Source organism: Lathyrus oleraceus, chromosome 2 (assembly GCF_024323335.1).
Source record: "Lathyrus oleraceus cultivar Zhongwan6 chromosome 2, CAAS_Psat_ZW6_1.0, whole genome shotgun sequence".
In the NCBI taxonomy this organism is placed as follows: Eukaryota; Viridiplantae; Streptophyta; class Magnoliopsida; order Fabales; family Fabaceae; genus Lathyrus; species Lathyrus oleraceus.
The window spans coordinates 482,089,458-482,161,546 of NC_066580.1; the positions used below are offsets into that span (position 1 = coordinate 482,089,458).

The following is a 72,089-nucleotide window of genomic DNA, read 5'->3' on the forward strand; positions in this document are numbered from 1 at the left end:
ATCATCACTGATGCCAGAGTTGATGGTCAGAGACTTGACCTTGTCAACTGAAGCTTCTACAAACACCTTAATTGCTTCCTCAAGGGTCAGAAGGGTGGTTTCTGGTTCAGAGGCTTGGGATGGAGAAGTGGGAGGGGGCTTAACTAAAAGAGTGGGAGTTGGTGGGTCAGCGGAGATAGCTGGTTGGAGTGTTTCAGAGTGTTGTGGTTGGGATGGTTGTGATTCAGAGTGGATTGGTTCGGATGGTGGAGGGTCAGAGGTGGTTGTGTTTGGGTTTTCTGGGGGTGGAGAGGTAACTTCTGGTTCAGGGTTAGAGTGTGTTGGCTGTTGAGAGGCCAGAGCACGGTTTTGAAGCTGAGCCAGAGTTGGAGAGTGAGGGTCAGAAGATTCAGTGTCCGATGAGAGGGTGTAGTAAGGTGGGGATTGTGGAGATGGTGATGAGGAGGGTGAAGTGGTTTGGTTCAGCATTTTTGCTTCTGAAACAGGTAGAGATGTGGTGGCAAGATTGAATTTTTGAGAAGGTTGGTTAGAGGGTCTAGAGGTTGAGGGAGGAGTTTCAGAGGTTGTGTATATGGGCGAAGGTTGAGGGAGTAAGGAAGCAACTGGTTTAATTTTTACAGAAGGAGGGAGAGGTACAGACTTACCAGGTGATCCAACCAGAGGCACTGGAGGTCTTGATCCAGATGGTTCTCCCAACTTTGCTCTCTTTTCCTGCTTTGCCTTCTCAGATGGTTCTCGTGTCCTCTTCATGAAATCTGGAGGAAATTCAGGCAGCCAGTCTAAGGAGAAATTTGAGATGTCTACTCCTTGTTTACGCAGATCATCTAAATAGTACATGACTACCTCTGGAGGGTCGACCTTTGAGAACAGATAGAGTTCATTTGGGATCTCCCTCTGATCTTTAAGTGCTTCCCAGGAGGTGTCCAAAGTTGGTTTGACCCTTACTTGATTAATAATTCCCATGCTCTTCAGATTGCGAGCGTTCAGAGGTCTTCCAGTATCTATCATCACGTCTTTCATGAGTCTGAGCCGTATCAGATGGTCCACAAGGCCACTTTCAATCAACACATCAGATATAAGTCTCCCCAGAGGAATGTAATTTCTTGTCTTCATGTTGTTTCTGGTATCTTTCACGGAGTCTCTGAGATATTTGAAGAGGAGTGCAAGAAGACAGAGCTTCAGACCCTTGTGAATGCAGTAGAGAATTCATTTCTGGTCTGTGTTGATGTAATTTGAGGAGTTGGAGGCTGGACGATGATGAATGGTGCCTAAGATGATCTTCAGCCATACCTGGAGGTTCTGATGCATTTCCTTGTTCTTGGAATGCTTGCCTTCCGCACTCTGTTGAAAAATTGTAGGGTTTATCTCATGGGACAGATGCTTTGCCCTAGGATTGATGTTGTATATGCGTCTTCCTCCAGTCTTCTCCATGTCCAGAAGAGCAGCAATTGATTTTTCTGTTATGACTATCTTGAATCCCAGAATGTAGGAGACAATGTAGTGATCGTCAGCGTCAGCGAACCTCCAAAATTCTTTTACCAGATTTGGGTAGACTGGGCCATAGAGACATTGAAAGTAGTTTTCCCACCCTTGCTTCTTCAGTTCATCAGTGAGGTCGACACCATTTCTTCGCATGTTGTCAAAATCCACCAAGGTTTCACACAACACTTCCAGCTTTTCAAACGGTGTTGCAAGATGGATATGAGGCTCACGATCAAGAATGTGAGGTTCTTTGTAAATGGGAGTGGAAACGAGGCCGGTGACTGCTGGGTTTTGATGGCTTGAACTTGGAGCTTGCTCATTTGAGTTCATCTGTTGAGAGAAGTTGTACACAGACTGTTGTTGAGAATCCATGAAGATCGTTGATGAACTTAATGTGAAGGTTGAAAAACTTGAGTAACACTGCAGAAATGCCTTTGAGAGAGAGAGGAAAACTGAAGGAGAGGGTTAGGAGTGTTTGTGAGTGAAAAGTGTGCAATTGTGAAATCAAACGTTTAAATACCCAATTTAGGGCACATGCAAAATGACACAGAAATTTGAGTTTAGCACAAAAACCAAGTACGCACGTTAGAGGGAGAATGATTACAGCTCATAAATGATGTCTAATCCCAAAATCAGCACACTGCTCGAGGAGATCTCAAGAGACTGTTTCTTGATTACTGCTAGACAGTTGTCTAGAAGTTCCAAGGTCAGACGCAAGATGCTCCACGTGTTACTTTATCTGATCTTCAGGAATACCAAAGGGTTGGTTCCTGGAGATTTCTAACTCAGATGACTTCTAACTGGTAGTAGCATCAGAGTCAGATACAGAATCCAACTGTTTACTTCAGAGTCTTATTTTGCTAATTCAGAGGCACATTTTATTCAGGACAATTTTGAATGTTTAGATTTTTTAAGATAAAAGAGAATCTATCTTCAGCAAGGGGGTTTGGTAAAGATGTCAGCCCATTGATGGTCTGTATCAATAAATTTTAACATTACTACCCCTTTCTGAACATAGTCTCTAATGAAATGATGTTTTATTTCTATGTGCTTAGCTCTGGAGGGCAAAATAGGATTCTTACTTAAACAAATGGCATCAGTATTGTCACAGAAGATAGGAATGTTACTCTAAAAGATTTGAAGATCTTCTAGTTGATTCTTCATCCAGAGCATCTGAGTAGTGCATAATGATACTGAAATATATTCTGCTTCTGCAGTGGACAAGGCTATGGTTGATTGTCTTTTGCTGGCCCAGGATATCAGATTCTTTCCCAAGAGCTGACAATTTCCAGATGTACTTTTACGTTCCATTCTGTCCCCTGCGTAATCTGTATCACAATAACTAGAAAGTCTATACTCTGATGTTTTCTCATACATCAGGCTCAAGTTAGGAGTTCCTTTCAGATATCTGAGTATTCTTTTAACATCTGTTAAATGAGATTCTCTAGGTTCTGATTGGAATATGGCATAGAGACAAACACTAAACAGAATATCAGGACGTGTAGCAGTCAGATAGAGAAGAGAGCATATCATACCACGATAGAGCTTCTGACAAACCTTTTGACTAACTTCTTCTTTTTCCAGAATGCAAGTTGGATGCATGAGTGTCTTAGCAGGTTTGCAATCCGCCATTTCGAATTTCTTCAGAATGTCTTTTATGTATTTACTTTGATGAACATAGGTGGCTTCTGAAGCTTGATTGATTTGAATTCCTAGAAAGAACTTTAGTTCTTGCATTAAGCTCATTTCAAATTTTGCCTGCATTAGCTCAGAGAATTCTTGACATACAGGGGGATTAGCTGAACCAAAAATGATGTCATCAACATATATCTGGCATATCATGAGGTCATTATTAATGTTTTTACAGAAGAGTGTAGAGTCAACTTTCCCTATGATAAAATCATGTTCCAGAAGAAAATTACTTAGCCTTTCATACCAAGCTCTAGGAGCTTGTTTTAGTCCGTATAAAGATTTCTTAAGTTTAAAAACGTGTTCTGGACAAATTGAATTTTCAAAGCCTGGAGGTTGATTGACATACACTTCTTCTGATATATAGCCATTAAGAAATGCGCTCTTGACATCCATTTGATATAGTTTGATAGAATGATTTACAGCGAAAGAAACAAGTAAGCGAATAGATTCTAACTTGGCAACTAGGGCAAAGGTTTCATTGTAGTCAATGCCTTTTTGTTGAATGTACCCTTGAGCCACCAGTCGAGCTTTATTTCTGACGACTTCGCCTTTCTCATTTAGCTTATTTCTGAACACCCACCTGGTTCCAATAATGTGGGTGCCTTTGGGTTTAGGAACAAGATCCCAAACGTCAGTCTTTGAGAATTGATCTAGCTCTTCTTGCATGGCTAGAACCCAATCGTCATCTTGAAGTGCCTCATCACAGGAAGTAGGCTCGATCAGAGATACTAGTCCCAAAGGGGTTTCTTCAGGTACCTTGAAGGTTGACCTAGTTCGGATAGGTTCATCCTTGTTTCCCATAATCAACTCTTCAGATATGTTGGGGAGACTTTTTGATTTCTTTTGGATCGCTGGGGCTTCAGTTCCTTCTGAACTTTGTATATCAGATACTTCTGGTGTTTTGATCTTCTCGCCAGAACCTGCAAGAGTAATCTCCAGATCTGCAAGTTTCTCAACTAGCTTTGACTTTTCAGGGTCAAGCTTATCATCAAATCTGACGTGAATAGATTCTTCCATAATTTTGGTTTATGTATTGTATACTCTATAGCCTTTAGAGCGTTCTGAGTATCCTAACATAATACCTTTTTGTGCTTTTGAATCAAACTTGTTCAGATGTTCTTTAGTACTCAGAATAAAGCAAGAGCATCCAAAAGGATGAAAATAAGAAATGTTGGGTTTTCTTCCTTTACACAGTTCATAGGGAGTCTTCTCCATAATAGGTCTTACGGAGATTCTATTCTGAATATAACACGTTATATTTACTACTTCAGCCCAAAAGTGCTTAGCCACATTTGTTTCATTGATCATGGTTCTGGCCATCTCTTGGAGTGTCCTATTCTTCCTTTCTACAACTCCATTTTATTGTGGAGTTCTAGGACAAGAGAAATCATGGGATATTCCATTAGAGTCAAACACTTCTTCAAAAAATTTATTTTCAAATTCTCCACCATTATCACTTCTGACTCTGATGATTTTAGAGTCAAATTCGTTTTGCACTTTGGAACAGAAGCTAGTGAATACAGAGTGAGACTCACTCTTGTGCTTTAAGAATTTTAGCCATGTCCAGCGACTAAAATCATCAACAATAACTAGTCCATATTTCTTCCCATTGACTGATGTTGTTTTCACAGGACCAAACAAATCAATGTGAAGAAGTTCCAGAGGCTTAGAGGTAGAAACAATATTTTTCTTTTTAAAAGATGATTTTGAAAATTTTCCTTTCTGACATGCTTCACATAGAGCATCTGAAGAAAACTTCAGCTTGGGTAGACCTCTGACTAACTCGAGTTTATTTATCTGAGCTAGCTTTCTCATGCTAATGTGGCCCAAGCGCTATGCCATACCCATTTCTCTTCATGAACTGACATTAAACATTTTACATTTTGTTCTTTTAAGTCTGAAAGATTTATTTTATAAATATTGTTTTTCCTCTTGCCAGTGAATAGGACTGATCCATTATTCTGATTAATTGCTTTACATGTTTTTTGATTGAAGATTATGTCATACCCGTTATCACTTAATTGGCTTATTGATAATAGATTATGCATTAATACTTCTACATAGAGAACATCAGATATAGAGGGAAGAGTACCATTACCAATAGTTTCGGAGCCTCTGATCCTTCCTTTCTGATTTCCTCCGAAACCTACGAAGCCTGCATCTTTAAGTTCCAGGTGTTGGAACATATACTTTCTTCTCGTCATGTGTCACGAGCATCCAGAGTCCAGGTACCATGACTGGTGTCTTAACTCTGCTGCATAAGATATCTACAACATAAACAATCTTATCTTTTGGTACCCAGAATCTTTTGGGTCCTTTTTTATTAGTTTTCCTAGAGTTTCTTAACACTTTGGGTTTTCTAGCATTATCAAAGCGTTGTGCTTGTGTATGTGTATAATGATAGGAAAATGGAGATTTAGGTTTGTCATTAGTAGAAGTTTTATCTTCACTAGGATCATACCCAATTCCTCTTCTGTTGTTCTGACTGACCCCATAAATCATGGATGCCATTCTGCTTCTCTCTATCCCATTCTTCAGAAACTTTTGAAAAGATTTTTCATATTCATAAATTACTGTGTTTGAAGTTTGTGGAGCTTGAGATAACGCTTCTTCAAGTTTTGAGCATTGTTTATTTGTGGAATCTCTTTCTAATGTCAAAATTCGGTTTTCATCTTTTAGTTCTGAAACTGTTATCTCAAGTTTACCACATTCTTCGAGGGTTTTTTTAAGCACCTCTTTTACAGCTTTAAATATTTGTTTAAGTTTTTGATATGAGTTTAGAGTTTCAGATAGGCATGATTCAAGGTCAGAGCAAGAAAGATCAGAAAATACCTCTTCGGATTCAGATTCTCCATCTGAAGTATTCCTGGAGGTGGTAGCCATGAGTGCCACATTTGCCTGTTCATCAGAGTCTGATTCTGATGAGTTAGATCCACTGTCATCCCAGGTAGCCATCAGTCCCTTTTTGGTTCTGAAGGAGTTTTTCTTGAAGTTCTCTTTTCTGGAGCTTTCTTTCTTCAACTTAGGACATTCATTTCTATAATGACCTGTTTCCTTACATTCATAACAAGTTATATCTTTGTTAGATTTACCTTTTGAAGTTGGTTCTGATCGATCTCCTTTGGATCTTGGTTTTCTGAAGTTATTATTCCTTTTTCTCTAGAGTTGTTTTACTCTTCTGGTTAAGAGGGATAATTCTTCCTCATCGTCAGAATCTTTCTTTTCAGAGTCATCAATGTCTTCTTCTTCAGCCTGGAAGGCTTTATTTCTATCAGACTTGCGCCTTTGTGATCTGGACTTTAGTGCTACAGACTTGATCTTCTTCTGAGGCTCATCTTTCTCCAATTCTATCTCATGACTTTTGAGTGAGCTGACGAGTTCTTCAAGGCTGATGTTGTTAAGATCCTTTGATAGTTTTAAGGTTGTGACCATAGGTCTCCACTTCTTTGGCAAGCTTTTGATGATCTTCTTGACATGGTCCGCAGTTGTATATCCTTTATCTAGCATTTTGAGTCCTGCAATTAAAGTTTGGAATCTAGAAAACATTACCTCTACAACTTCATCGTCCTCCATTTTGAAGGCTTCATACTTCTGGATTAGAGCCAGAGCCTTTGTTTCTTTGACCTGAGAGTTTCCTTTATGAGTCATCCTCAGGGAGTCAAGTATCTCTTTAGTTGTTTCTCTGTTGGGGATTTTTTCATACTTATTGTAGGAAATGTCATTGAGAAGTATCATTTTGGCTTTGTGATGGTTCTTGAATTCACGCTTCTGATCATCTGACATTTTGCTTCTGGGAATGGCAACTCCAGCATCTGTCACAGGTGATATGTAGCCAACTGTGACAATGTCCCAGAGATCAGCGTCGTAGCCCAGAAAGAAACTTTCAATTCTGTCTTTCCAATAATCAAATTTCTCTCCATCAAAGACTGGAGGTTTAGCGTTGTAACTATCTCTTTCATTGGTGTTGGCCATAGTTTTTCTTACTCTGGATCTCTCTACACTGTTAAGTGTTTGATTAGAAAACCAATAACAGAGCCGAAGCTCTGATACCAACTGAAGGTGAGAAAAACAAGAAAGGGGGGTTTGTATTGTTTTGGAAATAAAATCTTTTTCAAAGAATAAGAACACACAAAATTTTATACTGGTTCGCTTAGAAAACGAAGTTACTCCAGTCCACCCGGCCAAGGTGATTTCGCCTTCAACAAGGACTTAATCCACTAATCTTGAAAGATTACACAACCAATCATCTAAGAGAATAATCTCTTAGCCCTCTCAAGTATACAGACTGCGCAGGGTCACTTGAGGAACAACAATAATTTAAGCAAAATAGAATTGTAATGTAAGGCGCTTCTAAGAGTAAGCAAGTATTACAGAAAAGTATTAGAACAAGAGTTTTTCACGTAAGAGCAGCAGCTCGTGAAAAATGAAAAAATGAATGGAGTTTCTGTGCATCGTAGATGTGTGTCTCTCTAGTGAGGTAAACTGTCCTTTATATAGTAGTTGAGAAGGACCGTTGGAGTGATGACAGAATCATGGTCTTTGATGAGTATTCAATGTCATTACTTCTGTGTTTCTATATATAACCATTTTGTCTCCCTTTTAAATTCTTTCTTAAAATACTTCCTTTCCATAGTGAGAATTATTTCCGTTATGCTTTCTGGACTTGTGAATCTTCATCAGAGTCTTGATGTACCGGAGTTGTTCTTCAGAGGATAATCACTTCTGTCTTCGTCAGAGCTTCTCAGAGTACTAGTCTTCTTAAGTATCAGAGTCTGAGACCAGTAATTTGTTGGAGCTTCTGGTTCTTTTTGTTGTCTTTCTTTGATCAGAATCAGAACTTCTTGGACGTACTCCTTTCTCAACGGCGTCTGATCCTTAAATACTTTGTATCTGACATACGTTTGTATTTGGAATATGATCAGAGTCCTTCATGACTCTTCAGAGTCCTGCATGAATATTCAGATTCCTGCATGAATGTTCAGAGTCCTACATACTTAGAAAAAATCTCGTTAGAGTGCCATTTTTGGTTTCATCCTTTGTTATCGTCAAAATCTTAGAAATCTATTGTAGAACCAGTTTTGTTCTTACAACCTTAATGTTTTGGGTGAATATGTGGTGTGTCTCTCACAAGGCGTTGCTCTAAAATTAAGAAGTCTCACAATGTTCAATGCTCCCTATTGAAAAAAACTCCCCCAACAAATGGTATCATGAGCCTTTGGTTTGAGAAAGGGACTGACTTACTTGTATCGAAAATCAACTCGTCACAAGGGTGGTGAATAAGAAACGTTCCATTGAAGAGTGTCAACGGTGCTTGTATGGTGAATAAGATACGTTTTATACGGTATAAGAGTTTATGGAAGTAAAAAAGAGCTTTCACTTAAGGGGGAGCATTGCGGACTCACACTTGAGGGGGAGTGTTGAGAATGTGTCAAGTGTGAGTAGTGTGGGTAAATAGTTCTACATTGGTTAGAAATATGGAGACTTTAGCATTTATAAATGATAGAACCCACCCACCTATCACCTTAAGGTTTTAGATCAATATGTGGTGTGTGTCTCACAAAGGTGTTGCTCTAAAAAGAAGAAGCCTCACAATGTTCAATGCTCCCTAGTGAAAGACTCCCCCAATAATTGCATGATCACCTTCAATTAGGGTATCATCACAGCAGAATTTATCAAATAAGCATGTTTCACAATCATATAAGTCTCATAAAAGCATTTTATTAAAACTAAAACAATGTGGTAAACGTCTTTGTAAATCAACGCAAGCATCAAAACATCGAGAGTATAACATCCAACTCTCTAATTAACATAAAACAAAAATAAAAAGTATTATTCGCCCCATCCAGTGTTACAGATCAGAGCAACGTAATTCTAAGAACTAAAAAAAAAGAATAATCCAACACCATCCTCCGGCTCTAAGTTACTACTCGATTATCTTCTTATTTGTACTCCGGAGAGGAGCATAAGCCATAACAACAACAGAGGAGTGAGAATTCACATCAATAAATTAATTGGTATAAACTCAAAGGTAGAACATGTACAACTACACATATTTCACAACAATTACACAATCAGATTCTCACACTCAATTCGCATCATACACGATATGTTTAAGCATACAACTCATTATGCAACGTGACTCAACTATATGACTCGATGCATATGCATTTGGTACTGATGACTTCTCGGCAAATGTACCTATAATCTCAAAGTAAACATCGAATCCACAAGGACTTTCTTCAAGCAAGACAAAATTTGTGCAATGCATAAAAACTAGTAGGGGGACTTTCGTGTTTTAGTCAGAAAAGTAAATAAACGAATAAACAGGATCACGAAAGCGGTCAGATTGTGTTTTAGAATCCCCTATTCCTCTATTGTTGGTGTTTGATGCCATGTATGAATGATCTTATAACTATAACCCTACAACAAATTAACAAAATCGTTATAGTTGATCCCTCACGAAATAACTCACTAACCACTACTCAGATCTTTTTATCCATAGTCCTCCAATGTAAGCAGGGTTAGGTGATGTATAGAATGTTGATTCCTTATGTCAGTACTCGGGATCTCCTATTCATATTCAACCAACGTAAGTACAACAATTGCCCTTGGTCCAATACATAGACTAATGGTCAGTATTCCCTATGTGCCAAAATCTGATTAAAAGAGTATCTCACATAAAAAGCATTAAGAACAATAAGTAATTGAATGATATTATAGACCAAAAGGTTCATACAAAGTTAAATCAACATAAAATCCAATAATATTGAAATAGGTTCATCATAACACAACCTAATCTAGAGGATCTTAGTTACTCATAATTCAAATAACAATACCATAATTGATATATGAAAATAAAATATGAATTCCCTTGAAGTAATGGCCTCCAATGGATTCAAATGCTCTAAAAAATACCCTTTGTACTCTCAAAATCGTGCTTTGCTCTCTCCAAATCGTAACCCTTGTGAAAGTGCAAAAAATCCCCTTTTATTGGCTTCAGAATAGACTAGAACGCATCAGAAAACCCCAGGAAAAGTGACTATCGCCCGCGTGATGAATTGCATCACGTGTGCAATGCAGCTTTTATGGCCTTGTCACGCGTGCAATACTGCATGATAGTGTATCTGATTATTTCTGAAGCTGCATCCTTTTTTGCTCCTTTATCCTCAAATTTTCACTAAGTCCACAGTGTTCACGCTTAGCTATTTTTTCCTTATTCTTTTGTCTTTCTTCTTCATTTTGGCTCATCTTTCACTTATTTTGCTTCGATTCTTTGACTAAATTTATGCAATGATGGATTGTTATCACAAACTAAAACTTGAATCATTGTTTATCCTCAAGTAACTCACCTGCAACCGCATATTTCAACAGACAACAAGTTGCACAATAACAATCGAACATCACCAAATTAAATATTTCTTTTATTTGACCATTGTTCTAGCTTCAAACTTCTATCCGGCGAATTCAGATAACATCCTTAACATGAACGAGTACTCAACTTATCTATTAGGTCACTTTAACTCACTCAATGGATAGGGATGATCTCTCAATCAATATGTAAAATTAATTATTCTTAGCTTGATCATGTTCTAATAGAGTTCATCACAGAAATCACAATACACACATTAGAGGCCTTTTCAGGTTGTAACTTGGCTTATGTTTGGGTAGGATACTTTTAAGAAAGTAGGTTTACACCTTTAGAGTTAGGTGCATAGTTCTCCTTCTACCATCATACCTCTTTGTTCCTTTTTTACAGTAGTAAAGATGTTTGATCCTTCTTATACTATCATTATTTTCTTTTCTCATTTTTCTTAAAGAAATATCTTTTCCACTTATTCTTTTCTCATAAATTTTTAAATTTTTTGCCAATATTCTCTAGTACCCCAACCCTAAACTTAAAACTTTTCTCACTTCCAAGAGAAACCCCAAACTTAATCTTTTTCATATACTTTTTGAACTATACTTCTATATAACTCCAAAGAGAGGGTGGAAAGAAAATATCTTTCAAATCATATGGATGAAAATTTTAGGCTACGTCACCTAAAGAAAGGCTAAAGCTCAAAGTGGTTAGCAATGGATATACCTATTACTACATGGTGGTTTTAAAAGGCTTAAAGTTATAAACAAAAACTGCCTCAGTGTGTGTCGGTCAAACCAAATAAACTTAATCGAAAATACATCAAACCAGATAAAATAATAATGCATGGATACACTCATAAAGAAAGGAAAGTAAACTATGGAAGTTATTTAGCTCAAACCTTACTAGATGAGATATTTATAGGTTAAGTACAAGTTTATTGATTCTTTTCTCATCCTTAGCCTTCAAGTTTTCTAGTTGTCGTTGTAATTATCAAGTTTCTTTTGGATCATCTGTTCAATGCTAAAGTGCTAAACTTGGAAATCTGAAAAAGAAAAAAAAACAGCCACAAACTTGTTTATTAAAGTAAACATATATCGTCATCGAAAGGTTCTGCTTGAATAGTTAATTCCTCTTTTGGACGGTCTTGAATTAAAATAGAGTAAAATCTGCAAAACAAAAATTGGTTATAAATGATGGGTTGCCTCCCATCCAGCGCTTCTTTTCCTTCATGAGCTTAACATCCCATGCTTAAAACACTAAAGGCACAAGGGATACCCTCACGCCTGTGAAAAATCCTGTTGTCATTCTTTTTTGAACTTTACTACCTTTTTCTTCCAATTGGTAGCATGTCTCTCTCCAAATATGATGTCCATTCATATGCATTAAACACCACATTTTCCTTGTTGAATTTCAAAACAAGTTCATTTGTCTCCACATCTATTTTTGCCTTCCCGGTTACCAAGAATGGGCACCCGAGAATAACTGACCCTCATGAATCTCCTTTCATGTCAATAACCACAAAGTTTGTAAGGAGGGTCAAACTATCAACATGAACTAGCATATCTTGCATAATACCAAACAAATGTGTAACCGAAGAATTGGCTAAAGTTAACGTCATATTGCTCTGTAAGATCTCTCATATCTTCAATTCCTTAAATTTTTTCAACGGCATGACACTGATGCTCGACCCTAAGTTGCATAAAACATGTGGGCTTTTTGTCCCACCAATGGTATAAGAAACTATGAACTTTCATGGATCCTTCATCTCTGGTGGCAATTCCTGAGGTTCAACCATCTCCACCTTCTCTGTCATGTTGACTTATTCTTTAGTCAACTTCTCTTTTACAGCTTTCAGCAATACCTGCATAAACTTAGCAAACTTGGGAATTAATTCAAAAATTTCATGAAAATAGATACTTACCTGAAGTTTTATCAACACTTCTTTAATTTTTTTCAAACATTTCAACCTCATCCTCATGTACCAGTTTCTTCTTAATGATGGGATATGGTGGTTTTATATAATCTGGTAAAGGTGGGTTTGGTTCATTCAGGGTTTGCTTCTTTGTTCTCCTCCAAGGAGAATTTTCATCTGTAATTTGATCAATGGTGACTCCTTTTTCCTCTTTGTCACCTTGATTTCCACTCTCCTCTTTTTCAATTCCTCATTCTTTTTCTCAATCATATCCTCTTCAAATATTTCATCTTTACCATTTTCAATAATCACCCCTAAACCTGTATCAATAGCCTTGCATGATTCAATCTTAGGAATGTCTACATTTTTACCTGTGAATCCTCCTCTTGCGCTTGGCAAAGCAACTATTTGTCTGGATAATTGACCAATTTGTGTCTCCAAATTCTTGACTGACGCATCATGGTTTCCACTTATAATTTCATGGTTCTTATTTACCTTATCAAAACTACTTTGAGTGGCTTTAATAAAATTCTGCAAGGTCTCTTCCAATTGTGATGGCTTCCTTTGAAACGAAGCTTGTTTACTTTTTTGCATACCTTTATTAGAATTAGAATTTTGATTATTGTTCCAACGGAAATTTTGGTGATCTTTCTAACCCGGATTGTATGTGTTGGAATACAGGTTATTCTTTTGAAAATTAGAAAATTGTACCTCCTCACTTGTTCCTTCCAACGAGCACCTTTCATTCGTGTGTTCTCCTTCATAGAAATCACACCTAAGTGCTTGTACCTGGCTCACGCTAGCTTTACATAAGCTGTTTTTAGTTAGCTTTTTATTTAACAATTCAATATGAGCTAAAAGAGCAGTATGGGTATCAATAGCTAACATGCCTTTAGGCATTCCCACGGTTTCCATCTTGACTGACCTTTCTCTTTTGGAACGGTACTCATTCATACACATCTTCTCGATAAGGTCTTTTACTTGTGGTTCGATCATTTGGAGGATAATACCTCTCGTGGAAGCATCCAATAACCTGCGAGTTTGAATCTTGAGACCTTTGATGATGTTTTGCATCTGCTCCATATTATTCATATTGTAATTCGGGCATATGCGTAACAAAAGTTTGAATCTTTCCCAAGAGTCATAAAGTGACTCAATTCCCTACTGCTCAAAATTCATAATTTCTTCTCGGTGCTCGGTAAACTGAGTAATAGTGAAAAATCTTTCTAGGAATTTATCTTCTGATTTCTTCCAAGTCCGAATTGTTCCATTCGGAAGGCAAAGTAACCAATCTTTCACCCTTCCAATCTGTGAGAACCCAAACAACCTCAATTTAACATGATTTTTAGTGACATCAGATGGTTTGCATATTGAAGTTGTTTCATAGAAACGTGTAAGATGCGCCCAAGGGTCTCTAATCGTGTTCCAGTCGAACATATTTTCTCTTAAACCTGAAAGTACAAAGTTTTTAATATCAAAGTTAGCAGGGTATGCCAGTACAAACCCTCTCAAAACATGCCATTCATCGGTTCTTTTACATTAATCACCGATAGTTAGGGGTTGTACAACTACCATGGTGACTTTCTCTTCAGAGTCAAAAGAGCATGATAGTTTCTCTTCTACTAATATTCCATTGTTCAGGGTTGGTTCTCTAACTGCTTTTCTATGAGCATGTGCGGTTATTTCAATATATGGATCCAATGGTATTAATGTTGATTCTGAACGCACAAAGAAAAAATATCTCAGTAGCACTATGATAAACAAGAAAGTAAAACAAAAATAAAAAAGACTAAAATTAAAAGGTTGTACAAACATCGCCTTGTTGAAAAATCAACAGTCTCCGGCAAAGGTGCCCAAAACTTGATGACTTCTCGGCAAGTATATCGATAATGTCAAAGTAATAAAAAGATCGAATCCACAGGGACTGCCTTCAAGTAAGACAAAATGTGTGCAATGTATAAAAACTGGTAAAAATTGGGGGTTTTTCAAGTTTTAGTGAGAAAAGTAAATAAACGAGTACACGGAATCACGAAAGTAGTCAGATTGTGTTTTAAAATCCCTTATTCCTCCATTGTTGATGATTAATGCCTTGTATGAATGATCTTATTACTATAACCCCATGATGAATTAACAAAACCGTTATAGTCGATCCCTCACGAAATAACTCACTAACCATTACTCGGAGCTTTCTATCCATCATCGTTCAGTGTAGGCAGGGTTAGGTGATGTATAGGATGTTAATTCCTTATGCCAGTACTTGGGGTCTCCTATTCCTATTTAACCAGCATAAGTACAATAATTTCCCTAGGTCCAACACATAGAGTAATTGTCAGTATTCCTTATGTGCCCAAAATCTTATTAAAAGAGTATCTCACATAAAAAGTATTAAGAACAATAAGCAATTGAATGACATTATAGATAAAAAGGTTCATACAAAGTCAAATTAACATAGAATCCAACAATATTAAAATAGGTTCATCATAACACAACCTAATCTAGAGGAACTTAGCTACTCATAATTCAAATAAAAATACCATAACTGATTGATGAAAATAACATATGAATTCCCTTGAAGTAATGAACTCCAATGGCTTCAAATGCTCTAAAATCACCCTTTGTGTCTCAAAATCGTGCTTTTCTCTCTCCAAATCATAACCCTTGTGAAAGTGCAGAAAATCCCCTTTTATTGACTTCAGAATGGACCAGAACATGTCAGAAAAGCCCAGAAAAAGTGACTATCACGCGCGTCATAACTTGCATCGCACGCAATGCAACTTTTATAGCCCTATCGTGCGTGTGATGTTGTGCGATGGTGCATGTGATTATTTCTAAAGACGCATCCTTTTTGCTCCTTTTTCACTCAATATTCAACCTTAGCTATTTTTTCCTTATTCTTTGGTCTTTCTTCTTCATTTTTTCTCATCTTTCACTTATTTTGCTCTGATTCTTCGACTGAATTTATGCAATGACAGAATGTCATCAGGTACCAACTCAACAAAAGGTTCCTCGTTTGACCGGGTCCCGCACCCAACCTCAAGCCCCAGAGCTCCAAGCCATAACACCGAGCTTGGGAAAAGTCACAAAATCTTGCACCGAACTTGTGAGCTCATCTCTTTCACAACAACAATGACATATGATGCATGTCATTAAAGTCAATGAAATTCAACAACAACTAACACGTTTAAGGTCCACATACCGCAAACAACATGCATTAACAACAACATTATAATCCCACACCGAATTATTATTTCACAGCTACAACAAAAGTGCATAATCAATCATCACGAAATCATCATAAAATATGCATAACTCATCATAACCACATGTTCAGCAACATCCAAACTACTCCTATCATTCAACGATTATTTCATAACTTCGATCAAATATGTTTGATCATCAACTCAAATCACAACAACATCAAACAATGACTAACAGTAGCCAAACAACCAAAAAAACTCAAAAAAATCATATTCTGCACTCCAATACAAGCAAAACAACCAATTATGCAAGTTACAGGTACATCACGACCATGGGCATCATGGCCATGACGCCCGTCATGGACATTAAAAATGTCAAAACACGTTTTCAGCAATGGAGATCAATGAAAACTTCCATTTATTCACTCTCAGCCATCAAAATCAACCAAAAATAATACATACATGACATATATTCATCCATAACATATTATTTTCATGGTTTATCACATTTAATCCATCAATCCCTCCAAATCATATTCACCCTAAAATCTTAAAAACCCTAAAAAATGGTGGAAAACATCAATATCTCAAAACAGAAAATAATACACATATATGCACATAAAATTCATCATTTAAAAACATCCAATAACATCACAACATTATTGAAATTCAGAATTTATCAAATTCAATTGCTCTATTGGAGGTTAAGGACTCCGCATTCTACCCCTCATGCATTATGCCCATTATTGAATCAATTCTCCCCTTACCTTATATTCTCCAGCAAAAATCTTCAAAGCTCTTTCAATTGATGTTCTTCCTATGCCCTAACCCTTGGCTCTTCCTCTTTCCACTAAATTATGTTCTGACATAGAAACTCTCACAACTCTTCACTAACCTTTTTATTAGTAACATAATCCCTCTCAAATAGTGACTTTCAACATTACTCTCACTTACCTACCCCCCCCCCCCCCCCAATTCACCAAAATGTCCTTCTGAAATGTATCTCCTCAACTGAGACACGTGAAACAAATCATGAAGATTAGCAAGCGACGGTGGTAAGGTAATCCGATAGGCCACCTCTTATATCCTTTGCAAAATCTGGTATGGGCCAATGAAACGCAGCGCAAGCTTCTAAGACTTTAAAGCTCGACCAATACCAGTTATCATGATAACTCTCAAAAACATGTGATCTCTCTCTTGGAACTTAAATGTCTTCCTCCTTTTATCATGGTAACTCTTCTGCCGACTCTGAGAAGCTTTCATCTTCTCTTGAATAACTTTGATTTTCTCTGTTGTCTATTAGATAATCTAAGGTAAAATCACAACACTCTCTCCTGACTCATACGAACACAAAGGTGTCATACACCTCCTACCATACAATGCCTCAAATGGTGTCATTCTAATACTTGAATGGTAACTGTTGTTGTAGGTAAACTCAATCAACGGTAAAAAAAATATCCCAAGCACCTCCGTATTCTAGCACATAAGCCGTCAACAAGTCTTCTAAGGACTGGATAGTCCTTTCTGTCTAACCATTTGTCTCCGGGTGATAAGCAAAACTCGAATGTAGCTTCGTACCCAAATCATTATACAAAATCCCCCAGAACCTCGTTGTAAACCTTGAATCTCTATAAGATACAATACTGGATGGAATCCCATGAAAAGTGACAACCTTTTCAATATACAACTCTGCTAGCCTCTCAAATGGATAATTAAGTCGAATCAGAATGAAATGATCCGATTTAGTCAACCTATCCATAATAACTCAAATAGTATTACAACTATTCACCGTTCTCAGTAAACCAGACATAAAGTCCATCAAAATAATGTTCCATTTCCACTCAGGAATAGATAACGACTGCATCAGACCCAACGACTTCTGATGTTCAATCTTTGACTTCTGACAAATCAAACAAGCATAAATGAACTCAACAATCTCCTTCTTCATTCCTGGCCACCAAAACAACTTCTTCAAGTCTTTATACATTTTAGTAGCACCGGGATGAATTCTCAAGCCACTCTTGTGACCTTCCTCAAGAATACTCTTCTTGTGTTCATGCACATATGGTACACAAACTCTATCTTTGAATCTTATCACACTGTTCTCGTCAATTCTGAAGTCACCACCCTTACCTTGATTGATTAGCACATGTCAATCAACCAATTCCACGCCACTCTTCCGACCTCATATGATCTCTTTAAGAATACCACTTGCCAGTTTTAACATACCCAACTTCACATTATTAGGAGTTTCTTCACATACCAAACTCATGTCTCTGAATTGCTCGATCAACTCTAGCTCCTGAACCATAAGCATCGACATATGTAATGACTTCCTACTCAATGCGTCAGCTACGACATTAGCTTTACTCGGATAATAACTGAAGCCAAAATCATAATCTTTAATAAACTCGAGCCATCTTCTTTGCCTCATATTCAATTTATTATGGTCAAATGGATACATCAAACTCTTATGATCACTCAACAACTAAAATATGGAGCCAAACAGATAATGTCTCCAAATCTTCAGCGCGAATACCATAGTTGCCAACTCAAGATCATACATAGGATGGTTACTTTCATGAAACCTCAACTTCCTAGAAGCGTAAGCCACAACCTGACCATTCTGGATCAACACACCTCTTAAACCCATCTTCGAGGCATGGCAATACACCACCAAGGACTCAATCGAATTCGGAAAAATCAATACTGGAGTCGACGTCAACTTTTTCTTAAGTTCTTGGAAACTCCCTTCACATTTATAATTCCAAACAAAAATCTGACCCTTCCTAGTTAGCTGAGTCAAGGACAAAGCTAACTTAGAAATCCTTCAATAAACTTCCGATAATAACCAGCTAACGCAAGGAAACTTCGAACTTCAGTGACAGACTTCAAAGTCTCCCACTGTGTCACAACCTCTATCTTTGACAGGTCTACAACAATACCTCCAGTAGAGATTACGTGGCCCAGAAAACTCACTTCTCTTAATCAGAACTTGCACTTAGACAATTTAGCATAGGACTACTTCTCTTGTAAAATTTTCAACACAAATCTCAGATGATCTGCATGCTCTTCATCTGTCTTCAAATAAATCAGAATGTCATTGATAAACACCACCACAAACTTATCCAAATATTGATGAAAAGTTCTATTCATATACTCCATGAACACTCCAGGCGCATTAGACACACCGAACGGTATTACCAAATACTCGTAATGACCATACTATGAATCTGATAATACCCAAAACTCAAGTCAACTTTACTGAAAACACACGCATCTACTAACTGACCCATCAAATCATCAATCCTTAGAAGTGGATACTTGTTCTTGATAGTCACTTTGTTCAACAGATAATAATCGACACACAGATGCATACTACCATCTTTCTTATTTACTAACAGAACGGGCGCACCCCACGATGAAACGCCCAGTCGCACAAATTTCTTCTCAAGCAAATCCTCAAGTTGTTTCTTCAGTTCACTCAACTCTGAAGCGGACATCCTATATGAAGCCATCAAAATAGGACTAGTGTCAGGTACTAAGTTTATAGTAAACTCTACCTCACACTCTGGCGAAAAATCACTAATATAGTCAGGGAACACATCTAGAAAATTACAAACAATAGGTAGATTGCCAGTTACTCCTTTACCATTTACATCGAAAGAAGCTAACATCATAAGCACAAGAGCAACTTCCTTTACAGACTGATTCACTTGCTTAGCAGATACAAACAAATCTTCCCCTCCCACGAACTCTGGAAACATCACCATTTTGGCATAGTAGTTAATATGAACGCGGTTGAACTTCAAACAGTTCATCCCAAGGATAACATCCACTTGTACTAACGGAAGACAAACCAAATCTATCCCAAAATCTCTATCAAAAATACACAGCGGACAATTCAAACAAATCGAAGATTTAGTTACCGAACCCATAGCAGGGGTATCAATAACCATACTCTCACCCATAGATGACAGCTCAAGATTCAACCTCCCTACACAATATAAACAAATGAATGAATGTGTCGCACCTGTATCGATAATAGCAACTAAAGGAATATTATTAATAAAGCATGTACCTCTGATTAATCAGTCCTCACTGGTAGTCACTGAGCCAGACAAAGAAAAAACCTTTCCTCTATACTTTTCCTGCTTAGGCTTCTAACATCGAGTGCTAATATGACCATGTTCTCCACAATTATAGCAAGTCAAAATAGTACTCCAACACTTGCTAACTTGATGACATGGCTTCTTACACTTGAGTAAATTCTCATTGGCACTCATACACTCATAAAGCATCAGTGATAACACGACCATTTCTTCCAGTCATATCTCTGCATGTAGGCAACTACATTAGAAGAAACAAAACATTGACAATGCACACACATTAATCAACATCTCATGGACTGGGCAATATACAAAACCTGGCCGGATAGACCGACCTTCTCTAATACCACTTTGTAACACCCTAGTTTCCCCCACATAATATAACAAAAAAATCAAGATTATATCACATATGCACATTATCATGTCATGCATCTCAAATCACAACTTACTTTGTGACACTTATAACTTAAAATAAAATATCCAACACCTGTCATCGTATGCTCACCTTCACTTAGGGTATCATAATAGCGAAGGTTATCAAATAAGCATGCTTCACAATCATATAAGTATCATAAAAATATTTTATTAAAACTAAAGCAATGTGGTAAATGTCTCTGCAAATCAACACGAGTATCAAAATGTTAAGAGTATAACATCTAACTCTCTAATTAACATAAAACGAAAATAAAAAGCATTGTTCGCCACATCCAATGTTACATATCAGAGCAACGTAATTCTAAGAATGCAAAACAAAAAAGAAAAAGAAAAAAGCGAAACATCACAATCTCATCGTCTAGCTCTACGCAACTATTCGGTTACCTGTTTATTTGTACTCCGAAGAGGAGCACAGGCCACAAGAATAATAGTGGGGTGAGAATTCAAATCAATAAATTAAGAAACATAAACTGCAAGGTAGAACATATACAACTACACATATTTCACACCAATCACACAATCACATTCTCACACCCAACTCAGCATCATACACAATCATGATTAGCATACAACTCATTATGCAATGTGACTCAACTATGTGACTCGATGCATATGCATGTGGTACCTGAAGGAGAATAGCGATCCAAAACACAGCGGAAATTAAAAAATTTCTCCTTTAGTGATCCTTACGAATGGGCATGATCAGTGATAGAATCATTACCTCTTGTGGCGATTGAAACCTTTAATGCAGATCTAAGGAGTGATCACGAACGTTGAATGGTGACAACGCCTCTACTCAGTCCACATGAACGGATTCCTTCAATCTCAGTGCTAGCTGTTACGAATGAAGGCTTTGAGTGAGAGAGAGAGAGAGAGAGAGAGAGAGAGAGAGAGAGAAACGAAATTTCAACTGCACGAATACTTTTGCACAAGGGATCTATTTATAGAACCACTTGTCTGGGCTGCAAGCTAAAAAGTCCACTTAAGTGTATGTGGCCCATATCTTATGATATGTAAAAATCACTTAAGCGCGTGGTACCTTACCATATTTCATATTCTACTTAAGTACATTGTCACTTACGATGTTCTACAATTCACTTAAGTTCACCGTACCTTACGGTGTTCCTTATTTACTCTATCTATCATCAATCCATCCTTTTGTGTGTGACCCTGTAGGTTTTCGTAACATTAGCAATTATATTAAATCACATATTTAACATAATAAACAGTGAGCGGTATCTAGCAACACATCACTTCTACCTAAGACACGAAAATGTCATGTGATCTGACAAATCCTTTTGTGATAATACTTATGTGTATAATTACCCTTTTGCCCATATGTCTATATTGAACACAAGGCATGGACTGTGTCATCCTTGTCCAGTTCAACATTTTATCCTATTACGCGGGATGGGCAAATTCCATCTAGGTCACTCATGTCCCTCAGCATGCTTCATGGAGTACCCATCAACTGTCTTTATGGTCATCTAGTTACGGGCAATGTTTGATCAACAATAAAGCACTCGGCTCTACATCTAGGGTCCATAGTGGTTTCAGGTCGAAGGGTGGTATACACAACTATCACCATGAGAATAACTTATGACACTTTGCATAACATTCTATATGGTATTCTTATAGCAGGTCAATCCAGTATATATATTACTCCTAATATTCATACTTATGTTTAAGACTTGATAACTCCTTATCCATGATCCGTGAGATTTAATCATCAGTCTATATACATAATAGTCTTAATGCTTTAATGTTATCCAACTTCACAACAAAACTCGACTATGGATACTTTTAGAATAGTGTCCTTATGTTTAATGGGGTCACATGATTAAGTCGCATTTGATACATTAAACAGACTATCTATTCTAGGAACTTTATTAAACAAACATAATAAAGAAAAAGCCTTTTATTATTAATAAATAATTCGATACAAGTACCAAAAGTATTGGCCTCTAGGGCTTATACCAAAAATCTCCCACTAGCCCTAGAGCCAACCAGGCATACCCCTAATGCCATAGATCTAGTATGGCCATCAGGCTTCTGTTGTGTAAGAGGCTTTGTTAGTGGATCAACAATATTGTCAAGTGTAGGTACTTTGCATATTTTCACATCTCCTCTATCTATTATCTCTCGAATGAGGTGATAACGCCTAAGTATGTGTTTGGATCGTTGGTGAGATCTAGGCTCCTTAGCTTGTATGATAGCACCATTGTTATCACAATAGAGACGAATGGGATCCACAATGCTAGGAACTATACCAAGTTCACCAATGAACTTTTTGATCCAAACAACTTCCTTTTCTGCACTTGAGGCAATAATATACTCGGCCTCGGTTGTAGAATGAGCAACGGTATCTTGCTTTGAACTTTTCCAGCTCACAACGCCACCATTTAAGCAAAATACATAACCAAATTGCGAACTAAAGTCATCCTTATCTGTCTGGAAGCTAGCATCAGTGTATCCAATTGCAGAAAGCTCTTCCTGACCTCCATATATAAAAAATGAGTCCTCAGTCCTTCTAAAATAGTTAAGGATATTCTTGACAGCTACCCAATGAGCATCACCGGGATCAGATTGGTACCTACTCATTGCACTTAAAGCATACGAGACATCTGGTCGAGTACATAACATGGCATACATGATATATCCTATTGCAGATGCATATGGAATCTTATTCATGCGATCCCTTTCTTCCTTAGTTGAAGGGGATTGTGTTTTTGATAGATACAGGCTGTGTTGCATAAGTATGAATCCTTTCTTGGAATCATGCATATTAAAGCGTCTTGGCACTTTGTCTATGTATGTACTATGACTTAGGCCAAGCAATTTTTATGATTTATCTCTATAGATCCTGATTCTTAATATATAGGATGCTTCACCCAGGTCCTTCATAGAAAAGCATTTCCCCAACCAAGAGTTTACTTATTGTAGGGTAGGGACATCGTTTCCAATGAGTAATATGTCATCTACATATAATACCAGGAAGATGATCATACTCCCACTAAACTTCTTGTAGACACAAGGCTCATCTTCATTATTGATGAATCCATATTGTTTTACGGTTTCATCAAAATGAAGATTCCAGCTTCTGGAAGCTTGCTTCAATCCATAGATTGATCTTTGTAACGTACATATCTTTTGGGCTTCTTCTGGTATGTCAAATCCTTCAGGTTGTGTCATGTACACATCCTCAAGAAGATTCCCATTAAGAAAGGCAGTTTTGACATTCATCTTCCATATTTCATAATCATGATATGCAACGATAGCAAGTAAAATCCGAACAGATTTAAGCATTGCAACTGGTGAAAAGGTTTCATCATAGTCAATCCCATGAATTTGTTTATATCCTTTTGCAACCAGTCTTACCTTATAGGTATGTACCTTACCATCCATGCCAGTCTTCTTTTTGAAGACCCACTTGCATCCTATAGGGTTAACTCCTACAGGAGGCTCTACCAATGTCCAAACCTGGTTTGTGTACATGGAATCCATTTCAGATTTCATGGCTTCTAGCCACTTCTCAGACTCGGGGACTAGTTATGGCCTCTTGGTAGGTCACATGCTCATCTTGATCCATGAGTAATACATCACCTTGATTAGTTATAAGATATCCATATCTCTCAGGTAGGTGATGTATCCTGCTTAACCTACGTTGATCTTGTTCTACTTGAGCAGGTTGCTCTTCCACAACTACTTGTGTTTCCTGCTCTAATTCCTCCAAAGGTGTATCAATGCTTTGTGATTCTAGAATTTCTTCAAGCTCTACTTTCCTCCCACTGATTCCTTTGGAAATAAAATCCTTTTCTAGGAAAACTCCAGTTCGAGCGACAAACACTTTTCCCTCAGAAGGATTGTAGAAGTAATACTCTCTTGTTTCTTTAGGATATCCCACAAATAAGCATTTGTGAGATTTTGGCTCAAGCTTAGTTGAAATTTGTCGTTACACATAAACTTCGCAACCCCAAATCTTCATGTAAGACATATGTGGTTTCTTACCACTCCATATCTCATATGGTGTCTTCTCAACCTTTTTGGATGGAACATGGTTAAGTGTGTAAGCTGTTGTCAACAGTGCATGTCCCCAAAAGGAGTTTGGAAGATCAGCGTAACTCATCATGGATCAGACCATGTCTAACAAGGTTTGATTTCTTTTCTCAGATACACCGTTCCATTGGGGTGTTCCGGAGGAGTAATTTGGGATAGGATCCCACACTCTTTCAGATGGTCATCAAACTCTACGCTTAAATACTCATCATCTCGATCTGATCGAAGAGTTTTAATATTCTTACCTAGTTGGTTTTGTACTTCATTATTGAGTTCCTTAAACTTTTCAAAGGACTCTGATTTGTGTTTCATTAAATACACATAACCATGTCTACTGAAATCATTAGTAAATTTGATGAAGTACTGAAAACCTCCTCTGACTGGTATGTTCAGTGGTCCACATGCATCAGTATGTATGAGGGTCAAAAGATCATTAGCTCTTTCACATTTTCCCGTGAATGGAGACTTTGTCATCTTTCCAATTAAACAAGATTTGCATGTCTCATATGATTCATAATCAAAAGAGTCCAAGAATCCATCTTTATGGAGTTTGGAAATGTGTTTCTCATTTATGTGGCCTAATCGACAATGCCAAAGGTAAGTTGGATTTAACTCATTAGATTTCATCCTTTTAGTATTAATGTTATAAATAGGCATTTCAATATCAAGGACATATAGTCCATTATTCATTTGTGCAGTAGCATAGAATATATCATTCAAATAAATGGAGCAACAATTGTTCTTTATTATAAATGAAAAACCAAACTTGTCCAAACAAGAAACGGAAATAATATTCCTTCTAATTGCAGTTACATAATAACAGTTCTCTAACTAAATTATTAAACTACTAGAGAAAGTCAATACATAAGTTCCTACGGCTAAAGCAACAACTTTTGCTCCATTGCCAACTCGTAGGTCAACTTCACCTTTTGCCAAATCTCTACTCCTTTTTAGCCCCTACACATTGGTACAAATGTGAGAACCGCATCTAATATCTAATATCCATGATGCAGAAGTAGATAAATTAATTTCAATAACAAAAATACCTGAAGTTGAAGTCTCTACTCCATTCTTCTTATCTTTAAGGTACTTTGGGCAGTTTCTCTTCCAGTGTCCGGTCTTAACGTAATGGAAGCGGGTGCATTCCTTTGTTATGCCTCCACTAGGCTTCAAAGCAGGAGCAGTGGGTTTGGGTTTGGCAACTTCCTTACCTTTCCTTTTATCACCCTGATTGGTGGGTCTTTTGTTCTGTCTCTTTCCATTTTTGATCATCGGAATGGACTTCCCTTTTAACTTCAGATTCTGCTCAGCAGTTCTTAACATGGCTAGCAGTTCAGGAAGAGATTTTTCCACATCATTCATATTAAAATTAAGGATAAATTGACTGAATCTATCTGGCAACGATTGCAAGATCAAATCAGTCGCAAGTTCCTTTCCGAGGGGAAAATCCAACCTCTCAAGGTTCTCCATATACCCAATCATCTTAAGCACATGGGGACCTACATGGGCTCCCTCATCTAACTTGCCTTGAAAAAGGGCTTTTGAAACTTCAAACCTTTCATGCCTTGCCTGCTCTTGATAGAGCATCTTCAGGTGTTCGATCATATTGAACGCTGCCATGTTCTCATGTTGCTTTTGCAACTCTGAGTTCATGGTAGCTAGCATGAGGCAAGCCGTTTCATTGGTATCATCGACATGCTTCTTATAAGCATCTCTTTCTGCCTTAGGTGCAGAACTAGGAGGTTCCTCTTCAGGAACAGGTTTCTCCAAGACATACAACTTTCTATCATGTTTGAGGATAATCCTCAGATTTCGGTGTCAATCCAGAAAATTTATCCCAAACAATTTTTCCTTATCAAAGATTGATCGCAAAATGTTGTTAGAGGTGTTTGTTGTCATGGTAATCTACAAGAGAATAATGAAAATATAAGTATCAATAACATATTTAATTAGGCCTTTAATTAAATATGCTCCCACTATTTTACTCAAAACAAATTACCCTCACCATTTGGTTCGGAAAATCTCGTTGAAAGATTTTCTAGTGGGTCGAGATCCACATTTCACTTTATTTTAAGCCCGCGTAGGCGGATTACACAAAACTAGGTTATTTAGGTAGGAACTCCTTCCAGTTATATCTAATACAACTCTCGAATATTTTAGTTGGGTGAATAACTCCTTATTCCAATCCATCACATGGATCATTTCCAACTCTTGCTTCTAAACATATATAATCTTATTATAATTTGTTTAGTTAAGTTTGACTCATTGTTTTAGCAATTGGATATTACAATTATCCCATCGCACCTTACTAATATAGAATATGCACCTCGTGTGGCGAAACCTACATTATCCGATATTAGTCTTGATGGGTGCTAAAACTTGGAAAGCATAAACTTAATATTTAATTTGAGGGATTTTGCAATTATTCTGATCTCACCGGCTTATTTATCATATAAATCGTCTCTCACATGCATCAACATACATTCACATGCATCAACATACATACAAAATGAAACAGTTATGGCCCCTAGCGCAATTGTTCTCCAAAGCCAATGATAGAACCTAAGCTAACCTAATAACGATCTAAGCTTCTCCAAGCAAGATCTTCAAGGTTGTCCTCCTTTGATATTGTATTCTTCTCTTTCTTCATGACATTACATTACATAAAAGAAACTCGATTTACATACAATAAAGTGAGATGAGAAAAGAAGTTACATTAAGAGATTAAAAGAGAGGCACGACACACATGTCATATTTTAAAATCCCAAAACAAAATAAAGGAAAACTAAGGCTATAACTGATCACCACAAGACAATAATAATAAACACATTATTATTATTAATTTAAATTCTATTAATTAAATAAACCAAATTAAATTTCGGCGACCAATCACACTACGCAGAGTTAGCCGGGGGTTCCGCTGTCCGGTCAAGGGGGCAACGCCCCGATGCAAAATTTTAATGAACAATTCATTTGAAATTTACGTAGATTTTCGCATCAACACTTGATACTTTAAACCACAACTCTTGCGCAGTCACAACCCTAATCGCATAACTCTTTGACAACACAACCCCTTTCATACCGTCAAATATACCTCGATTGTTAATTCAGTATGATTGATCAATACGTCATTGTTTCACCATACTTTCGTCGAATTCCAAAGCAAATGACCATTGATCGCTCAAAGGAAAACAACCACTAAGTGTTTGAATGAACGAAAGAGAAACAATATATCATATATACCGTATTTTGCATCAGAATTACTTATATCATATATATAACTTGATCGATCTCAATTGTGTAACCTATGGACGATCGATGTATCGTTGCTTCACCATACTAACGTCAAATTCTGAAGCATAATCAACATCATTCATCCAAATCGTACACACATGATATCAAATTTAATTACTCGTTTATTCTTTGTTTCATTCTGTCTTTTAATCGTATTATTACAGAAAATACAGAAAATAAACAGCTATCAGATGCATGGTTTCGTAAGCGGCTCCGATACCACTGAAGGAGAATAGCGATCCAAAACGCAACGGAAATTAAAAAATTTCTCCTTTAGCGATCCTTACGAATGGGCATGATCAGTGATAGAATTGTTACCTATTGTGGTGATTGAAACCTTTGATGCATATCTAAGGAGTGATCATGAACGTTCAATGGTGACAACGCCTCTACTCAGTCTACACGAACAGATTCCTTCAATCTCAGCGCTAGCTGCAACGAATGAAGGCTTTGAGTGTGTGTGTGTGTATGTGTGTGTGTATGTATGTGTGTGTGTGTGTGTGTGAGAGAGAGAGAGAGAGAGAGAGAGAGAGAGAGAAATGAAATTTCAACTGCACAAATGCTTCTGCACAAGGGTTCTATTTATAGAAGCACTTGTGTGGGCTACAAGCTAAAAACCCCACTTAAATGTATGTGGCCCATATCTTATGATATGCCAAAGTCACTTAAGCGCGTGGTATCTTACCATATTTCATATTCTACTTAAGTACACCGTACCTTACGATGTTCTACAATTCACTTAAGTGAACTGTACCTTACGGTGTTCCTTATTTACTTTATCTATCATCAATCTGTCCTTTTGTGTGTGACCAGGTAGGTTTTCGCGACATTAGTAATTATATTAAATTACGTATTTAACATAATAAACAGTGAGCGGTATCTAGCAACTCATCACTGCTACCACAGACACGAAAATGTCATGTGATCTGACAAATCCTTTTGTGATAATACTTATGTGTATAATTATCCTTTTACCCTTATGTCTATATTGAACACAAGGCATATACCGTGTCATCCTTGTCCAGTTCAATATTGGGCCCGTAGACATTTATCCTGTTACACAGGATGAGCAAATTCCATCTAGGTCACCCACGTCCCTCAGCATACTTCGTGGAGTACCCATCAACTGTCTTTATGGTCATCCAGTTACGGACAAGGTTTGATCAGCAATAAAACACTCGACTCTACATCTAGGTTCCATAGTGGTTTCAAGTCGAAGGATGGTATACACCACTATCACCATGAGAATAACTTATGACACTTTGCATAATATTCTATATGGTATTCTCATAGAGGATCAATCCATTATAAATATTACTCCTAATATTCATACCTATGTTTAAGACTTGATAACTCCTTATCTATGATCCATGAGATGTGATCATCCGTCTATATACATAATAGTCTTAATGCTTTAATGTTATCTCACTTCACAACAAAGCTCGACTACGGATACTTTAAGAATAATGTCCTTATGTTTAATGGGATCTCATGATTAAGTCACACTCGATACATTAAACAGACTATCTATTCTAGGGACTTTATTAAACAAACATAATTAAAAAAAGCCTTTTATTATTAATAAATAATTTAATGCAAGTACCAAAAGTATTGGCCTCTAGGGCTTACACCAACAGTACCAACTCAACAAAAGGTTCCTCGTTCAAACCAGGTCCCGCACCGAATCTCAAAACCCGCACCGAGCTCGAAGCCCCAACGCCGAGCTTGGGACAAGTCACAAAATCCTACACCAAACCTATGAACTCGTCTCTTTCACAACAACAATGACATATGATGCATATCATACAAGTCAATGCAATTCAATAACAACTACAACGTTTAAGGTCCACACCGACCATAAACAACATGCATTGACAACAACATAATAATCCCGAATCGAATTATTATTTCACGGTTACAACAATACAACAAAAGCGCATAATCAATCATCACGAAATCATCATAAAATATACACGACTCATCATAACCACATGTTCAACAACATTCAAAACACTCTCATCATTCATCGATTATTTCATAACTTCGATCAAATATGTTTGATCATCAACTCACATCACAACAACATCAAACAATGACTAACAGTAGCCAAACAGCCAACAAAAGTCAAAAAATTGGATTATCCACTTCAATACAAGCAAAACAACCAATTACGCAAGTTACAAGTGCATGACGGTCATGGGCGTCATGGCCGTGATGCCCGTCATTGACATCCAAAACGTCAAAACATGCTTTTAGCAATGGAGATCAATGCAAACTCTCATTCTTTCACTCTCAGCCATCAAAATCAACCAAAAATAATACATACATGACATATATTCATCCATAACATATTACTTTCATGGTTTAGAACATTTAATCCATTAATTCCTCCAAATCATATTCTCCCAAAAACTTCAAAACCCTCAAACAAAAATGGTGGAAAACATCAATATCTCAAAACAGAAAATAATACACATATATGCACAAAAAATTCATCATTTAAAAACAGCCAATAACATCAAAACATCATAGAAATTCAGAATTTATCAAATCTCAATTTCCCTATTTGAGGTTAAGGATTCCTCATTCTACCCCTCATGCATTATACTCGTTATTGAATCAATTATCCCTCTTCCTTAGATTCTCCAGCAAAAATTCAATGGATGTTCTTCATATGCCATAGCCCTTGCCTCTTCCTCTTTCCACCAAATTCTATTTTTACTTAGAAACTGTCACAACTCTTTACTAACATTTTTATTAGTAACCTAATCCCTCAAATAGTGACTTCCAACATTACCCACACACACACACACATAATTTACCAAAATGTCCTTCTCATATCTAACTTTATTTTAATAAAAATACTATTGATAGTCCTTATTTTCTATTATTCTATTTTCTATTAAATTAAATAAATCTAATAAAATATCACTATTTTAGTTATTAAAATAAACTCTAATATATTGATCAAACTATACTAGCCTTTAATTACTTCCCGCACTCTCACCTCAAGGTCACACACCCTCACTACCCCTATTTATTTAATCAATATTATTCAATAATTAAATAAATACACAAAACGTAATAAATCAAATAATCTCAATAAATTAAAAACTAAGGTGTTACAGGTTCAAACTATGATAACCATGTTGTATGATGATGAAGTGTCTACAACAAGGTACTTGAATTTTATTGATTTGGTGTTTTTGCATCATCCAAAAACATATATATTAGAGATGTAGCATTTTATTTGAACTTGTTCGCCTGAGAATTCAACCAAGGAGCCTTTGAATTGTTGTAAATGTTATAGATCTAGTAGTAACCTTTCAAAGATGTCTAAGTAGAAGACCTTGTCGGAGCTACCAAAATCTAATAGGATGTGCCCGACATCCCAATTGAATAATTGCATGTTGATGACTATGGGGTCTTCTTCATGGGACGAGATTCCCTTCGTGTCACAATGCGAGAAAGTGACATCAGGCACAAACGTTGATCTAAGCTTTGGGGGAGAGTCCACCATATGCATAACTTGGTGGTGTTTTTTTTTTCAATAAGAGATCAATTCGCCTCCTCCAGTGAAGTCTTAAGGATGGTGTTAAGCGTATGACGAGTTTGCTCACTATTGGATGAAAAATTGCATTCGTAGTATTTATGCAAACAAAAAACATAATGTGATAAGCAAAATTATCGTATTCACAAAGATTGCATTAACATCATACAAGGAAAAGGTGATTGTACTTGTGAATACAATATGGTCAGTTTTTAACTGTAACCGAGGGTGCCCATAGCGCAATTTTGTGTGCAAATTGTAAAAACTAGAAAGATAACTAATAATTAACAAATATAATTATAAAAACAATTGAGTTTCCCTTTCCAATAATTTACCCTAAGATGTGAAAAATACCATGACTTAACCTATAATGACTTTGTTTTAATTATGACCTTTTACAAAACACAATTTTACAACTTTGCAACCTCCCAAATTAGAAGTCTTAAATTGTAAGGTGACACGCTTCGCCTCAAGCAACCTCCCAGATACTAGGAGTCTCAAATTGCAACAGGCGAAGGTTTTATGGCACTTAAATAAGAAGGTTGTTTTACAAACAAGGTTTTACGACCTCACAACCTCCTAGATACTGGGAGTCTTCAATCTCAAGGCATACCCGTTTCAACGAAAGCAACCTCGCAGATACTAGGAGTCTTAAATCACAATTACTTTTCCATCAAGGATTGTATACCTCATCATTTCTAATGGTGCTTCTTCTACTTTTTTTACATATTCCTCATAATCTTCTCCTTCAAGGTTGAAACCAATGTGTTCTAGGATTTTTATGACCGAGTCACCACATGGTAAGCATATTCCTTTCCTTTTTCTTGCCATCGTGTATTGTATCACTTCACTTGGCCAATATGTTTCGATTTTGTTTGTAACCACCCATAAAATTGCAACATCAGGCCTAGTTAGGTGATTGAAGTTGCTTTTTCTTGGAAAGAGTATATGGTTTTCCCTATAATGGATCGGACGAATGTTAGGGCACATATAACCTATAGTGAATGGAGATAAAATCAAATATTTTGGATTCTTCATAAATGCGGAGGCATTGGTCTTGTAGTTGAAGTTGTCTCCTTGTTCATCTGGCTTAAAGAGAGGTTCATCACGAGAAAGATCTAAGATGTTTGCAAAATCTTCCAAAGATAGAGATATCTTGTGTTTTCTTACTCTGGAATAAAATATTCCATCAGTGAAGTAGAGATTTGAGAAGAACATCTTGACCAAAGATGGATACACTTTTATTGAAGGGTTGAAGATGTATTTTGTTATGTTTAACTCTTCAAAGATCTTCAATATTCTTGAAAGATTCCAGAATCAAAGGTGTGAATTCCTGAGATGATTCTTCTTGCGAAGTCTTGAAAGAATCTATTTCTTGTTGTTGGGATGAGAAGTCATCAGTGGGAGGACTAGAGATAAACATTAACATATTTTGTGCCATGGTGATGATGATGGAATACTAAAGTAATATGCTCACACAATAATAAGAAGAAGATAAAAGTATGATATGCAAAAGAAGGGATTAGAGTTAACTATTTATAGAAAAGCTTCTGGAGGTTTTTGGGTGAGTAAGAACATCACAAAATCATTGAAGATCCAATCCATAAAATATGAGAGTCAAAACTTGCCAAATTAGGTTATCTAATTGCTTAGATTCTTGACCTAATAAATTAGGCATTAATGACATTGAACATTTTGTGCACTCTCCATTAATGTGCAAACCTGTTTTTCTTCGAGGCGAAGATTCAACTTGATTTTACCTAAAATTTGAAACGCATAGGTTTTCAGCCTTCTTGGTACTTTTAGGCTTTGGATTGGGAATTTTGCTTTGGCATACTACTTTTTGCACCCTTGCCTACTCTTTTTGCATCCTTTTCTTAAAATACACTAGAAGCTCATATATTTCATTAGTGAAAATAATTCTAAATTGATGATCCAATAATAAAAGCACTTATTTAGAGGATTAATCAGAGTTTTTCAATTATTTAACCTCTAACAAGTGTACTACCATAAACCTCTCCCTTTCAAAGGTACGACAACACATTATTGTATGTCTTTCTCTTCAAATCGTTGGATGCGAGAGTTGGTTAAACACGAGATAGATGAATCCATTATAGACTAATATCCTTAACCTACTAAGAGGTCAGCTAATCAACACAGATCGTAAATGTTGATACCATCCTTAACAAGTATTAGTTTTGATCAAGACCGTTGATATACACCATCGACGATCATTCTTGGATCACCAATTTTAGCATAATCAAACATTTCTAGGTACGGTGGGTATACTCGAGAGTATACTTTTTTCTTTACACAAATTCATTTAATAGGTGTTACGGTTTCATTAAACATGCAAAACACCCTAGGTTTCATCTTTGGATGTTTTCAAGCAAAGTTCAATCTTCTTCGTTGAAAGAAGATTCTTCGAGGGTTTTACCAAAGGTTGAATCTCTAAATGTTTTGTTCGTTGAGATTTCTTTCTCCCTACTTTCAAATATTCAACTAGATGAAACTTATTCTTCATACTCTCTTGATAAAGTTCATTTATTTAATGTTCAATCCTCTGAGGATTGCTTAACCACGAAGACTGTTCTTTTGACATAAATTATTGGAGTTAATTTGTATTCGCACAAGTTTGTTGATGAAGTAGCTAAAGATGCTTCTAGTTTTGAGCTCAAACCTTCATCCTTTAATAGTTGAATCAATTCATTCAAGTTCTCCACGATTTCTCCCTTCTTGGATTTTTCTTGAAAATTGTAAATATTTCCATCTCTCGTTTTAAGGATTCGATCATATTTCTTTTTCTGATTCTTAATTCCTAGATTTTTTTAGTGATGAAGGTTCTAACATTAATTTCAAAACTTCTAAGGGTAAACATTCGTCTTCTTCGTCTCGTGTGTTCATTATGTCTTGTTTGATACTTGGAGAAACTTCAGATATCATTTCAAAAGTATTTCACATTTCCTTGGTAGAATTACAATTATGCACATAGAAAAGTTCAATTTCATCTAAAGACATTGTTAATAAGTTTTTTGTTTTAAAATGAATTTCAAACTTTCTCTTTTCTTTTGTGGTTTAAAGAAAATTTGATTTATCTACCACTTTATCATTAATAAGGTGAGTAGAAAGAAACAATGCATTGATTATAGTTTCACACAAACTAAAATCAAAAATTTGAATTATTTTTTTAAATATAGCTTTCCATAATTCAAACCTATCACCATTAAACTATTTTTCTCAACTAGTTAAGTTATGTCCATATCTACTCTTGAGAATTTCACTAGTGAGTGGTGACAAACGAGCAACCTTAATTCGTCTCTCATTGTAATGGTGACACACGGGAAATGTTTCTAGTCATCTCAACCTTAATCAGTCTCTCATTGTATTTCTCACTGATGTGTGACGGTCTCTAGTCAACGACTCAAATACCTCTTAGTAAATTATTTGTTTCTTGGTTCAGTGTCAAATTTCAACTAATTTTTCACCGTTCAACCACTTGTATTATTTTTGAGTAATTTCATAAAAATTATTTTTAAAAATAATAAATAAAAACCATTTTTAAAAATATCTATTATAAGAGCGCCTTTAACACTAAAAATTCAAATATATTTTTGACATACCTAATTGTATAGATTTTAGGATGGCCATATATAATTTCAATTCACATCTTTATTTTGGCATACTTAATTGTATTCGTCATTTAATCTTTTAATCATACAAATTGTTTTTTGTTGTAAAAATATTATAATAAACCGTGTAGGAAGAAAATCATTTTTTTCTAATTTAATCGTATGTTAGATTCCATTACAATGTATTGGAAAAACGAAGTTTACTATCTGCAACTTATCATAGGTTCATTTCTCTCATGCCAAATCAACCACAAGAGATGAACCAATTCATGTAGCTAAGAATCAATTCATGTTATTTAAAACAACTTAAGCTGAATTTATTTGCCCTGTCAATTCATGTTATTTAAAACACACAAGAGATGAACCAATTCATGTACCCCTGTATCAATATTTTCTTCAGCTGCTAAGTTCTGACTTGCTCTTTATTTTTGACCAAATCAGAACAAGAGAAAAACCCATCAAAGACATAAGCGGAGACTGCAACCAAAGTTATCAACTTATATTACAATTCCAATAAAATAAATCTGTTAAACAGCTCTACTTAGAATAACTTGTTATGCAAGTAACTTGTCACAAACCAGCGCACAAATCCGTGATGATTATAGAACTTACAGAAACTGCAGAAGGCATTCCAACAACTGGATCTTCAAAGAATTTATTTGCAAGAGCCAGGGCAAGGAGGCTACTTTGCATTCCTGACATTGTTAGACAGATGAATTTATTTATTCAATAAAGTAATATATGCAACTTCAAGCACCCGATGAACGAAAACGGAAGAAAAGTTGTACCTGTCTCGAAGGAAATTGTTCTCTGCAATGGCTTCGCATCAGGAGAATCACGAAATACAAATCCGCTAAGAATATAACCAGCTACAAAAGATGACAAATGAAAAGCAACAGCGAGCAAAAAGATAGCAAAACCAAAGGAGGATTTAACTGATTCAATATTAAGAGCAAGTGGTGCTCCTGCGGAGAGAGCTGCTATCAATACCGATAGTGGAGGCAAAAACGGTCGAATAGCATTACAAATACGAGGAAAGAATCTGAAAAAAAAAATTCTATTATGAGAGGCAGCACCCTTTAAGAAAATACTAATGTTAACAAATTGATCTGAGCTGAAATATAGTATTACCGATTTAGAAGTAAACCCAATGTAATAGGAACAAGCACAACCTGTGTAATACTAAACACCATTCCTTTTACATCTATAGGAAGTTTCTTCCCAATGAGTAACAATAGTAAGAGTGGTGTGACAAAAACCGCAGAAATAGTTGACAACGATGTCATAACTATGCTTAATGGCGCCATTTGCGGGTCGGATAGAAAAGTAGCGTAACTTGAGAGCTGCGCTCCGCTAACACAAGCCAGCAATACGATCCCCGCGCCTGAGGGACACCGAATGAGTTTTAAGGAAGAAATTCAGAGTTCAAATCCTAAAAACTTACGTAACTACAAACTTTTTAACGTTTGCTTATAAAAAAAGGGATCGTCCTCACCTATTGCCGTCGGTAGACCAAATACGTTTACTGAAATTATGCAAAGAAGATAACCAAGAAGAGGTTTCACCACAAATTGACCAAAATAAGCAGTGAAAAGTTCTGCTGGCCTGTTAAATGCTTCCAGGAAGTCCTTTTCACTTGAATTCACTCCAACTGCAAACATCAAAAATCCTAATGCAGGAGCATAGTATCTGCAAGTAAATACATAAGTAAATCACATACAAGTCTTGTTTGTTCATATGCTAAAATATGAAATTAATCGTAAAATAACTCTTTTATCAACAAATTCATACAGAGAATCGACATACCTGCTGGTAAACCACGTAAAAGTATGCGGGAAGATTAGAGCTAAAAGTGTACTTGAAAAGACTACGTAAGGTAGAAGTGAATTTGCTTGCTTAAGAATCTCCAAAATGAACATTGATTTTTGCTTCATTATCTAATGATAGAAACATAATAACTTGTTTTATTTTTTATGGTAGCAAATAAATTATGTTATGTTTGAATCGAAAATACCTGAGGGATTGTATCGGGAAGCAAGGAATCCGAAGAGTTCAGCGATGCACATATGAGAGGTAGCTTGGAACTCCTGTACTCTGTGAAGCCAACAACAAAAGCATGCATAAAAGAATTTATTATTCTTTGCAGATAGAAAAACTTGGAAGAAAAGAAATGTTTCTAAACACAATGAGTGAGTACTACGTAGGAAGTGCGAACCTAAGCGAGTCGAGAATTTAGAAGAAACGTTGGTCGCGCATGGCACGTATATTGGAGGTTTTCTAACATGGAAGAGTGAAAGATGTGAGCAATAAACATTAGTTACATTATGCAAGTGATTCATTTTGCATGAAATTGTTGAATACATGTTTTGTATCAGAGTTTATATTCGACTTGACCAGCTAGAGTGAGGAACTGCTTTGCATTTAGCTGGATTATAAACTCCACTGAAAAAATTGTTGACGAATTATGGTTCGTTTGTTTGTATCTTCCATTGAAAAAAACATGATTGAAATTGTTTAATGGATACTTTTTCTATTTGATAAATAACAACAAGATATATGAAATGGACTGCATTATGCACTAATAAGAGAGTGATGTGTAAGAGTTAGTGGGAATGGACAAGTGGATTTGAATTAAATATTGGGTCCACTCATCAGCACAGATTCTTACTTATTTTAATTGATTTTGATGGATTATTTTCATTGAAAGACAAGTGCTAGATAGAATAACATGAAATTCGGTTCATCAAGAACTTAAGTCTCTGCATTCTGGATTCATGTTTGAAGAATAGTTTTTTTCTTCTTCTTTTTATTTTTTACAAAAGTTATTGATTTACGCATATTAACAATTTGTTTATATATATATATATATATATATATATATATATATATATATATATATATATATATATATATATATATATATATATATATATATATATATATATATATATATATATATATATATATATATATATATATATATATATATATATATTATGATAAACTAGTAAGTACATTGCAATCTATAGAAGATAAAAACTGTAATGAATGTTTATATTTTGGAATAACAATCTTTTCATTAATGCTACAGGTTGATCTCGCCGTGTATGAGATCATTCTTAATTTCTTATGATACTTCGGTTGGATTCATAGAATTTAAGCGAGGTAAATAACATACAAGTGAGAGAGACACTACATATCCGCTCAAAATCTTAAGGTGATAGGTGTATGGATCCTCTCACTTATAAAATGTTCAACCTCCATTTTTCTAAACCCTCCACTTTTCTAAACAACGTGGGACTTTTAACTCACACTTGTACACAACAATCTTCACCTCATGCGTGAGTCCATCCACTATGCTCCTCTTCAAGCGGAAGCTCTTTCATCCACATACACTTATACTGCCGTTGCAGACACTATAACGGAACACGCCGTTTGACCACCACATTGTCGGGAAGACTTTGATACAAGGAGTCGGTCCCTTAATTGAATCATCGACTCTTATACCACTGTTGGATCATCAAGAGGAACATCCACATTAGGTCAAGAGAAACACACAAGTTAGACAAACACCACATATCCACCCAAAACTTTAAGGTGATACTCTCACTTACAAAGTGTTCAACCTCCACTTTTCTAAACAATATGGGACTTCCAACTCACACTTGTACACGACAATCTCCCCCTCAAGTGCGAGTCCATCCTCTATGCTCCTCCTCAAGTAGAAGTTCTTTCATCCACTTACATTTGTACCGCCGTTGTGGACACTACAACGGAACACGCCGCCTGACCACCACATTGTCTGGAAGACTTTCGATACAAGGAACCGATCTCTTAATTGAATCATCGGCTCTGATACCACATTGGATCATCAAAAGGAGCATCCACATTAGATCAAGAGCAACACAAAAGTGATAGAGACACAACATATTCATTCAAAACTTTAAGGTGATAGATGTATGGATCCTCTCACTTATAAAGTGCTCAACCTCCACTTTTCTAAACAACGTGAGACTTCCAAGTCACACTTGTACACAACACATTGATCTATTAACACGAAGAAAAAAGAAAAACTAACTACATAACTAATGTAAACAGTTATTGTGAGTGTTTAGAGAAATAAAATAATTAAAATATTGATAGAAACTGTTAACTAAAAAAACATAAAATAATTGTAACAGTGACTAATGGTGAAGTGGGATTTTGTTAATCACCAACTTGCTTTTGATGTATCTATAATTTGAAAGAGTCACTAAAACATAAATAAATAAATGTCACTTATTTCACACCACTGGTTCAACACTACCCTCGCAAAAACCGTGTTAGAACCGGTGGTGTGATGTAAAGTACTTTTAAATTTTAATGGTATATAATGTATATATGATATCAAACTTCTTCCTGGTGTTGGTTTCTTCTCAGAATAGCTTCAGCAGTACCGGTGCTCGCTAAGATAAAAGATGGACCCAATGTGCATTATTACACACCTAAATCCATACCTTTCAGGTGTTGTGTTTTATCTCATGCTTTCCTCTTTTGGCCCAGATCAAGACAAGACCAAATCCCATCAATGACATAATAGCAGTCTGCAAAAAGAAATTAGCCATTTATATTACAATCAGATAATATTTTGATTTAGTGCTATGTTTCTTCCCTGTGTAGACTAGTCATGTCATACAACGATAAACTGTGTTTACAACAGTATATAGATGCTTTATTTAAATCCTTCTATTTCTTAGACTAAAAACAATAGTTGAGTTTTCCAACACAACAAAGTAATCAACTCAACGCATGAATATGCAATGAAGGGTGTTAAATCGTATAACATACTCTGTCTCTTTAAAACAAGTGAAAATGAAAAATAGTATTTTGTTCATCTCATTCAGACACATTTGTACAGTTATAAGTACAAGTGAAAGAGAAGATGCAGAGGCATCAAGACAGCTTATACTGATAGGGTACATGACTGTTATTGGAGTCTAACCAGAGTTGAGAATTTACCGAAATTGCTGGAGGCATACCCACAACTGGGTCTTCAAAGAATTTATTAGCAAGAGCCAGAGCAAGGAGGCTACTTTGCATTCCTGCCATAGGAGAAAATAAGTTACTTAAGTCTTAAGTAACATAAGCTAGTGAAAGCATTTGATGGGTGAAAATGGAAGAAAAATTGTACCTGTCTCAAAGGAAATTGTTCGCTGTAGTGGCTTCACTTCAGGAGAATCACGGAAGATAGAACCACCTAGTGCATAACCAGCTATAAAAGCTGACAAATGGAAAGCAACAACAAGAAGCAAGATAGAAACTCCAAGTGGAGATTTAATAACCTCCACGTTAAGAGCAAGGGGTGCTCCGGCACAGATAGCTGCCACCAATACGGACAGTGGAGGCAAAAATGGTCGAATAGCATTGCAAATACGAGGAAAGAAGCTGTAAAAAATAAATCACGTAAGTAAACAATGCCTTTAAAGGAGACATTAATGCAGAAAAGTCTATTTAAATTTGAAACAATAGTTGTACCGATTTAGAAGCAGACCAACAACAATAGGTACTACCACAATCTGTGTAATGCTAAACACCATTCCTTTTACATCTACAGGCAGTCTCTTCCCAATGAGCAACAGCAATAAGAGTGGTGTGACAAGAACCGCGGAAGCAGTTGACAGTGATGTCATTACTATGCTTAATGGTGCCATTTGTGGGTCTGTTAGAAAAGTGGCATAATTTGAGAGCTGAGCTCCACTAACACAACCCACCAATACAATCCCTGCGCCTGATTCATTAACCTCAAAAAAATTAGAATGCATATCCCACTAACTCTCTAATATTATTTAGCTAAAGTTACTCGGCGGCCTATTAGAAACTTAAAGGACTAATCATGATAATTGGTCAAATATAAAGTACCGCAAGCGTAATTTTTCATATTATTTATGACAGACCTTTCTCAATTCTTACCTATTCCTGCTGGTAGACCAAAAACAGTTACGGCAATAATATAAAACAGATATCCAAGAAGAGGCTTCACAACAAATTGGCCAAAATAACCAGTGGCAATTTCTGCAGGCCTATTAAATGCTTCAAGGAAGTCTTTTTCACTTGAATTGACCCCAACTGCAAACATCAAAAATCCTAATGCAGGTGCATAGTATCTGCAAGTACATCACATAATAATTACGAATTCATGACTGAGATCATTTAAAAATCATAAGTTATAGTTTAGATTCCATTGTGTTTCAGCTATCAGTAGTTTGCACAACTGCATTCCATTTTGCATTGGCAGTTTAAAGAGATACATCAATATTTTCATCAACCAATTCTTGAAGAACATACACAGACCTGGTAGTAAACCAGGTTAAAGAAGGAGGGTAGATAAGAGCTAGCAGTGTACTAGCAAGGACAGCAGGAGGCAGAAGTGAGTTTGAGTTCTTCAGAATCTCCAAAATAGTTTGTTTCACCGTCTGAGGAAAGAAATATAACAACCAAAAACAGTTATGTGCTGCATTACTCTGTTCTTAATTATCTGCGTAGCACAATTTTCACAAAAACCAAACTTGATTATAGAAAAGAATCTGCCATATATGACTAGTATTCACCCCGATACTATGATTGATATTTATACCATATTTGACTAGCATTTGTGCCATCAGAGGGTATATTTCTAGATCGATTATCTAGCAGTATATGATTGTAAGTGATGAAATGAAATCCGTACCATTCCATTAGAATATTAAATAATTCAAACAATGAAATACCACTACATTCCATCCCTCGCCCTCACCGCTCCATTAAATTCCATCCATTTCTTTTCATATTACAGTTATGAAATGTGAAGATCTAATCCAAACCGTATATGAGTTATTGTTTTAAGCTTATTTAATCTAAAATAGGTTAAAAATAACCCTTCTTAAGTTTATTCAATTGAATAGTAGTAACAAAATAATTGAAGATGTAATGGTACCGTGGTGGGATGAGAAGAGTGATTCGGAGTTGGATCGGGTGGGTTGGAATCGGAGAAGTTTGCAGATGCAGCACATTTGAGGGGAAGCCTGGGACTGGAAACCGCCAAGCGAACTGAAAAAAAGAAGAGAAAAACAAGAATTGTGCATTAGAAATAGTTAGATGAAGAAAGAGAAAATACAATGAGAGAAGAAAGATAAGTACTAGTAGTATTATGGGGAGAATTTGAACGCAGGGGAATGGAGAAGTTGGTGCAGTTGGCGCATCGGAGACGGAAGTGTGATGATAGAGGAAGAGGCTTGACTCTGCCTGAAGAAATCGAATTCATGTTTGAATGAGAGAGAGAACGTCACGGCACTCTTTTTATACTCTTTTTATACTCTAAGCTAGTACTAGTCAAATAGTGTTTCTATTAGCTAGATACACACATTTCAACTCATTCTTTAATAAGGAATCTACTTAATTTGATCAACCTCTATTTAGAGATGATCAAGGAATTTGATTCCTCCAAATCCAAGAATGAGTACTAGAGATTGCTCACGAGTATGTCGGTCAAGCAAGCAATCTTTTAGAGTTTAGACTATAGTTGAATTGATGGAACATAACGGGGAGTGGAGCGGAATGGAGCATGACGGAGCGGAAAGCAGCGGAACGGAATATAGATCCCACTTCATTGTTGGGTTACTTTATTAAAAATTTCTCATTCCATCACATACATCCCAAATTGGATAGAACAAAAAATAGAGATTTGGATGAAATTGGATGGAATGGATTTCATCCATGTTCTATTCCATCAATTATTTGCAAATCCAAACAATAGAATCTCATTAGTAACCACTCCATTCCATTCCATTTCATCTCATACCACCAATCTAGGCTATGTTTGGATACGATAAAATGAACGGAGCGGAATGGAATAGAATGGGGTGGAACGGAGCGGAATGGAATAAAGATACAATTTCATTGTTGGGATATTTCACAACGGAAGAGAACAATTTTATCATTCCATCCAAATTGAAGGGTACAAAAAGTGATGGAATGTGATGGAATGCATTCCATCTGATTCCACTTCATTCCATGCATTTTTAATTAATCCAAACAACAGAATTTAAATTTATTCGATTTTATTCCATCTCATTACATTATATTCCATCAATCCAAACATACTCTAACAAGCGTCCTAAGAATGTTCTCGTTGAAGTCATTTTGTTTTTCTTTATTCTATTATCCAAGAACTTTTGAAAAACATTCTCATATTCATTACTTTCTTAATTAATAGGGATGGATGATTGAGATTTTTATTTTAAAAAAAAGAATGTTCTCACTTTTAAATTTCAAATCTCTTGATTTAAAGAAGATTATTTTTCAAGTAAAAATGTGTAATGTTTTTGCAAGGTTTTAAACTCTTTTCTTTTCTTTAAGTTTGATTAAGCATATCTTATATCTTATGAAGTGAAAATCATATTTACTATTATTATATTATTAATTGATGTTATGGGTGTTAGCCCCCAAATATCTAAGTATATTAGTATGAGAGGAACATCCTAACTAGTTAAGGAATCATGAAAAATGCAATTTATGTGATTTTTGTTGTTTCGGATCAAAACTAAAATTATGCTTGAGTAAGGAGGTTGGACTCCTAGTAAGACATTGCAAATCTCTGATGCGGTAGATCACGGAAGTGCACATACATGGTTAACACCACAACACTCAAATTAGTGATAGAGATCAAAATGGAATAGAGTGAAATATGGAAACTAAAATGTACCTGGGGTCTCACATGTGTAGGAGTATTTATTCTTAGATTGAGCGGGTTGTTGGATCTCCTTTGGAGGCATATTCTTATTGGGCTTTCGACCGATCCAAAACAGTTTCTCCAAGGCTTGTCGTAAAGTGTTGAGCGAGAAATATTCTAAGATACTTCCTTCATTCTCTTTTATAAGCAAACTTTGACTTTTAGGTTCATTCATTAAATAATGTACTTGGACTATATACAAACTAGATACATCAATTATTCAATGAACCTAAAAGTCAAATTTTGCTTATTAAAGAGAATGGATGGAGTATATGGCAATCTGATATTGTTAAGTCGACCGCGAATGAGATCGGGTGTGTTTGATCGATGGAGATAGATATTGGGTCAGACACATTAAATGTTTTTCTTATCACTGAGGCATTTCGTATGACTTTTTTACAATTTACCCATAAGTTGATAGGTTAGGGTATGATGTTTCCCCCTAGGGTGCTTGAGTATACTTGAGTGTCACGGTATTCCCGGGGCAAGATCTAGTTGTTGCTCTTTGTCTCCTTATTTCCCTTTCATCTGGGTCATTGTTTGCTTGATTTGCTTCCCTATATAAGGATCATACGATTTCGTGAGTGGGTTTTTGCTCTCACCACTACTTGAACCACACTCATTCTTTTGAGAAATCATTTTTTGTGCCTGGCTTTTTTTGGAAACTTCTGATTATAGTGCCTCTTCCTTCCTTACTAAAGTAGTGTGTTGTCTAAGCGACTCTCCGCTCCTTTTGTTTTCCCTTCTTCCTTAAGATATCGCTGCCCTATGTACCACCTTCGAACCCTGGCCTTTATTATATAATTTCCATTCTTTTATCTTGGATATGGCTGACATAAATGGTTCCCCTGCTAACTCGATAAATGACTATTTTAATTATGACCATTCGTCATCGATGGGAATGGGAACCCCTAATGACCTAAATAACGACTCTTCATCTAATTCTCGCCATGGTTCAGGCATGGTGATTATCTCTGATCATTTTGAATCTGGAGATTCTTTTGATGGTCCTGTTTTCGAAGAAGATTTCTCCGATGAATCCTCTAACTCTCTTTCTGATTGGGGCATTAGGAAGTCTACTAGTGAGGTTCAATTGGGAAATATTAATTTTGTTCCTCCGAGGGTCATCCATGACTTTCTCCCGTTTGCTAGCCTTCCACCTTTTATTGGTGTTACTTCCTAGGACGAACGATTACTTCAATGTTTTGTTAACACATATAGGATTATGTAAGGTCGCAATACTAGCGAGGACGAGGTTAGACGCCAAATGGAGTTTCTCAAGGTTTCTATCGCGTCTTGGCATTACTGGGTGGATCACGAATTTCTTAGGATTGCATTTTTTTATAGTATGGCCAAAGTGGAAAGAGCTCTCAAAGAGGTGGGTTCGTCTCTTGATTGAGCGGTTGTCCCTGTGGTTTATAACAAGAGGATTTGCAGCAATTTCGGTGGGTATTCCATTCCATTTTATGAGCATGTGTTTACTCAATTGAAGTTCAAACTATCCTTTGATGAATTCAAAACTGGAGTTATGAGGCATTTGAAAATCGTGCCATCCCAATTGCATCCAATGTTTGGGCTTTCGTGAAGGGGTTCTAGTTATGGTGTGAGTATTGGGGTTGGAAACCATCTCTGAACTTTTTCTTCCATATTTTCATCATGGAATGTACTTCATAGGACAAGGTTCAAAATCATGGGTTAATTATGTTGCAACAAGAGCTTAAGAGATTTGCTGGTTTTTCTAAAAAATGGACGAATTTCAAGGATTAGTTTTTCTTATACGTCCTCAAACCCCTAAGCATCACCTCATTTTCTGTAGGGTCCTTTAGGATGAGTTTGAGATGCATGATTTCTATCGATAGGGAAAAGCTATTTGTGGTAAAGAATTCGAAAAATTGGGTTTAGCCTCACTTCAACCGATGACCCCATACATACGTCGTTTCTCAGGAAAATTTGACCCCGAAGGAGATATTAATGAAGGATAATTTGCAAGACTTCCAAGAAAGTCTCGGCTACGAGGAAGGGGTGGGTCCTTCTAATGTCGATCCATCGATGCAAAAGAAGAATATTATTGGTACCCAGTGTATAATAGGCGTCGTTGACATTTACAATAGAAGGGAGTTTTTCGGTGAGGAGAGAAACTTGACATGGATTTGTTCTATTTCAGGAATTATTTAATTAATCTATATTAACTCCTTGATTTCCCATTTTGTAGATACGAAGGCTTCATAAGGTATGTTTGCGGTGAGAAATCTTTTCAGTTGGCAAAACCCACTTTAGAGGGTCGGGGTGGCTACCTCTTATCCTTCTACTTCTTCCACCACTACTCCTGTAAGGGAGAAATTTAAGGGATTTCATGGCAATGATGGGGATCCATCTGCCCTTCAATATCCTTAACCCCTCTTCGTGGAGTTCTATCTTCTTTTGCAAAGACGCACAAAGAACCAGAAGGTCGGGTTCTAGCCGACAATGATAAGAGATATTCGGATCTGGATGTTCCCAAGGGGGGATGGGATCATAGCAAGAGGCTTAATTCCTATGAAGCTTTCCCCTCAGGGTTTAATGTTATTGATGTTAGGGCTTCATCTACCTTCTTTCAAGTTTTTTGGTGTCTTCTAGTCTTCGATACCCCATACCTCGTAAGAGACTCGGGCTTGTGTGCTTGAGCGAGATCTCTTCTTCCTCTAGAACCTCGGGCTTGCATTCCACATGTTTCGCAGCGCTTCATTGATGTTTATCGCGGTTACAGGTTAAGGCTGTTAGAAGATAAGCCTAGATCTAAAAGGGGTGAATATGTCCCAAGTTAAAAATTTATTTGAAAGTTTGACTTAGAAAAATTTATGGCGCGGAAGCAAGTTTCAAATATTTCCCGGATCAAAAATCGTCTAACCGAACCTACTATTGAAAAGCTTGGATATGCGTAAGAGTGTCAATGGTATGATAATAATCCACAACTTGATTAACACGATTCAAACACTAAATTGAATACTCTACTACAGTAACGATCTATCTCTAATGATAACCACACACGAAAGACTAGTTGACACAATTTGTCAAACACTTTAAGTGCAATCAACAAAGTTTGGATATTAGTATAGTGTTTGTAGTTCTTAAAACCAATCACTGTCAAATGGTATGTGATTACTACAACAATACAATTTAACAAAGAATTAAAAAGTTATTATCCAAACAATGTTGATCAAGAGATCAAAGTAATCAACAATTTATAAACTGAAAAATTAACGAGAGAGAGAGAGAGAGAGAGAGAATGCAAGGATTTATTTAGGCAGTTCCCAATCGACCTCACTATGGATACATCTGCCCTCAATTCGAATTTGAATTGAGATATTAATATAATAAATCTTACTTTGCAAATGTATGAATACAAGAGATGAGAAATCAAATCCCACAAACCCTAAGTTTGTTCTTGACTCTAGCACCTCCAAAAACCTTGATCAATCTTGATCAAGTAACTAACCATTCCACTTCAATTCACCTGTTGTTTCTACTTCCTTGCAAGACACCCATTGTCTCAAGGATTTCACCCGACTGAATTAATCCCAAGCGCATGATCATGTAACCAACAATGCCGCTTCAATTCACATGTTGTTGCTACTTCCCTGCACGACCTCTTTGTCTCAAGGCTTTCACCCGGATGAATTAATCCCAAGTGCACACTTGTTAAACTTAATATTTGTCAACATGACCCATTGTTTCACGCTACTCCCTTGATAACACACCTAGTCTCAAGGCTTTCACTCGATCAGATTCAAATTACAATATTTTGTCAAAAACCTTCAAACCCTAAAGATCTTGAAGGAAAACCCCAACTCAGTTTTCTTATTTGAATCCCTTAAAGATCGCAACCCAATATTCTCGGTATAACAAACCTAATTGGATGTTATCAATCCTAATATAGATGGCATCTAATCGAAAAATGATTATTTGTAATTTGATTGTGCGTATGCATAGATTGAACTGAAGATGATGAGATGCTTTGAAAACCTGGATTCATGTAGGTTTTAATCACTCTAGAAACCTTATTAGAGAATGATGCATGCATGTATGAAGTATTTATATGCATGGGTGATTTTGGGCAAAAGGAAATGCAAACAACTTGGAGAAAATATGAATTTTTCAAAAAAAAATTATCGTATAGGTCGACATGTAAGATCTATGTGTCGACCTGTAAACAACATGTGTCGACCTGTTCAAGGTCATGCATCGACCTGGAACAGCTATGTGCTTCCTATGTGTCGACCTGAGAAGTCAACACATGAAACAGAAGTTACATGCTTTAATACTGCAGCATACACATCGACCTATAGAATGCATGTGTCGATCTATAGCAGTGAAAATGTTTTTATAGGTCGACCTGTAGACAACAATTGTCAACCTATAGACAACACGTGTTAACCTATAATGCAATTTTTCACAAAACTTATTTTTTCATGCTTTTTTCACAAACACTTATTTTTCATGCATTTTTTTTATGCATGAGACCTTTTCCAAGTTGTTTCCAAATTCTTTTATGCTTCTTAATTCTAAGATGCACATAGAGAATCAGAGGATACCGTCCAATATACATTAACGCTAAAGTATCCTAGTTTTGACATCATACAAACTACATTTAAACGAGGTTTCACTCACAAAGGCGACGCTCTTACTCAAGGTGATCCCTCTAAGAAGAGATACCTATGCAAGAGTAAGCATTATATAGTCGTTCATAATCGCTCGCGACTGCAGGAAAAGCTTTATGAGCTCCATAAAGAAATGGATGGGATATCTGGCCTACAAAAGAAATGGATGGGGGAAAAAGATGCGCCAAAGCTACCCTATCAAGGAAACGACCTTCCCATCTTTGAGCATCTGATATGGAAGAACCCGCTTTCTCGAAATATGTAAAGGGTGGTGAAAGTGGTCCATTTGTTGCAAGGCATTTTGGAAAGACTGTGAAACTGCCCCAAGGTTGGCGGTCGTATACTCAGTCAACAAGGTTGTCAATGACCTGGATATTTCTTTTGAAAAAGTTACTCCCTCTATAATAGGCGCACATTTAACTCTAGAACAAACTTTAAGTCATGTTCTTCCTTTTTCACTTGTTTCTCCTTCGACTCTCAAACCTCATTATCTTCGTCTATATTTTTGAAAAATGTTCTTACATCCTCACCAAACTTCTTCAACTTATCCCTATCATCTGATCACTTCACCCTACCATTTAATGTGACATTCCTAGCCCAATCCTGTTTCATTTAAGCCTTATTAAAATCTCAGAGTCGGGAAGCAATCATGTATGTTAGACGAGGGAAACAATCTATAGGGGGTGAATAGATCATAAATACAATTTTTTTCGATTTAAAAATATGTTTTAAAAATTATTTACTATGGCAAGCAAAAGCAATTCCGGATCGACACTCGTCTATCCCGAACCGTTATTGGAAGAACAAAATATGCTTATGAACCGTAACAAAACATATAATAATGATGAGACAACAAATTAATATGTTTTTTCAAAATAACGTTTGAACAATGTTACACTTTGTAACCAGTTTCCAATGAAATGAGAAATAAAGAATTGACTGAGAAAATTTATCAAACACTTGGTGTGCAATAAATACCGAGCTGATTTTCTTTTATGTTGATGGTATGAAAAATCAATTGAAATTATTTAGATTGCAACTATCTTACAAAATCATTTAAAATACTTCAACATAAACAGAATTATCAGTATATGAAATTTTACACTAAATGAATTATCAAATTAGAGAGAGAGGGAGGGAGAGAGAGAGAAAGAGAGAGAGAGAGAGAGAGAGAGAGAGAGAGAGAGTATGAGTGAGTGAGAAAGAGAGAGAGTGTGTGTGTGTGTGTGTCTGTGTGTGTATATGTGTATGTGTGTGTATGAGTGAGAGAGAGAGAGAGAGAGAGAGAGAAAACACAAGGATTTATTTAGGAAGCTCCTTAATTGTCCTCACTATGGGTATGTCTGCCCCCAATTCCAAATAGAATTGAGATATTGGATTAACCTTTACAAGATTTATATACAAGAGAAAAAAAACAACAATCCAAACCCTAAACTCTAAGTTTGATGTTGATTATATCTTCTTTTCCTCCCTTGATCTTAAGCAAGATCAAGCGACCCAAGATTTCCAATTAATCCTCCGGTTACCGCTACTCTTTTGACAGAAACTTCGTTCCTTAAAGCTTTCACTCGGTTGAGTCCAAATTGCAAAATCCTGTCCCAAGTCTTTCAATTGATCCTCCGATTACCGCTACTCATTTGATAGAAACTCATTTCTTCAAAGATTTCACTCGGCTTAATCCAAATTGCAAAGACTTGTGCGAAAACCCTTAAATCACCATTGATCTTGGAGGGAAAACCCTAATTGGTTTTATCAATGAAACCCCTAAAGAATACTCAACCCAATTTGATTACACCAATCCTAAATTGGAATTTATCAGTCATATTTCTAGATGGAACTGAACAAGAATGATTATATGTAATTGTTGTGTTTATGCATAGAAAAAGGTTGAAGATGATGAGAAAAATATTTGAATATTCTTGGTTTTAATGTATCAAAATAATGTGTGTGTGTGTGTGTGTGTGTGTGTTTGTGTGTGTGTGTATGTATGTGTGTGTGTGTGTGTGTGTGTGTGTGTGTGAAAGAAATAACAGAAATAACATATTTTTAGCAAAATTACAAGTTTGGAAAAATTAAAACAGTATGTGTTAACCCCAAGAGATCATGTGTCGACCCACAAGTGTTATGTGTCGACTTAAGAGCCTTGTGTGTCGACACATAGAAGCTATCAACTTTGACTTTAAAAAGCCTTCAATATGTGTTGACCTCACAATTGCAGAAGTCGATCTCAGCATGTTATTTGTCGACCTAATGGACTTATGTGTTGACACATAGAAGACATAAATTTGTTTTTTGTAAAATCTTCAGTATGCGTCGACCTATAACTTGGATGTGTCAACCTATAACCTTGTTTTTCATATAAAACTATAATTTTGACTTGTAAACTTATTTCTAACCCGATTTTAGGTATCCTAAGATGAGAATGCACATTTAGCCATAAATGATAAGGTCCAGTGTACACAAATACTAAGTGTCATAAGTTTGACTTCATTCAAAACATTTCTAAGAGGATAGTGCACTCACATACTCCCCCTTTTTATAGTGGAAAAATGTACGAAGTATTTGACGTCTTGATCATAGCTCACCCAGAATGTGTGCACCCTTAGATACTTCAATCTTATATGAACTTCTCCCTCTTTGACAACATCAAAAAGAGACAAAGTCAAAAAATGTGAGAAGTATCATGTAAAATTTACAAAAACATATATAACACTCAGAGGTGTTGCAAAGATAGTTTGATCAACAATATCGTGCACTCACAGATCATTAGAATGACGTTAAAGTGAAGATTGATTAAACATAAATTAACATGAAATTTATGCAAAATTGTAATTTTTCGTGCAAAGTTCTATAAATGACATGCTCAAACATCAATAGCTTTAAAAATACTTCTAACATGAATAAATAATAGCATGAAACACATATGATGATGAAATAATAACATGAAGTCACTATAAACATATAGATTGAAAAACACATGATTCAACAATGAAATTTTTGGAAGTGAACATACACGAAATGTATCACAAAGTTTTAGAACATAAACATGCAATCATATACCAGAGACATATATAAGCAGCACATGAGATAAAACCTTATGAACAAAGAGATAAGTGAAACGATAATATCTCATAGGATGAGAGACGAATGATGCACTCACATGAAATGGAACTTTCTAACGAAAGCTCTATACCTCTTGAAGTCAAAATCCTTACCATTTTCATCTTTGTCTAAGTTCCTGTTAATGGGTATTTGAGTGTCGATTGACTTTGTATTTTCCATTCCGAAGCATTGAATCAACTCTTGGAAGTACTTTATTGACACACAAACGTCCCTTCTTTGAGTTGCTTGATTTTAAGTCTGAGAAAGCAAGTCAACTCTCCCGTTAGACTCATTTCAAATTTTCCCTGCATTAACTTTGAGAACTTTTTGACCAATTGCATGTTAGTAGAACTAAATATAATATCATCAACATAAATTTGAAATAGTTTGAAATACTTAGAGCATGGAAAATCTAGTAAAAGGCATATAGCCTCGAGGAGGGCAACCAGAGCATAAGTTTCCTCATAATTTATGTCTTCCTCTTGGTTATATCCTTGGGCCACTAGCCGGACCTTGTTCCTTGTTATCACTCCATTTTCGTCCAGTTTATTTCTAAAAACTCATTTAATGCCCATAACTTGATGATCTCGCAGAGGTGGGACAAGGTCACACACATCATTTTTTTAAAATTGATTTAACTCATCTTTCATGTCCATAAGCCAATGCTCGTCAATTAAGGCTTCTTTTTTATTTTTAGGTTCAACTTGAGACACAAATACAAAGTGATAACATAAATTACTTATGTAAGATCATGTAATCATACTCTTGGTGATGTCTCCAAGAATATTGTTAATTGGATGGCCCTTGGAAGTCCTTCAATCCAAGGGAAGTTCATTCATTTTAGTTGGAATCTCATCCTTCTATCTTTTTAGGATCGTCATCTTTCTCCTCCTCAGGTTTCACCACTTCAGGTTGATCAATACCTTCTTCGATGTCTTTGAGTATATATTCTAAAGATAGACCTGCATCATGAAAAGAAATACCTTTCCCAATATTTCTCAGACAAGATTCATCAAAAGTGGCATGCATAGACTCTTCAATGGTAAGTAATATCTTATTATACACTTTATATGCTTTGCTTTACTAAGAGTATCCAAGGAAGATACTTTCATCCGCTTTCAAATCAAATTTTCCAAGGTTGTCCTTACCATTATTCAAACAAAGCACCTGCATCCAAAAATGAAGATGTGATAAATTTGTTTTTCTACCTTTGAGAAGTTCGAAAGGTGTTTTGTTTAAAATAGAATTAATAATTATCCTATTTAAAACATAGCATTGCGTCGGCCCAAAAATATTTAGGTAGACTAGTATCATTGATCATAATTTTTTCCAACTCTAACATTCTGTTTTTGCGCTCCCCAACACCATTTTGTTATGGAGTTCTTGGAGCATAAAAATTGTGTTAAATGTCATATTTATCACAATAATCCTCAAAGAGGTGGTTTTCAAATTCACCTTCATAATCGCTTTGTATTGCTACTATGTTTAAACTCATTATATTTTGAGACAACTTTGCAAACTTTGTGAAATCTGAAAAAGTCTCATCTTTACTATGAAAAAATATAGTCCAACAAAATCTAGAATAATCGTCTACAGTAAAAAAACCATAGTAATTATCACCTAAGCTTTTTATCCTTGAAAGACCAAAAAGATCCATATGGAGAAGCTCAAGAGGTCTAGAATTTGAAACAATATTTTTAGATTTAAAAGAGACTCTTCTTTGCTTTCCCATTTGGCACACGTCACATAGGTGGTCTTTTAAATTTTTAATTTTAGGTAGACCAATAACTAGATTTTTTGAAACCACTTTGTTTAATAAATTAAAGTTAACACAGGCTAAGCGTATATGTGATAACAAAGCGTCTTCACTCATGGTTACTGAACACTTAGTACTTGTCAATGATATACCATTCAAGTTAAGCATGTATATATTATTTACCCTCAATCCCTTAAATGAGTCATCTTTCTTTTCATTATGTTCAATAATGCAACCATTATTTGTAAAAGTTACTTTATAGCCTTTGCCGTGTAGTTGACTAATGCTAAGTAGATTATGTTGCAGACCTTCAACAAGTATTACATCATAGATAGTAGTAGAAGAGGGTTACACTGCCTTTACTAAGTATAGCACCCTTATTGTTGTCTCCGTAGGTCACATTCCCTTCTTCTTTGTTGTGAAGTCAATGAGTAAGGAGATATCACATGTCATATGCCTTTAACATTCACTATCAAGAAACCATATTCTTTCCATGGAGCTAAGACATTCAACCTACAAGATCAAATAATGATAAGTACCCAATTTTTATTGGGTTGTCGAAAGTGAGTAGAAATACTGTTGCACCTAGGCAACCATTAAAATACACCTTTAGGAACTAAGTATCTCCTAAATTTTCATTTAGCAATGATATGGTCTTTCTTGCAACAATAGTGACAAGTCAAGTGATAATGAGAGTGACTTTCACTATTTGATTCCCTTACAATAAAATTATAATTTTTTATGGTATATTTAAATATCTTTTAAACTTTGTTGGATTAATAACGAAGGTAACTTTTGTTTCTAAAGCCTTGTTCAATTTGGCTTTTAGAGTAATAACCTCTTTTTGCCAAATGTGACAAGTTTCACAACCAAACCAAGAAGGCTTCTCATCCTCAACATTTACTTTTTGAACATCTAACATAGTTTGCTTAAGAGCTTCCATTTGTTTTCAGTTTCTAAAACTTTGGCTTCTAAGTATGAAAATATTATTTTAATTGAAGTCAACCTTTTAAAAGCTTTTACAGCTTCACCATGTAGATTTTCAAAAGCAATATGTAACTCAGAATAAGACATTTTATCAATAGGTTCATATTTAGAATGACTTAAATTCTTCTTCTTATGATGATGGGCCATGACGGAAAAAAAATCGTTTCATCACTTTCACTTGAGCTACCTTCACTTGAGGATTCACTATCACTCCCAAGCGATGTATGATCTTCTAGTCTTGCCAGACTTCTTGTGTTGACTCTTTCCTTTATCCTTATTAAGAAATGGACAATCCGACTTATAATGAACAAATTTTCCACAATGATAGCATGAACCTTTAGATTTTTCTTTCTTATTCTCATCTTGACTTGAGGTATTTTATTGTCTTCTATAGTTGATGATATTCTTATCGAAATGTTTCACTCCATTTCTCTTAATGTACTTATGGTGCCTTTTAACAAACAACCTCATTTCTTCATCATCTGAACAGTCATCATCACTAGTTCCACTATCATCTAGCTCTTTAGTAGATGACTTAGTACTAGAAGCCACTAGAGCAATTGACTTCTTGTCTACCTCTTTTTTCCTTGTTCTTTTCCTTCTTAATTTTCTTCTCATACTTCTCCAAGAAAATGAGCTCTTGCTCATGTTCTTCAAGCTTACCAAACAAACTAGTAGTGTCTAATGTCAAGAGGTTGTTAGCTTCCTTGATGTGGTGACCTTAGGTTTCCATTTCCTATTAAGACATCTTAAAATTTTGGTAGTAGAAATTTCATTGGAAACCGGATTACCAAGTGCATTCAAACGATTTACAAGATGAGTGAACCTATTTTGCATATTGACAATGGTTTCATCATGCTTCATATGAAAGAGTTCAAACTCTTGGCTCAAAGTAGTGATTCTAGCTTGTTTAACCTCATTTGAGCCCTCATGGGCAACTTGCAATGAGTCCCACATAGATTTAACGGTTGTACAATGAGAAACACAATAATATTCATCAACCCTAAAGCGAATGTTAGAATATTCCTTGCTTTCCAATCATATCACCACTTTTTATCATCATCTGCGTTCAATTGTGCTTCCGATTTAGGTACAACAACACCATCCGCATTGGTCACGGTAATTTCAAATGGACCATTTTGGATGGTGTTCCATACATTTCTATCAATAGAATTGATATGGACACACATACAATCATTCTAATAACCATAGTTTTCGCTATTAAAAATAAACGCTCTATTATATGCCTCTTTAGGTTTATAAGTCATAATCTAATAAGCAATTTTGAAGCACGAGATAAAGAGGTGTCCGTAATACCACTTGTTAGATGAGGGAAACTATCTAGAGGGGGGTGAATAGATCACAAATAAAATTTTCTTCGAGTTAAAAATTTGTTTTAAAAATTATTTACATTCGGGTCGACACACGTCTATCACAAACCGTTATCGGAAGAATCGAATATACGCATGAGCTGTAACAAAACGTATAACAATGATGAGAAAACAAACCAATATGTTTTTCCAAAATAACGTTTGAACAATGTTACACTTTGTAATCAATTTTAAATGAAATGAGAAATAAAAAATTGACTGAGAAAATTTATCAAACACTTGGGAAATAAACATCGGGCTGATTTTCCTTTGTGTTGATGATATGAAAAACACTTATCTTACAAAACAGTTTGAAATACTCCAACATAAAGAGAGTTATCAGTATATGAAATTTTACACTAAATGAATCATCAAATTGTAAAGAGAGTGAGTGAGAGATGGGAATATATATATATATTTGATTTTTGTAAAACCTTCAGTATGTGTCGACCTATAACCTTGTTTTTCATATAAAACTATAATTTTGACTTGTAAACTTATTTCTAACCCGATTTTAAGTATCCTAAGATGAGAATGCACATTTATCCATAAATGATAAGGTCCAGTGTACACAAATACTAAGTGTCATAGTTTTGACTTCATTCAAAATATTTCTAAGATGATAGTGCCCTCACGATGTCCTAAGAAAATTTAAGTTGGTGCTTAAATTGAATTTTTTCGGTTTCCAGTTTTCCCTTTTATATGGAAAATTACTTATATGTGGTAAGCATCAAAATTTTCAGAGTAAGAAGATTTATCATGTAAGAGATGCACTCTGCGACAAATTTCTAGCGCCCTATCAGCCCAATATCAGCAATGTGGGACATGCCAAATTTCAAAACTAAACCTCAAAGATCCTAGGAAAATATACGAAATGAATCCATAATGCCGACAACAATCTCTTAATCGGACGAGAGTTTCATCCAATGTCGGACGAGTGATTTTTTATCTTTCAAGGTTTAGTCTGACTCAGTGAATTAATAGTAGAAGTCTAGAGTGGCCCAGAAGAAGTGGCAGCCTCAGGAGTAGTAGACACTAATCAAAATACGGGGAGGCACGTCAGCACTATATGGTATAACACAAAATCCCTTTCATACGGTCAAGTTGACCTCATCCATTAAGAGTCACAACCCCGAATATCATAACATGAAGTTCTTGAGAGATTCGATAAATAATTTAAAAGCTTTGAGGAGATACTTAAAAGAGAAGAATCCTTGGAAGTTTGAGGCAAACTCACATATAAGGGAGAAAATGGATAAGAAAGCGTGGATTGACTCTTGAATATCCAAATAATAACACATTATCTGATAAGCACGAATAAGGGCCAAATAATTAGGATGAAGTTTGTATGTCATCATCCTAAGCACGAATAAATTCCAATTTCCTTAAAAGCGATGTGCATAGGGAAAAGGGGGTGTGCATATCTAGAAAAAATTTGGTTCGTGGAAAACAGAGTTTTGATGATATAATACCCAGAGGTCTTGCCTATACTTATGGTCATTTCATTAAAATTTAACTTCTTTAGATTTTAATATACAAACGGGGTCCCGAAACAACCATCAACGACCCACTTGTATTTTCTAGATGTGGCATGATCTACCAATGGTCCTTAGGTAGGATGCTTGATCTTCTTGCTCATTGTACATGTTCATACAAAGAGAAATATTGAGTATGAGGAAAGGAACCTCGCTTACCCATCATATCACTTTTCCTGAAATAAATGAGTATTATAATTTTCCACCATTAATAATCACTCAGAGGCGATGGTAAAATCTCTAGTATAATTCTCTTGTGATTGATCAATGATGGATGCAGTATAGTCATTTCAGAGAATTTAACTCTCCCCAAAAGAAGGGTTGCTCGATGGAACATAAACAAAATAAATAACAAAATATATCAAGAAGAACGTACCAATAAAAAAAATCATGAATGTAATAGGAAAGAAGAAGGACGCCTTAATGATAGTGATATCTCTAAGAAATGGCAGAAATTACGAAAACCTGTTAGAAGATAACAAAGAATAAAAAGAATAATTATAAGCTTGAGTATGAAAGTTAAAAGAAAGGGAAAATGGTTTACACACACACACACTTTAAATTAAATCAAGAAGGAAAAAGAAGATAATATCAAATATATGACAATTAAGAATTCAATAGGACCACACAATAACTAATACACGAGTGTTGTGTCATCAAGAATTCCACCATCCAAAGTTCTAAGCCATAATGATAGTTACAATTTCCACACAAAAATTACGTCACACCTATTCATATGTAATTATCCATTAAAGTGGTATACCACACCTGGAAAAAGGAAAAGGTGGCCTAAGTCCATTAAAGTCCCATCACATTCTAACAGAGAAAAAAGGAGAACTGAAAAGTCAAAACAGATTCCAAAGGAAATTCCCCACCAAAAAAATTTAATTTCAAGAGCTTGAAGTCTACGACGTGTGCAGAAGAAAAAAATTGGACTAACAAGTCATGCTCTGAATTCACCGATCAATACTTGGAAGTTGTTGTTTCGTACTAGGTCGACACCCAATCCGTGAAGGCCCAACATAAGGACAAACCAAAAGGAATTAAGGAGTCAAATGTCCAATGGAATAAGCTAGATTGTTTGGTCCAAGTGACACGCGATATGTGAGCATATGTTTTCCGAGACATATGTCTCAAAGAGAAGGTTTTAGGAATTCCAACCCTAGACCCTCACTATAAAATCCTAAAAATGTCACAGATTTAGGTACCTAATATTCTAAGCTTAAAAATCTCCCACTTATGATTATTATTGAGTAAAAGAACATCATAATCTTCACTAGAATTTCCCGTCAAATTCCAGTTTATTCATCTCATAAGAACAAGAAAGATCAATCAGAATAAAAAAATTGCATGTGAAATTAAGTTTGAGGTATGCAACTACTTTCTTGACTTCAATTTAAAATGCCACTCTCTAATAATAACAATTTTTTAAAATTTATATACAAAATTATATACTAAAAGTTAAATTGATTAACCATTAAAATATTTCTTATAAATTTCATATTTGTCATCATTTTAGTTTTTTAATCTAAAAAACATAGTTTTCTTGTATTGCCTTACACATTTTTATCATCAATGAACCAAACAATCCCATCACATACAATGATAGGAATGTAATCAGTTCGGCTTGGACAATTTTTTTGATGAAAAAATATTTGAACCGATGATATTTACATTGGTTTGGTTTTTATTGTTTTTCAAAAATTAAACCAAACCAAACTAAGCGCTTTTGTCCAGTTTGATTTGGTTTATCGGTTTACATTATTTTGTTTCCAAGCATTATATTTATTTGTGTATTCACTACTATCATGTTTTCTGTGTATTTTTGCTATTATTTTCAAGTAATACATTTCATATAATCTATTTCGACTATTTCATGTTATCTTTTTCAAATAACTTACCATTTGTATTTAATCGATACAAAGCGGTAACAAATAAAACACAACAATATAAAATAAAAATTGTAATACACATAAATTAACATGCTTCACACCTCAAACACATGTCAAAACTATTTTGTAATACGACTAGAAATATTTATTTTTAAGAAGAAGCAGATAATATATAAAAAAAAGATAGGAAAATTAATCAATAGAACTTGAAATATGAATAAGGCAATCAGATCAGAGCAGAACAACGATGACGAGAGTAACAATGGTGGCGGCCGATGAGAGCAACATTTCAGTGAGAAAAAAAATTTGTGACTTAAGATCTTTTACTTTTTATATTTGGAATTTGGTTGTTGATGCTGTGTTTTTCTAAAAGAAAATAAACTTAAATAAAGATGGAGAAATGTTGATTTTACTATAAAATTTGGGTCTAATAATGAGATTAATAAAATATCAAGTGGATAATTATAGCTATCGGTTAATCAATTTGATGGTTTCTAAAATTTAAAATTCCAAACCAAACTGACACATATATTTTTATATTTATTTGTTTTTTATTAATATTATATATTAATTTATTATTAGATAATACTTATTTTTTAAATATTATTTACTAATTCGATTTAATTTATTTATTTTTATTATTTTATTTATTTTAATCTTAAGCAACTATTATCATTTTAAATTTTAATTTTTAATATATTATATATTATATATTATATCAAATTTATTATTTATTTATATATTTTATAATATTAATAAAAATATAATTTGTGATTTGGATATTCAAAAAATTGATCTAAATCAAATTTCGTAACATTAAATCGGATTGGATCAATTTTTTTATCTAATCATTCAAAATTAAATCGAATAGTATATAATTTATCTTTAAATCGAATAATATTTTATTTCAAAATCGATCCAAACCAAATTACGAATTTCTTTATGTTATGACCAATTAGGTAATTTCCTTGAATGTATGGTGAGATGCAAAATGTGAAGTTTCAATTCCGAAAAGATATGGTAATGAATAATATTGGCATATCCCATTTCTGTGAATCAAATTCACTCACTCATTCCCTTTGGGGGAATTCTCACCAATTGCAATGAAGAATTTCTAATCAACCTTCTTCAACCTTTCACACCATTCAATATATTTGAAAACTTTCCATGGCATCTATGAACCAAGATAACAATGTTGACGAAGATCCTCATGTCAACGAGAAAGACCCATTGATTCATACTTATAACAAAACCACCGATGGCAGCGGTGATTACATTGATTTGGTGACGCCCCACCGTGATTCTATACCGGAAACCACCGTTCTGTCTCCTCCACCGCCACCACCTTTGCTGTATTGGGTTAAATTAGGGGTGCTTCTCCTCGCCCTTAGCGTTCTAGGTCTGGTTGTTTTCAATTGGGTTGGACCATTCTTCATTCAAAAGGTTTTTTTCTTCTTCTTTGATATTCATCACCAAATCATGTTTTTCATTTTGCATGTAAGATTATATTATAATAATGCAGGTTTCTCTATTTCAATGTGCATGATCATAATCATCAATGCAATCTCAATATTTTTCACAATTTCAATTTAATAATGGTTAAGAATCGTGAACCTACAAAACTAGCTTTTAGGGTGAGGATTGCCGCCATTTATAAACACAGGTTCCGGCCACTCTTAAATATGACTGACTGAATATATGGAGCATGAAAATAAATAGAAAGTGATCCGATAGCAGAAACTTGATAGGGGATAAGGATTACCCCCACTTATAAACACATCACATGCAGACGAAAATTCCAACACCCTCTCACGCGCGGGCCTTAATGAGGTGGAAGCGTGGATGTTGCAGGATCTATGATATACTTCTGATATCATGTTAAGAAATGTTGTTTAAGCCGAACTCAACCTTACAAAACCGGTTTGCAGAGTGGAATCCTACTTATAACAATAAATGTTTAGTATATTTGTCAGTTAAGCTAGCGCGACATCCTATTTATTCAACTTTTAGTTTAAATGGTAAAATTTCAGCCACTAAACTATTTGAAGAAAAAAAAATTGTTTAGTAGATTTGTCTCTCAATTTTATAACATTCTTAAGATACAATATGCATAATCTCAATATAACATATCTTTATTTTTCAGGTGTTTATTCCCTTAATAAAATGGCAGGAAGAGACATTCACTACCACACAGTTATCTATTATAGTGTTTGCTTCAATATCAATATTTCCTACCATACTTTTACCATCTTCACCTTCTATGTGGTTTGCTGGAATGATATTTGGTTATCTTTATGGTTTCTTGATAGTAATGTCTGCAGCAGTTATTGGAGTATCACTCCCTTTTTTCATTGGCTCAATGTTCCATCATAAAATTGAAGTATGTGCCTTATCTTTATCTAAGTTGGTGTTTTTCTCTTAATGTTTATATCATTTGTGCTAATTAGAATTGAGGAATTTGTGATTCTTTTTATAGGGGTGGTTAGACCAATATCCAAAGAAAGCTACTGTTTTAAGATCTGCTGGTGGAGGAAATTGGATTCATCAGTTTAGAGCAGTTGCGCTAATAAGGATTTCTCCATTTCCTTACATACTTTATAACTATTGCTCTGTGGCAACAAAAGTTCAATATGGTCCTTACTTGTGTGGATCTTTGGCTGGAATGACGCCGGAAGTAATTGCTTCGATTTACACGTAGGATCTCTTTTTCCCTCTCTCTTTTCGTTGATTGTTTGTGAGCTAGTGCTTATTAGATTTTGTCTGAATAAAAGTGTGAATCTGGGCTAAAAGTCATGTGTGCGCTTGTTGTTTATTATGCGATGGAGTATTGTAAATGGCAGAGTAAACTTGTTTTTATAGATTTAGTTCTTATCGCTTCGATTCGTAAAAAATAAGGGAAAGGATTTAGCTTGTCATCTCTTGACAAAATTCGTTTTTACAAATATCTTACTAGTTACTAGTTATATAACGAGTGATAAAATAATTGTGTCTTGAACTCTGTCTAATTCTGCAGGGGAATTTTGATACGAGCATTGGCTGATGTATCACACAAAACAAAGTTTCTATCTGCTCCACAGATTGCCTTCAATGTTGCTGGCGTCTGCATAGCTATCGGTACAACAGTATTTTTCACACTCTATGCCAAGAGACAGCTCGACATGTTGCGAAAAGAAGATGAACTGCTATTGAAAAAACATCATTATGGCTCATTATATATTAACTGATGCATGCTACAAAATTGGATGAGATCTTACCACTTAAGGAGCCTCACGCCGTTGTCTATGAGAGGCCCATGAGGGTTACTGAGGAACAATCTGAAAAAAGTTTTACTTCTCCTGTTGTTTCAATAAATAAAAAGGAAGTGTAGAGTTTTCTTTCAGTCAAAAGAAAGTGTGGAGTTAAAATTGTTCTTCGACATAATCCATATAGTACAAGGTATGTAATTTAGCTTGTAATTGTTTTGGCGCCCGCACATTCTCCTGTCCTCCATCTCAGATTCTGTGTCTCATAGCTCAGCAGAGTATTTTTGTGTTGGTTTTTAATTTTTCTTTCTTTGTATTCACCATTTGTCCAAATGTTAAAAACTTGTACTAATGCTTACTGAACATATATTACAATGGCTTAAATCCAATGTCTTGTACAATTGACTCTATGTGATAATTTCTTTTCTTGTTTGGGACAATCATTGGTCAGTACTCTAATGTGCTGTGTTGTGTGGGAGGGTGTACCTCGAAGCTGATCCACATAATAGATCAAATACGAAATAGGCAAATCTTTTTTAAATCCACGTCAAGGCTCATGATACTTGACAATTCAAAGGTTTGTTGGTGTTCTTTCTTTATAACATAAGATGGAGGGAAACAGATTACGGGGCGTTGTGTATGCACCAAGCAATGAGAGGAGTTATACAACTTTGTTTCCTTGATCTTCATACATCATTTGTTATAAAATAATCAAACATCACCGATGATAAAATGCAAATCATAATACAAATTATTAAAATGTTAGGATCAAAATACAAAGAAAAATATATCTGAGCTCCTGGTTTATCCTCCGCCTCTTTTACCGTAAGGTATATGTCATGTCTCGACTATCATGACATGTATAGTGGCAATGCCATTTGTGCTTTTCTTAAACCGTCATCTCTCTATTTCTGCTCTTCCAATGGCCATAGTACGTTGATAGATTGCAACACATCAACGACATGGTCCTCCTCAACCTGCTTTTCTAATATCCCTTGACGATCTGACATAGGTGGATCTCCGTCTGCATCCAAACTCATATAAGGATGTGACGCTTTATAAAATCATTTAAATAATACTGCACTCCATGGTCGAGGAGCTGTCACACGACTTACATTCGTTGGGACCAAATGATAATAGAATGCCTCAAATATCTGATCAAAATCTCTACGGAGAACAATTGAAGGAGAGACATAGATCGGCATCCATTGTCGCAGTCATGTGGTCTTTATACAACGTCTCCAACAACGAAAATATGGCATGACATTCTTTAGTGTCATCATCTCCTTTTGGGCATCATATGGGACAACTCCCAAATAAATCACCCAGGTTTACTATATTTGTAGTAGTTTAATAATTTACTCATGATTAGAAGAAGATGTAGTAGTAGTTTAATAATTTACTCATGATCAGAAGAAGATGTAGGAGGGATGACATATCATCACAAATAAAATAAAAAATAAATAAATAAATAAGGAAATGAAAAACTTATTAAATTATTAGAAAGCTTGAAAAATGAGAAATCTCAATTGAATGGAATGGAACAAAGGTTGAGTGGTGTCCTAAACTTGAATGCAATACAATAGAAGTAATGAGAAAGTTTGAATAATGATGGAAATGAAATTTGCTCACGAATTCTATTTTGAATTCTGAGAAATTTTCTTAAATGAAGAAGGAAGAAGAAATGTTTGTCATGAGTATATAAATTAGAAAATTTCGGAGATTTCTTAACATTATTTTAGTCTAATTCTAAAATATGAGTGTGATGCGATGAAGGGTTGGAATTCCAAATTTTAAATAAATTATTCCAAATTTTAGATATATTTTTAACCTTTACATTTTTTTATTTAGCGTATTGTTTGGAATTGTAGACGCGTTCTGAAAATAAAATCTAAAATTTAAGTGCATAGAGCAACATATATGAGGAAAAAACAATCTCCAAACAAAATCAAATTGTACCACATTCTTTTATAAAGACTGACCGGAATGAGGTCGGCTACAATACGGGTTAAAGAAAATAACAGCGCTGCAACATTATCAACGACGCACAATTATTTTGGGGCCTATATAGTACAAGATATATAATTCAACTTGTACATAATTGTTTTGGGGAAAACTCATTCTCTCTTATCCTCCATCTCATTTTTTCCTTGTCTCATAGCTCAGCAGGGTATTTTGTGTTGGTTTTTAATATTTCTTTCTTTGTATTCACCATTTTTCCAAATGTTAAATCTTGTAGTGATATTTACTCAACATATATTAAAACGAATTAAATCCAATGTCTTAAACAATTGTCTATATGTAATTATTTGTTTTCTTATTTAGGACATGCTTTGGTCCGTACTCGAATGTGTTGTGTGGCAGGGTGTACAGGGTGTACCCCTAAGCTCATCCACATAATAATATGGGATCTTCTTTTCATTCTTTTTTTTTCTTTCTCTCAAACCATTGTGAAAAGTCTATAGTATCTCTAGTGTATAAAGATACATCTTCGGACGCATCTATTTTAGCTATTTTTCATACTAAATTGAAGAGTCATCATTTTTACATAAAAATTTAATTCCGAGATGCATCTTCATATATAAAAAAAGTGTGTTTGAAGATACATATAGTAAACACCATTTATTCAAAAGTTAGTGGATGTTGAGATATATGTAATATAATCCAAGTTGTGTGTGACTCAAACCCAAAGTTAATTAGGATTTATGGTTTGTTACATTTATTACTTAGTAGTCAAGTCACTTATTTGTATATAAATAGATACTTTGTAATTCAGTTTTGTAACACAATTATAATTCAATAATACAATCATTAGTTCCTTATTCTCTCTCTCTCTCTCTCTCTCTCTCTCTCTCTCTCTCTCTCTCTCTCTCTCTCTCTCTCTCTCTCTCTCTCTACTCACTAAAAGTGTCTCATGCACTAACAAATTGGTAACTAGAGCTCCGATTAGGTTCTTGATTGTGTTTTCAAGAATCACACGTCGATGATTGTGTTTCCGAAATCGTGGATTGTTAATCAATCGCTGCAAAGATGAATGGTACTAATGGTTTTCCAAATTCTCTTCAAATTCTTGGCAACAAGAATTGGATCCGATGGAGAAAAGAGATGCAAACTCTATTTGGCTTTCATGAAACCCTATAAGTGGTTACTAATGGTGTCCATGGCTTGCTGAGAATGCAACTGATGCTCAGAGAGTCGCGAATAAGAAGGCAAAGAAGAAAAATTGCAAGGCTGCGTATTACATTCAATCGTGGTAGATTCGGCAAATTTCGATAAGATCTCTCATATTGAATCAGCAAAGGAGGCATGTGATATTCTTGTCAAGTACTATGAAGGAGGTGAGAAGGCCAAAGTTGTCAAGTTGCAGACTTTGCGATGACAGTATGAATTACTGCATATGAGAGGAGATGAAAAGGTTATAGGCTATGTGTCGAAGGTGCATAATCTCGTCCATCTCATGAAGGATTGTGGTGAAATCCTAACTGATAAGATGATAGTTGAGAAAGTAATGTGTATGTTGACCTCTCACTTTGATCACATTATCCTAGCTATTCAAGAATCCAACAATCTTGAAATCATAAAATTGGAAGATTCGATACAAGCACTGCTTGCTCGTTGGAGGCGCAAGAGATTACAATTGTCAAAAGGAAAGGGGTTCAAGATTCGATACAAGTACTGCAGACTTAGGCATGGAAGAAGCGTGACGGCTCTAGCAAATTCAAAGGCAAATGAGATAAAACTCAGAGCAAGAAGTCTTTGTCGAACCCTCAAAAGCATAAGGTCGATGATAGGGCTTCTGAATTCTCGAAAAGAGAAGAAGGAAACTCCTATCAGAAAGAAAAAGAGAAAAAAAGGTGTGTTATGCTATAACTGTGAAAAGTGGGGTCACTTGGCCAAGAATTATTGGTATAATAAAGCCAAGGGAGCGAGAAAAGCAAGGAAGAAGAAGCAAACCTTGCACGTCAAGATTCAGGTGATTATGAAGATATGGTGGTTATGGTTGTATTTGCATATGACTATATCGACTATAAGATCTGGTTCATCGACTCAGGTTGCTCAAATCACATGACTAGTCGAAAAATGTGGTTAGCATATTTCGACTCGTCGAAGAAGAGCAGGGTCAAACTTGCTGATAATAGCTCGTTGCATGCAAAAGGCACTGGCGATATAGGTTTTCAAAGGAGCAATGGAGGAAAAGCTATGATCAAAGATGTACTCTATGTACCTAGAATGAAGTGCAATCTGCTAAGTGTTGGACAACTGGTCGAAAAAGGTTTCTCAGTGATTATGAAAGATGGAGCCTTGGAACTGTTTAACGCTCAAAATAATTTGGTCTTGAAATCTCCTTTGTCAAAGAATAGGAAATTCAAGACCATAATCAGTTTGAATGAAGTACAATGTCTAAAAACTGTTGTCGACCACAAGCCTAGTTGAATGTGGCATTTGAGGTTTGGACATTTGAAGTTTCGATCACTCAATCAACTGATTACTCAAGATATGGTAATTGGTATACCAAGTCTTGAGATGCCCGACAAACTTTGTGAAGGTTGCTTAGTCGAAAAGAAATCCAGAAAGTATTTCATTTCGACTATGCCAGTGAGATCCTCTTGCATACTCTAAGTTGTATATTTAGATGTATGTGGCCCTTTTAAGAAGCATACCATTTGTGGAAATAGGTATTTTGTTTCATTTTTCGATGATTTTAGTCGAAAGCTGTGGATCTATGTGATCAAGCAAAAATGAAAAGTATTCAAAATCTTTAAGAGATTCAAAATGCTTGTCGAAAACAATAGTGAGAAGAAGATCAAAGTTCTACAAACAGACAAAAGTGGAGAATGCACATCCAAGATGTTTGAAGAGTTTTGTGCAGAACATGGTGTCGATCATGAGATAACTGCTCCTTACACTCCTCAATATAATGGAATTGTAGAAAGAAGAAACATGACCATGTTGGATATGGCGAGATGTATGCTAAAGCAGAAGAATCTGCCAAAATCCTTATGTGGTGAAGCAATCACCACCATTGTCTATGTTCTAAACAGGTGCCCTACCAATAAGTTGAAGAACAAGGTTCCTGAAGAAGTTTGGGGTGGCAAACGACCATCAATGAGTCATTTGAAGGTGTTTGGTTCTATTTGTTATAATCATGCTTCTAATGCTAGAAGAAGGAAGCTTGATGATAAAAGTGAACCTATGATTCTTGTAGGATATCATAAAATTGGTGCATACTGGATGTTCAATCCAATTAATCAGAAGATCGTGATGAGTCGAGATATTGTGATTGATGATAATTCTTCTTGGGATTGTAATTCTAATGATGCAATTGACAAGCCATTGATGAGTTATGATTTCGAAAAAGCAAGTAATGATGTCGAAGTTGAAGATATTGTCAATGTTCTAGTTAAAGCAATTACTGACATTCCCGACATAGTCAAAGTCGGAGAGGGTATGGCTAGCATAAGCCAGAGACCCTAAAGAACTAAAGTTCGTCCAGCAAGAATTCAAGATTACGAAGTGACTAGTGATGATGAAGTCACACCAGATGGAGAATTAGTTCATTTTGCTTTACTTTAAGGTGTTGAACCAATCAACTATAACATGAATTTAAAGAATATGAAGTGGAAGTATGATATTGTCGAAGAGTTACAAGTAATAAAAAGAACAAACACATGAGATCGAGTCAAATTATCGGCACATATAAAAGCTATCAAAGTGAAGTGGGTGTTTAAGCTGGAGCACAATGTTGATGGGTCGATAGCAAGACATAAGGTGAGATTGCTAGCTCGAGAATTTCTTCAGAGAGTAAGACTCGACTACTCTAAAGTATATGCACATGTCGCAAGATTGGAGACTGTCATATTGGTTGTAGCCATGACATATAAGCAAGGTTGGTCGATATTTCACTTAGATGTGAGATCAACATTTTTGAATGGTCCTTTAGAAGAATAAGTCTATGTCACACAACCTCCTAGGTTTGTGATACATGAGGAAGCAAGGAAAATGTATAAGTTGCACAAAGCGCTTGATGGCCTCAAGCAGTCACCTAGGGTATGAAACAAGAAGATCGACTCATACTTAGTCGAATTGGGATTCATCAAATACAGGTCTGAGTATGGTGTCTATGCACAGGTTGTGGCACAAGATATAACAATCATCTACTTATATGTTGATCATTTACTGGTAACTAGAAATAGACTGGAGAACTTATCGAAGTTCAAAGAGCTGATGAAAAAGGAATTTGAAATGTCGGATCTGGAAAACTTGTCTTATTTCCTAGGCATGGAATTTAAAATGTCGAAGTAAGGTATGGTGCCACATCAAATAAAGTATGTCAAAAAGATATTCAATAGATTCAGGATGGATGATTTGACTTCTGCATCTTCGCATGTAGAACTAAATTTAAAGTTGAAGAGACATGGAGAGAAATACAAAGTCGATGTAACTTTGTCGAAACAAATTGTCGAATCTCTGATATGTGTGTGCAACAGTCGACATGATATAGGTTTCTCAGTCGCATTAGTGAATATATACATGATTGAACCAATGGTGTCATATATGAAGGTTGCAAGAAGAATCCTGAGATACTTAAAAGGATCCATAAACTATGGAGTTCTATTTCAATAAGACTCTGAAAGCAAATATGATATGGTTAGTTTCTATTTAGATACTAATTGGTGTAAAGATAAGGAATATCGAAGAAGCACAACTGGTTTTTTTTTCAAGTATTTGGTGCCCCAATCTCACGGTTCTCGAGAAAGTAACATGTGGTGGCTTTGTCATCGTGTGAGGCTGAATATATAGTAGGACCCTATATTGCATGTCAAGCAATCTGGATCAGATATCTACTTGAAGAGATTGAGGTCGAAGTGAAGAAACCTCTTGTGTTGCAAATCGACAACAAGTCATCCATAAATCTTGCGAAGAATCCAATTTTGCATGGAAGGAGTAAGCACATTAAGGCGATATTTCATTTCCTTAAGAAGAAGGTTAATCGAGGTTAACTTGAAGTGAGAGATTGCTCAAGTGAAGCATAGTTGGCCGAAATTTTCCCCAAAGGATTGAAGATCGACAGATTCCTGAATTTGAGAAGAAATCATGAATAGTTCAGATCGACTATAATTAGCGTTTGTTCGCCAACTTTGATTATAGGGGGGTATGTTGAGATATATGTAATATAATCCAAGTTGTGTGTGGCCCAGGCCCAAAGTTAATTAGGGTTTAGGATTTGTTATATTTGTTACTTAGTAGTCAAGTCACTTAGTTGTATATAAATAGATACTTTATAAATCAGTTTTGTAACACAATTATAATTTAATAATATAATCCTTATTTCCTTATTCTCTCTCTCTCTCTCTCTCTCTCTCTCTCTCTTTCTCTCTCTCCCCCCTCTTATTAAAAGTGTCTCACACGCTAACAATGGATGGTCTGGAGATGCATCTTTGGACACTTTTCTTTAATATCTCGCACTAGACCCTTCCCTCTTTCTCCTTCTTCATTTTTCTCAAAAGTTCTCAAAAAAATTCATTTGAGCTTTGCAACGATTATACCTCTGCATCCACTCAATCAAGCTTATACTATTGGAGCTCTCTCGAGCATCTCATAACATCCAATTGCTCCTTCTCATCTATCAATTTCTTTTGGTAAGTTTTTCAAATTTTCTTATCTTTTTATGTTTTGATTTTTATTTAGTTTTTTAGGATACATTAGTTGTTTTAGATATATTAGGTAATAGTGTAAACAAAGTTGATAGGCTATCAAAACATGCATTGAGTTTTTTTTTGCCAGAAATCACGTATCTGCCATGGTTGAGACAATCACAGGTTTGTCCGGAGATGCATCTCCGAATTTGCTCTACATTATTTTTGGAGATGCATCTCCGGATTTGACTCAGGCAAAAAATTGGGTTATTTTGTGGGATTTGTGATTTTCTTCAGACATGTTGCTTATATATGTCTATGTTTATAACGTAATTGCAATGACCGAAGACAATATTGAACGAATTAGGCTTAGACATGAGTCTCAAACCGTGTCGATACGACGTGAGGGGGTTGCAGTGAGGACCACGAGGCCACGGGTTACTGATAACTCGTTTGGTGTTGCATCTACTTTGCAAGCCCGAACGTCTAGTTCTCATAGCCGACTCTCTCAAGCATCTCAAGCATATGATGCAGAAGAACCTGAGGATCCTAAAGCCCCTATTGACCCTGAAGTCCAGAAGGAAGACGACCAGGATGCTCCATTACAGAGTTATCCAGAAGGGTCATATGACACCTCATTTCTTTATGATTATGTATAACATATTATTAGGCATGTCTATAATTGATAGGTATATTTCTTTTATTTTGTAATGCAATACATATATTGTCAACTAATTAATTAAATAAAAAATAAAGTACAAGAACTTTAAAATTAATTAAATTTCCAAATATATTTTTAGTTATTCTAAACAAAATATGTGAATATAATAATCTTGTAGAGCGATTCATGCATTCATAATGCTCTTGGGCCTATACATACTTATCTGGAGAAAAATGACAATGCCAATAACATGTAAGTGCAATTATCACCGAAGAACCTAATATTATCATTATTAATAGGATGATTGTTGAAAAGTCACACAAAATAAAGATTTAGGAGAGGAAATTTTAGAAGAGTTGGTCTAGAAATAGGTTGAGATGAACTTTCTTATAAATACATGTGTCCTAGAATGTAATGTAATGTAACCATCAGTTATATGAATGTAATTTATAGAAAAAATTACACTAGTGGTCTTTTAAGTTATTTTTGGGGTAACAAGTTGGTTCTTTTAGTTTTTTTTGTAATAATTTGATCCTTTAAGTTACCAAATACGTGCACCGTTATCCTTTTTTAACAGAGTGCAAATGCTAATTATGAATGAAATTATTTTGATTGGTATGAAAATGATGAAGTGTAACAAGAAATACAACAATCACATATTTCTAAATGTTTAAAATGTGAGAAAAAGGATGTATAAATCATTCTAAAGGACTAAGTTATTACATAAAAAACTTAAAGAATCAACCTGCTATAGAAAAAACTTAAAGGATCTCTGGTGTAATTTTACCTAATTTATATGAGAATATTTACTGAGTATATGTTACTATAGAAATATCTTTATCATAAGCACTTACATGCTATAAGCACTTTAAATACGCTAACTATTCAAATAAAGTCTAAGTAGTGAATAAGATAGTTTACCTTTTCAAGTTCAAAAAGATATCTGATGGATAGGTGAACATGTTAATATCTGAATAACTTTAAATAACCGATTATCCGAATACCACACATATATGAATTTACTATTCTCAAAACAAATATGATTATTTGAGTGTCTTATCTTGCAACGAGCATGTCGCTTAAAGTCGTATGCGTTAATACTATGAAGAAATGCAATAGTAGAGACAACAAGTTGTCTTCAAAAAGACTCTCCTCTAGATATACAACTAGCGTTAAAATATTGTGTTTTAAACTCACTGTCTCAATTGTGCAGGGAATTTTGATACATGCATTGGCAGATGTATCACACAAAACAAGTTTTCTATCTGGTCCACAAATTGCCTTCAATGTTGTTGGCGTCTACATAACTAGTATTTTTTGCACTCAATGCTAAGAGACAGCTCGACATGTTGCGGAGAGAAGATGAGTTGCTATTGAAAAAACATCATTATGGCTCATAATATATTAAGTGATGCATACGATAAAATTGGATGTGTGTGTGTGTGTGTGTGTGTGAGAGAGAGAGAGAGAGAGAGTATGTAACTAACTTTTACTCTCAAATTAGAAATGGTTACAATGAAATTTTGTAACAAACTGAACTTGAGTTAAGTATTTATATCATCAGACCCACTAAATGAAACTCAAATTAAACCTAAATGTAACTTGAATATGAATTTGGATTACACTTCAACATTATCCTTTAATCCATATTCAAGACTAAAATCAACAAAACCAATTTCTTCCTTCAAATGGATAAAGTGTTCAGTTTTGATAGCTTTAGTCAACACATCTACATGTTGCTTCTGAGTGCTATAGTGACAACTTCAAGCACTCCATTCTGAACATGATTGCGTAGAAAATGGAACTTT

The 72,089-nt window shown here is 35.4% G+C and overlaps 4 protein-coding genes across 5 annotated transcripts; 1 reads left to right on the forward strand and 3 right to left on the reverse strand.

Moving 5' to 3' along the window:
* Positions 1-18,843: 18,843 nt before the first annotated feature.
* LOC127123861 (uncharacterized) lies at positions 18,844-19,614 on the reverse strand. Its single transcript, XM_051054040.1, has one exon. It carries the CDS (start codon positions 19,612-19,614, stop codon positions 18,844-18,846), a length of 771 nt encoding a protein of 256 aa, XP_050909997.1.
* A 15,228-nt stretch (positions 19,615-34,842) lies between these two features.
* On the reverse strand, positions 34,843-37,496 carry LOC127120683 (probable sodium/metabolite cotransporter BASS5, chloroplastic). The gene is made up of 8 exons (XM_051051198.1): positions 36,932-37,496; positions 36,731-36,810; positions 36,523-36,653; positions 36,212-36,405; positions 35,848-36,100; positions 35,505-35,758; positions 35,329-35,411; positions 34,843-35,193 (listed from the first exon to the last, which is right to left on the reverse strand). Exons 1-8 carry the CDS (start codon positions 37,077-37,079, stop codon positions 35,113-35,115), a joined length of 1,224 nt encoding a protein of 407 aa, XP_050907155.1. The 5' UTR covers positions 37,080-37,496; the 3' UTR covers positions 34,843-35,112.
* A 1,330-nt stretch (positions 37,497-38,826) lies between these two features.
* LOC127120682 (probable sodium/metabolite cotransporter BASS5, chloroplastic) lies at positions 38,827-42,065 on the reverse strand. Of its 2 annotated transcripts, XM_051051196.1 has the most exons (8): positions 41,872-42,065; positions 41,669-41,781; positions 41,047-41,168; positions 40,666-40,859; positions 40,231-40,483; positions 39,887-40,140; positions 39,715-39,797; positions 38,827-39,299 (listed from the first exon to the last, which is right to left on the reverse strand). In XM_051051196.1, exons 1-8 carry the CDS (start codon positions 41,993-41,995, stop codon positions 39,216-39,218), a joined length of 1,227 nt encoding a protein of 408 aa, XP_050907153.1. In that variant the 5' UTR covers positions 41,996-42,065; the 3' UTR covers positions 38,827-39,215. The 2 variants fall into 2 exon arrangements, with proteins under 2 accessions (XP_050907153.1, XP_050907154.1); XM_051051197.1 differs by lacking the exon at positions 41,047-41,168 and having other exon boundaries at positions 41,872-41,958.
* Positions 42,066-59,716: 17,651 nt separating this feature from the next.
* LOC127120685 (uncharacterized) lies at positions 59,717-62,393 on the forward strand. The gene is made up of 4 exons (XM_051051201.1): positions 59,717-60,184; positions 60,885-61,121; positions 61,218-61,435; positions 61,755-62,393. The coding sequence occupies exons 1-4, from the start codon at positions 59,909-59,911 to the stop codon at positions 61,963-61,965; spliced, it is 942 nt and encodes a 313-aa protein (XP_050907158.1). The 5' UTR covers positions 59,717-59,908; the 3' UTR covers positions 61,966-62,393.
* Positions 62,394-72,089: the final 9,696 nt, after the last annotated feature.

Coding starts and splice junctions, on each gene's coding strand:
- LOC127120683 (XM_051051198.1), bottom strand. CDS start 37,079: ATGTATTCAACAATTTCATGCAAAATGAATCACTTGCATAATGTAACT. Junction 36,654..36,730: donor TTCCCGATACAATCCCTCAG/GTATTTTCGATT, acceptor TTCTATCATTAG/ATAATGAAGCAAAAATCAAT. Junction 35,194..35,328: donor GAATGCCTTCTGCAGTTTCT/GTAAGTTCTATA, acceptor CTTTGGTTGCAG/TCTCCGCTTATGTCTTTGAT.
- LOC127120682 (XM_051051196.1), bottom strand. CDS start 41,995: ATGAATTCGATTTCTTCAGGCAGAGTCAAGCCTCTTCCTCTATCATCA. Junction 41,169..41,668: donor ACTCTTCTCATCCCACCACG/GTACCATTACAT, acceptor TTCTTTCCTCAG/ACGGTGAAACAAACTATTTT. Junction 39,798..39,886: donor AACAATTTCCTTTGAGACAG/GTACAATTTTTC, acceptor CTCCTATGGCAG/GAATGCAAAGTAGCCTCCTT.
- LOC127120685 (XM_051051201.1), top strand. CDS start 59,909: ATGGCATCTATGAACCAAGATAACAATGTTGACGAAGATCCTCATGTC. Junction 60,185..60,884: donor GACCATTCTTCATTCAAAAG/GTTTTTTTCTTC, acceptor TTTATTTTTCAG/GTGTTTATTCCCTTAATAAA. Junction 61,436..61,754: donor GTAATTGCTTCGATTTACAC/GTAGGATCTCTT, acceptor CTAATTCTGCAG/GGGAATTTTGATACGAGCAT.
- LOC127123861 (XM_051054040.1), bottom strand. CDS start 19,614: ATGGGTGAGAGTATGGTTATTGATACCCCTGCTATGGGTTCGGTAACT.